The sequence below is a fragment of the Malus sylvestris genome, chromosome 4 (genome assembly GCF_916048215.2).
Source record: "Malus sylvestris chromosome 4, drMalSylv7.2, whole genome shotgun sequence".
In the NCBI taxonomy this organism is placed as follows: Eukaryota; Viridiplantae; Streptophyta; class Magnoliopsida; order Rosales; family Rosaceae; genus Malus; species Malus sylvestris.
This window is the reverse complement of record NC_062263.1, coordinates 26,967,789-27,034,707: the sequence shown is the minus strand read 5'-3', so window position 1 is coordinate 27,034,707 and position 66,919 is coordinate 26,967,789. Positions and strand designations below refer to the sequence as shown.

The following is a 66,919-nucleotide window of genomic DNA, read 5'->3' as shown; positions in this document are numbered from 1 at the left end:
AGCTTTTGAGGGTGAGAGAGCTCTTCCCATGGCCTAAGAATTGGCCTCTCTTAATGAAGAGAGTGAGGGGTCATTTTATAGAATAAGGGCTCCTCACTTATTACATATTTGCCCCTTCATTTATTACATAATTACATTTGAGTCCCTCGAGTATTTATACGAGGTCTAAATACATAGACCCTAAGTATAGTACAAACATACATCGTCTTGGTTCCGTAAATTTAAAAGTGAAACATAGAGGTATACTTTATGAAACGAATATAACTCTTCGAAGCAGACAGTGGGGTAGTCACAATGACTAGAATGTTGGATATATGTCAACAATCTATGATAATTTATATATGATAATAAATAATAAATGCAATAGGAATTAACAGAATATAAACTAGAATACGAATTATAAAAACAGACAACTTGAAGATCGAGGCTAGCGTATCGCAATGTCCTTGAAACAGAAATTTCGTCCCTACTCTGTGCTTGTAGTTCTACGGACGTCTGCTTCACCAGGATTCAACGATCAAGTTAAAATTCCAGCACCGGAAAAATTTAACTTCTGGCGAATTTAGTGTGGTTCTCTCAGTAAGAAGGTTTAGGAATGTAGAGGATGAAGTTGATTGTTTTCTGTATTCTAAATGTCATGCAGATAGATGTATATATAGCAGATGGATGCCTATTTGCAACAGGTATGAGAATGGGGTGTGACTGTTGGGAGACATCTCTTCAGAGGGGTGCTTTGCTCTGTGTTCAGAAAGAACTCTCAGACTTCATCTGAAAGGATGAGTCTTTTCATAAAAAATAAATAAATAATTAAATTCGAATTTAATTAAAAATAATTAATTAAATCCAAAAAATAATTAATTAAATAATTTAATTATTAGAGCTTGGTTTAGGGTTTAGGTTTAGGCCCAATGCCCATCTTTTGATAATTAATTATATACTATTTATAATTAATTATATATTAATTACCAATTAATTAATACACCCCAAAGCCCAACCCCAAGGGTGAGCCCAATTTTAGTCTCTATGCCTGTTACTCCAATCACTTTTTATAAAGGACAAAACCTTATAAAGTGATAAAAACTTTTGGAATGGCCAATGTGGGACAACATTTTTTTTACTCAAACTACTCAAATTTCCAACATAGAACATATGTACTATTTTTTACTCACACGAGTTTAATCCTCCTCTTTGCACTCTATAGTAATTTAAAGTAAAATACCGTTTGTATCAAAATTTCGATTAATTTTCCTCTTCCTCTAGCTAGCTAGCTAGTTTGCATCGCCACCATTCATCAAGGCTTTAAGGTAAATCTTATCCAGATTTTGCAAGCATACAATTAAAGGAAAACTAATGAAAATGACTTGAAAACTTTGAGTTTTAATGATAAGGATAAAATAAAGGGTAAAGTGAATAGTATCAGGATTGACTTTTTAGTGTAAAAATGTGGTTTTTCGTTAAAGTGAACAGTACCGGGTGCTTTTCGTTAAAGTTCCCTACAATTAAAGGACTAATAAAGAATGTATGACCAATGGAAAATCGTACTATTCATAGAGATATAATCAATATCATGTAATTTCATGATAGCTGGTCGCTCAAATGGTCCAAACAATTTGAGCTCAGGAGGGTACGGAGGTCCAAGACATAGCCTTCAAGTTCGGTTTTACCATTTAAATTGCAACACCTGTTCCAACTTGGCATGCAACGTGTCGTTTTCTGGATGGGTACCTGATTCTGACATGGATAATGAATGTGCCAAATTAGCCTGCGCTGCTCACTTGCAGCCAAGTGACATGTCGCCGTCGGACCAAATCATCAAATAATGCCCGCATATTCTTCTGCATTATTTTTCTCATATTCTTTCATCATCCTGGTTTCTATCGATTGACGGACCTTGATCAGGTCACATATGCAAACAGTTACATCAATTTTGGCTTATGCCTCAGCATTATTTGACATATATAGCTGATTTTATCAGTTGTAAAGTTTTTATTTTTTTTAGAAAAATCAGTTTGGAAACTCAGCTGTATTTCTGCATACTTTCTTCCATATTCAAGAACATATATATATTTATATATATCAAATCACTTTCAATTCTAATATTTGCATACCTCTCAAGAGTTAAATATCAGAGTGTGTAACGAACAAGATTACAAAATAATAAGAATATTATTAAACAAACGAGAATGCCAAAACGGCTACAAAACCCTAAGAGGCTACATTGTTACTAGCTTATTATTCATGCTAAACTACAAGCTATATTGAGCAAAACCTAAGAAACCCTAACTCGGATGGGGTAGGCCCAATTCCTAAACTAACCCCAAATACTAAAATAAACCTAAATATTAATATTTTCCAACACCCCCCATCAAACTCATGGCGGATACGACATGAGTTTGCAAACAAGCAGATGTGGATTGGCTCCGTTAGGCGGATTGACAGTCATGCAAACTTGACTTGATTTGATTCTTGATTCTTGACTTAACTTGATTCTTGATTCTTGATTGCAAACTGGCAAACTGATTCTTGATTCTTGCTGGCAAACTGATTCTTGATTCTTGCTGGCAAACTGATTCTGGTTCCAACTAGCTAGAGTTGAGAGTATGGAAAGAACCCGTCACTAAACGAACGAGATTTCCATATCTCAATTGTACGAACAAATGAACAACACCAACAACTTGTGTGGGCCTTCAAACAAAAAGCCAACGTTTTTTCTTTTCTAATTTTTTCTCTCTTTTTTTTTTCTCCCCTGGAACTTTTTCGAATGCTTTCCTTCATCAAACCTAATTTTTTTTTTCTTGCATTGAACCAATCTTCCCCTAGAACAATAGCAACAATACATGGGCCCCAAAACCTCAAAACAACCATTTTTTTTTCTTTGCCCGTGTGGGCCTCAAACGAACAACCAAATTTTTTTTTCCTTTTTTTTCTTTGCCTTCTTCCTTCTCTGCGTCCTTCTTCCACGCATACAAACTTATTTGCGATGAAGCTGCAAACGGTCAGATTTGTGCAGGGATTCAGATGGTGGTTGTGCAAGGCAAAGACGAAGTCGATCCAAGCGATTCTTAGGTCTGGGCTTCGTAAAAAATTGTAAGGGTGGTCGATCTGGTGCAGAACGGTGCGGGATGCGGATTAGATGTAGAAGTATGGGACAAGAACAAACGACAAATAATATGAGCAACGAATCTAAACTGGAAAAAAACACAGCAGAAGACGACAATCTACGAACAAATTGACATCAAACTGATAACCAACAAATAGACAAACAAAACTAATTCAAACAAATTGATACCCATCATGAGCAGAATAAATCCCAAAGGATCAAGCCTGCTCTGATACCAAGTTGAATATCAGAGTGCTCAACGAACAAGATTACAAAATAATAAGAATATTATTAAACAAACGAGAATGCAAAACGGCTACAAAACCCTAAGAGGCTACATTGTTACTAGCCTATTATTCATGCTAAACTACAAGCTATATTTATTGAGAGCAAAACCTAAGAAACCCTAACTCGGATGAGGTAGGCCCAATTCCTAAACTAACCCAAAATACTAAAATAAACCTAAATATTAATATTTTCCAACATCAAGTTCAATTGAGTTGTATTTCTCGTATGCCAATATTTTTGTGAATGTCTATGTGAATTTGTACATTTAACGTTTAAGATTAGGTTGTCATCGTAAGTTTTTTTATTTGTAAAAGGAGCTAACACTTAATTATTTCATGCACAATGTATAAAACAAAATATTATGGACATCTACATTGAAGATAGTGTTCCATTTTCATTGGTAAGAACGGTTTCCATTATTCTTTTATGTCTTTGTGTTGATTCATTAATCCTCTTGTGTTTCTTGATTCATATGACATTCAAAAAATTTGTTTATTGAATTTGAGCGCATGACTGAAACCACACATTTGATCCATTTAGTTATATATATATTTTTTAATACAAGTGATATCTTGCTTTTAATTAAGAGATTTTTTATTAGCACCCCATATTTTGTTGACTATACATTAAATTGCTCATAAAATGACTATTTAAGCCCTAAAATGTTCTAAAAATTAAAAAGAAGATTCTAAATGAACCCCAAGTTCTTTCTTTAAGTCATGCCTAAAATTTACTTCTACGCTCTCACATAAGCAATATGACTATTTTTCCTGAAAAGAATGAACAGGTTTTCCATAAAAGTTTAAAAACTCAATGTGAAACTCCATCACTTCAATATTATATACATACAATTGCAAGACTTAAACCCTTTTGCCCTCGAGTCAGTTTGGATGAGGCTTGTGTCATTTCGTCTTTGCTTTAATGAAAACCCATTTCAACTAAAAGAAAAATTGAAGTATGAGAATTGAAAATAAAACTGGAGGAAACAAGTTTGTGAAGACGAATACGCGGGTTTGATGTGGGGTGTATATGAGGAGTTTAGGGTGTGAGGGTAGCTTGGGAAAGAATGCGGGGTGTATTAAGATATTTTTTAATTTAAAATGTAGATGTGGGGTGTTTTTAGTACATGAGGTGTAATCAACAAAATATGGGGTGCCAATAAAACAAATTACACTTTACCACCGCAGGTTTGAGGTCCATTTCAACCTCATACAACATCTTCAAAACATTTCACTTTCATACCTCAAGCACTATTTTATTTCAATATAATACATCCGTTACATTTTCTATCCATTGATCCGTTAAGAGCTGACGTGGCTGCCACATGGTAAAAAAAATAATTTTGTACATTAAAAATATTATAATAATTTACCCTATAAAAAAAATATATATCTGAAAACCCAGAAACCCATTCCCCTGACCCCGACCACCTCCCTCCCCTCCACTCTCTTCACCTCCCCTCCCATCCAAAAACCCACCCCATCCCACCATATTTATGAACTAACAGGAAAATGATTTCAGAGTTGAATAAAAAGCTCAACTTCGTTTTGAGCTTCTCTTACCAATGTTACAAATAAAACGGGTAAAATAAACCTTAGAACCCTAATCAAATCAATTCCAAACTCTTATATGAAAATTTGAGGGATTGCAAACACCAATTCAATCACCAATCGAGACTAAAATGCATAAACTTCAACAAATCCAATTACAGAGAGAGAGAGAGAGAGAGAGAGAGAGTTGAACCTTGCATTGGCGAGCATTGTTGTGATTAAGCCACTATAGGAGGCAATCCTGGTGTACAAACTTGATGCTTCTGCTACAAGCACTCATGTACCGTAGCGGGTTATCAGCGTCGCCCATGTTTTTACAAATCCGGCACATGTCCTCCTCCTCTTCCTCATCGTTGTACTTGACCGTCGTCGCGGTGGTGCTCGCTTCGTTCTCTTGAGATGACGACGTCTTGACAGTGTCAGTTGGGACATCCCGGTCAGCGGATGGTGGTGGGGCTAGGGCGATCTCCATGGGCTGGGTCAGATCAGGTCAAGGGTGGGTCGGAGTCCGCGTTGGGTATTGCCGATCGATCCTCGGTGGGGGCGTTTCAAAAGATGATGAAAGATGGGTGGGTTTTTAGGTTGTGGGGGAGGTGGGGGTGGGGTGGGGTGGGTTTTTGGATGGAAGCGGAGGTGAAGAGAGTGGAGGAGAGGGAGGTGATCGGGGGAATGGGTTTCTGGGTTTTAAGTTTTATTTTTATTTTATTTTTAATAGGTTAAATTATTATAATATTTAATGTATAAAAAATTATTTTTTTGCCGGCATAAATTTGTTAGCCACGTGGCGCAAATATGGCAGTCATGCCAACTTTTAACGGATCAATAGATGGAAAATGTAATGGATGTATTATATTGAAATAAAATAGTACTTGAGGTATGAAAGTGAAATGTTTTAAAGATGTTGTATGAGATTTTAATAAACCTCAAACCTGAGATGGTAAAGTGTAATTTACCCTTTAATTAAACTAACTGCAATTTTAACTCAAATGTATATAATACAAACACATGCGCTTTAATAAATGCGATGACGCGCACCCTTAAGTTAAAAGATTCAAGTTTGGATATGGATTTCAGTTAAACAAAATTTGATTGAACCTAATTGCAATGTGTACCTCTATATTCCACACGAGAAAGAAATCATATAAGTTAAGGATTTGCCAACACCACATATGTGAGGGCAGCAGTAAACTACAAAATAGAGGAAGCACTTTGGAGTTGTCAAAGTCCACAACCACTCCATAAAGGAAGGCCCCAACAACATTGGACGCACTTGGAGTTGGCCCCCAAACCCAAAGTAAGAGGACAAAATGTGTGTCAAACAAGCCTTTTTTGGCTGGGGACCCTGCAGCTGCAGGTGCACTGCAGACACTTTGTTTTGTGGTGCTCTCCATAAAATTAGATAAGTGGCAACTCGTGGCACAACCTATGAGCATTGAGCACACACAAGCATTATCCATCTCTAATCTTCTGATTCTTTGTCTTGTGACAAAGTTGACCATTAATATCACATTACCAAAGTTTTTGGGGACCCTGTTGTTATTTTGCCGCACGTGGCCTCTTGGTGGCAAAAGAAAAGGACCTCTAGGGTTTTGCTGTGCTCTGCTGCTTCACTTGTTCCCAACCATTATTTACTGATGTAGGTCTTGGTTGGCATTTCGTATAGAAAAACTCTTAGTTGGGATAAGGATTCAAAAGTAAAATGTTACGGCGGATCCAAGAAACTTTCATGTTAGAAAAGATGTTCAAACACCATTTTCTCCATTTCTGCCAAACAATCTTAATAACTCACGTAACTCAACCTTTCTTTTTGAATTACTTAACCCTTTTAAGATTTTTGTAAAACAGCTTATCCTCGTGACATGTGCAATTAAAGTGAGCTTTCATGAAATTTCTGGAACATCATAGGTAGCAAAAAGGGGTAGTAACAACGGCTATTGTCAATTAATAGCTTTTTGCTACCTATGCTACCACTTATTGTCAATCACAATTAATGTAGATCCACCACTAATTGTTATTGTGATTGTTTATAACAAACCGTGCTACCAAACAAAGAAAATAGCAGTACAGAAATACTGAAGATTGTCTTTAAATTCTTAACTTTAGAGAACTAAACAAGTTGTCCCAATGAAACCTTTTGACATTAACACTAAACTTTCGATATTATAAACATAAATACATCTGAATGATTTTGTTTTTATCTTGAAAGGAAATGGAAGCATTGAAAACTCTCGTGTTTTTCTCCAACTTTATCGTCACTTCCTCTAAGTTTTGGGGTGAGCAACTTATGTCAACTATCTCCATCAGACCACCATGAAATGAAAGCATTCGCCAAGAAAAAGCAGCAGTTCCGCAAGTTTCAAACAGTCAAAACTCTAGGAATTTCAATTTTCCAAATCAGAGTGACTTGTTTGCCAGATCAAATTGGACGAAATCGAATTGGGAGAACTAGTCTTGAGTACTTGGACGAAATCGAAAATTAAACGGAGTCTGCCTAATACTTCAATTAAATTAGACCTGCACACATGTATTTCCTGCTCCTCGATTAATTAGGCCTGCTTTTCTCTTCCTCTTAACTTCCTCCAAATTGTGGGGTGAGCAAAATATGACAACTTTCTTCAGTTTTTGAGCAGAGACTCGATTAATTTGGCCCGTTTGAGAGCTCTAGCTAGGGTAAAGTTATTCAGCTCTCAAAATAAAAACGCGATCAAATAATGGTATTTCCAATTTGGCATAGTATCCAATGTCCTCTATAAATAATGATATTTGCATATTGACATAGATTTGCTAGACTCCCAGCCAGTCATCTCACGTTTCGTTGAGTAGTGAAACCAAAGAACTAAATCACTGCCCAGGTGGGAAGTTAATGAACGTAATAACGCTTGTGAGAAATGAAACACCATCCATGCTACCACGTATAGAGATCAAAACAAGACTGACAAGTTGTCCAGATGGATCTGTCAGCATTCACATTTTTTCTTGAAAGAAAATGGAAGTATGGGAAAATACTCTTGCTTTTGTCTAATATCATCTTAAGGTTCTCCATGTTTTGATGTGAGCAAATAATGACAGTTCCTCAGTTGCTAATTGAATTCCCCTGAAGTTGTTTGGAAGTTCCACTATGGTAAATGTCTTCAGCTTCTTAACAAAAGCAAAATTTTGTGGGTTCCAGTATTCTATATCGAATCCCGATATCTGGAAAGGCAGAAAAGAAACAAGCAAAGTAATCGAAGTCTCCAAAATGAAAAAGATTGAAAAGCACTGTATTCTCCTGAATCTAGACATGATAATAAAAAGAGAAGTCAAGAAGAGGAAGACAAGTAAATAGCAACATAAACTTCAACTTACATAAAAAGTAAAATTCAGGGTAAATAGATATGCTTATAGCAAATTTTGCGTGTTCCATTCCTCTTAAAAGAGAAAACATTGCCCGGACTATCACGATAGTGATCACAATATCCATACAGAAATTACGAATAATTTCTAAGACCACCTCTAACCAAAGAGTCCAGAAGGCCGAAAAGAGCCCGAAAACAGTCTCTAATTGAGAGCTAAGCTAAAGGGTTTGTGGGCCTCAAAAGACAAAAGGGGTCATTATTAATACATTTTCTGTCAGATATATCCGACAGTATTGTCCTTTTTTTTTAGGCCAGTTTTTTATTTTTTTTATTTAAAAAATTTCCCTTTTTTTTCCCTATAAATATCTAAGCCATTCCTACACTATTTTCACCCTTTTTAAATTTAAGTTGTTGTAATTTTTAAATTTAAATAATAAATTATGTTTGGCCCTATGACAATTTAGCCCTCGGTTGGAGACGATTTTTTGTCACAGGGCTAAAACGAGTTCTATGACCATTTGACCCTCGGTTGGAGATGGAGGCAAATATAGCGATGTACTGTTCATTAAAATATTAATATCTTGAAGGACCAGAAGGCTAAAACGAGCCATTTGACCATCGTTCGGCTGGAGATGGCGTAATGGGATTGGCATGAATCCTTCCTTGTCGATCGATGACCCACAATTGTAAAGAAAAACCGGTTCAAATCGCAAAAGAAAATATGTTTGCGGATTGCAAAAAGAAAGAGGGTATAAGGTTATGATTTTCTACCTCAATGGCAACTTCGTTCAGAATAAGACTTTTAACCACGCACAAAGTGCCGAAAAACTTACAAACACTGTTAAAATCAAAATGTTCTAAAGGATTTAAATGAATCTCGGCTTTTTCTAAACATTCAAACTTTCCAAGATTTGGGTTATTCATCAAATTCCCAATCCACAACGAAGAATTTGATGAAATATAAAGACACATGGCAGTAGGATGGAATATAAAGACACATGGCAGTAGGGATAGAGACCCTTTATATAGCTAAGGTTTGGTTAAGATAGCTATGAGGGGTTACTTAGTCATTATGTATAAAGACCCTTTATATAGCAACCGACTGTAATAACTTTTAGGGTAAATTACATAGTAGCCCCTCATGTTTGAGGTCTATTACAACCCTATACAACATCTTTAAAACATTTCACTTTCATACCTCAAGTACTATTTTATTTCAAAATAATACAACCGTTAGATTTTCCATCCATTGATCCGTTAAGCGCTGACGTGGCTGCCACATTTGTGCCACGTGGCTGCCAAATGTGTGCCACGTGGCAAAAAAAATTATTTTTTTATTTAAAAAAAAAAACCTAAATCTTCTAAATAAAAATTTATAAAAAAAATTAAAATTAAAAAAAAAAAAAAACCTAAACCTAAACCCAGTTCGTCTCCCCCCCCTTCCATCTTCTCCTCCTCCCCCATCTTCATCTTCCCCATCTTCATCTTCTTCTCCCTACAACCCAGAAAAAAAAAAAAAACCCCTTTGCAACCCAGAAAAAAAAAAAAAAAAACCCCTTTGCAACCCAGAAAAAAAAAAATACCCATCAGTTCGTCGTCCCCCTCCTCCTCCCATCTCTTCTTCCCCCGACTCCCCTACCTGCAACCACCATACCTTGAAGCCTTTCCTCTAGAATTGAATGTTCACCAAATGAGGCTGCACACCGTCGGATCTGCAAACCAAGAACAAACAAACAAAATTAAAATTCAAAGATTTCAATATTTTGAGGGATTAAAGTAGGGAAAGGGGAATTGGAGCAAAGACTGCCAGTAGGTGTCGAGATTGTCGTCACGGAGAGACAGACGCCATTGCCGGCCTTGCAGGAGCTAACGCTCCAGGCAGCCTTCTTGCTCATTTCTCTGAGATCGTCGTCGACTACCAGTAGTTGGTTCCCTCCCATCAGCTTCGCATCCTCTTCTCCCTCCGATGACTCTGTCGCCATTGCCTCCTCTTCTATGATTGATTCTTTGAACATGAATTAGAAGAAAAAGAACCCTAATTTGATCGAGTTCCTAAAACCCAAAAAAAGCCTGCGGACGGGTCATGCGGGGAGGGTGTGGGTATGCTGCGGGAGGGGGGGGAAAAGGTTTCTGGGTGGGGGGGGAGCTGCTGGGAAGGGCTCGGGGGGAAGGTCTGGGAAGGGTGGGGAAGGGAGGTGCTGTGGTGCGGGTGCGGGGGCGTGGGGGGTAGGGAAAGGAAGTGAGTTTGCTAGGTTGCGCGTTTCTGCATTTGTTTTGGGCCTTTTTTTTTTTTTTTTTTTAATAGAAGATTTAGGTTTTTAAAAAAATAAAAAAATAAATTTTTTTGCCACGTGGCACACATTTGGCAGCCACGTGGCACAAATGTGGCAGCCACGTCAGCGCTTAACGGATCAATGGATGAAAAATCTAATGGTTGTATTATTTTGAAATAAAATAGTACTTGAGGTATGAAAGTGAAATGTTTTAAAGATGTTGTATGGGGTTGTAATAGACCTCAAACCTGAGGGGCTACTATGTAATTTACCCTAACTTTTATTTGCTTTTCTAATACAAATTCGTATTTTTCTGTAGCTCTTATCTTTCTCTTATCTTTCTCACAAGAGATTTAATCTTTGCAAATTATCATAGATCACTCATAATAGTTAATAGAATTCAGATTTGGAGCAAAAATATTCAACACTTCGATGATGCTATTTTGGACAAAATTTCCAGGTGACGTATAGGTTTTCAAGTTTGTCATCAGAAATTTGAAAGTGTGTCAAGCAGATGATTAGGCTCAGTACTCAGGAAGCCAAAATCTTTCCAGAGACAAGCTTTCAATGGTGAGGTTTTTATCCCATGAAGTTGTTCGAGAATGTAATTCCTGAATGCATTTGCAGGAACAGGAGATCCATTTGATGAACCACTCATCTTCTATAGTAATACCAATCAAGCTCAAGCATTTGAGATTTGAGCAAAAAGAAAGGAGATTTATTAAGTTCAGAGGTAATTTCAAATTCATTATAACATTTTAAAGCATTCCAAATAACTACCTAACGTTTTGAAAATTAAATATATGTTAGGTTTACTAGCGTTAAGTGATGAAATGGACAAAGCGAGTTATAATCCTTAAGTCATTTATCGAGCTTTGAATCTTCAAATCGACCCATTTAGCCGATCAAATTTACGATTTAGCTTGGCTTAAATGGATTAATTTGGAGAACTAGAGCTCCAAACATGACGATCAATGAAACCAACTTTAGTATTTGTCCACATACTGTTATCACTTAATGTTGGTAAAGTCCACTTAACAATTAATTTTAAGTCTTGACCTAATAACCACATCTCTCTCCATATAGAAAATGAAATTCTTTTGATTTCTCAAAGAAAAATTCAAACTACCCAAATTTGGCGGTGCAAACTGTAATTAACTCTAGGGCTAGTTTGTAAATGCTTTTAAAATGACTAAAACCCTTTTGGTGAAAATATTTCTAGAACCAATCTTTAGTAAAAACGCAAATGAATTCTGAAAAAGTACTTGAAATTAGGGATGGCAACGGGACGGATTGGGTTCGGATGTGTCATGCCCATAAGCGAACCCGTTTGTTTTCCCCATACCCGAAACCGTAAAAAACCCGAACGGGTATTCCCCGTAACCGAACCCGTTGGGTAACGGATTCCTCATCGGGTAACGGTTTTCCCATTATGAATTTATAATATTTCTTTCTTAAGAAATATTAAGAGTTTGAATACATTTGATTTCATTCCATAACCAATCTTGAGCAAGAGTCCTATACGTGAGAGATTGCAAAGATAATATTCTAAGATAATGACTAAGTATATTGCACTATGGACTCTTGTCTAACAGAGTTTCAATGCTTTTTTTTTTTCCAGTTAAAGGTACGGGCAGATGCATGCCTATTGATGAAGACAATGATATTTCAACTCCAAAGAAGAGAAGGAAGAAAACAATGGTATTTCAACCCCAAAGAAGATTAATTTGAAGAAAACATACCGATTGATGGATTCATAAACTTGGAGATTCGCGAAAGGTTGAAGGCTTGAAGTAGTTTCTGCTGCTGCTAATTTGTAAAAGAAAACAAATAGGTGTTTCTTCCCAAAATTGAAGTATTGAACCATCATTTCTGACATTTGAGTTCCTCCAGATTCCATGATTGATTGAAAGCATTAAATTTTTTGGAATAAAGTTAGAGACCTTTGAAGTCTGCACCCTCAAGATCTTTGGAGTCTCCCAGAATCCCTCAAGTAATGGAGTATTAAAGTTGCTGGAGAAAAAAAAAAAAAAAGGATTTCATTATTTTATAAAAAAATATAAATATTTTTTATTTATATTTTTTATTAAAGAATAAAAACAAGGCGGGTTCGGAGCGGATACCCCTATAACCATAACTGAACCCGAAACCGAACAATTTACCCAACGGTTACCCATAACCGTAAAAAATCCGAAATCTAATCCCCAAAACCGAACTGTTCGGGTCTGTTAACTGCGGGGATCGGATTTCACGGATTAAATTGCTATTCCTACTTGTAATGCTTCCTGAAAAAAGCCGTAGTTAGAAGCACTTCAAGTGCTTTTGGAATACAAAAACATCTTCTCTAAAAATGCTTTCAGTAATTTTAAAAACAATTCCAAACGAAATTAGCTAACATTAAAGCAAATGCCTTTCCATTGCCTACCATAAATAAATTACCAAGAGGAGTAGCGTGGTATCACATAATCATAAAAAATTGTGTGATTAAGTTAAACCAATTACATTCGTGTAGATACCATGTAACTTTCATGTGAAATGAATTCCAATAAATTAATTCCCGAAACTCAGCCGCTATATATATTTGAACATGTGTATTTGCCTACCTTACAAATAATCTCATCGACATTTATAAGAGAAGAATTATTTGGAATTTGTCAGCATGTTACCTTACAATATCCGGTCAAAGTTGGGTAATTTTAAAGTTACAGTTCATGGTGTTACAGTAAGCGTAAGTGTAGTCGAGGAGTCTTGTTTCCTTCCTACGAAAGTATCACATTTCAGGTCACTTTTAAGCACTGGTTTAAAGGATAGGCTTGTTGTCGGAGTTGATATTAAGAGTAAATCTGGCAGTGCCAAAGCATTGATTCTCTGTTATCGCAGTTGTTGCGTGGTGATCCGAAATCTTCGACACTTGAATCTTCAGGATCTTTTTGGTAGCTCATGTACTGGAAGTAAAGAGCTCAAAGGGCTTCTTGCTAATTCAGAAGTCTGTTTTGTGGGTATGGGAATGAAATCAAAACTCAGTCACCTAGAAGGGAATAGATCAAAAGGCGAGATTTGCAGGACAGGTGTAGAGTTGGGCTATTTGGCTGCTAGGATTTTGAACAAACCCAATGGGCAAAATTATGGATCAGTAGAATTGGGAGCCGAAGTTGGTATGGATACCAAGCCAAAGTCATCGACAGCTCCAGGGGGAAGCGGTACGTCTCAGGAGCCGGACTGGGATGCCGAAATTCTCACAGAGGAAGAGATCAAGCATGTCATTCATGACGCCTGTGCTTACTATCTTATTGGGGATAAGCTGTTGGGCATGCTTGCTTGAAATTCAGCACTGGCTTTAGGGTTACCTACCATACATGATGATAATATGTATGGGATTTTATGTTTGTATGCTTTTGGTTTGGTAATGACATTGTACTAGTTAAATTACGCAGTTACTTTATTTTACATGGTGGTCCATCTTAATTCCTTCTTATTTTGAAGTTTGAAAAACATGTTTACAAGATTTTGTACCGTTTCTCAAACTTGTTTCTTCCTGCATTTGTTTTCGTTCTTTTTGGCGACCATACATGACCATAAACTGTTGTGCCTTAGCCCGTTCGTTAGCGTGGAAACGAGATTCAGATTACAACCTCACAAAATCACACTCAGTTGAATATAATAAAATACAAGAAATAAATACACTGAGAAATTTACGAAATTCGGCAAAAACATGTCTATGTCCCGGAGATATATTGCTCTTCACTATGAGAATAATTAGTACAAGTACACATGAGTTAAATCAACATAACCCAATCATGAATCCCTTGCACACCCACTCATAGAATTTGTCCAAGAACCTCACTTTACCCCAAGAGTTCTTTCACTAGAATACTTTTCACTCTAGCTCTCTTGATTTTCTCTCAACCATGTTCAACCTTTCCCATGGGAGAGCCGGAAGCTCTTCCCTTGGATGCTTCTATGATGCTTAGCTTCCCACTTTCTAAGCATTACTAAATGCACAAATATTGCATCTAGTTATAGGCATACACTAGCAACTATGCCAACAACCAAGACAAAAAAGTTTTAAGTTCACATGACATAATCATTACCTAGCCTACCTAGCATGCACCAAAGTCTATACCTAGTCTATAAAGTACAACTTTTCTTCATTTGTCATTTAATGCATATAAAATAAAACATGCACAATTGCGTGCAAGCAAACACAAAGTCACGGTTGCTGCCATTTCCTTGTAGCATTCACATGGTCTTCAATTGTTGTCAACACATGACTCATAATTACTCACAAATGTATGAGCCAAACACAACATAAACACCATTAACGTTGGATAAACAATGGCTAATTCTCATTGGCCTTAAAAAGGCTAGTTCCTAGCGTTCTTCTTGAATTTTCATTCATATCCATCCTATTGAACAAACGTAGAAATTATACACAATCACTACCGGGGATCCCTCTTAACTATTTGAGTAACTTATAAATTGAATTGTTTTGATTCCCACATGGCATTAGCTAGTATTCAGAAAAGAATGGGAGCATCTCCAATGTGGATAATGCAGAAAATCACCTTAACATTCCCATTTACATTTTAGGAAATGTAAGGGCATCTCCAATGAGATGTAAATTCTTGTCATTGCTTCGCTTCAAAGATATTGGGCTTTCCTTGGGCCATCTCCACCTCACATGGATAGCCATATTAGAGATTACAAGATTAGGGATGGGTATCCAGAGATCCCGGGTTACTAGGTTGGCCACCAGATGGAGATGACTCACCAAATTTGGGCCTGTCAAGTGCAGCCCCCCCCCCCCCATTGTTCCACCAGGTCTTGAATGCTTACTCTCCCCGTGGGCTTGAGTATCCGGCCCAAACAAATAGGTTGGCCACCAGATGGAGATGACTCACCAAATTTGGGCCTGTCAAGTGCAGCCCCCCCCCCATTGTTCCACCAGGTCTTGAATGCTTCCTCTCCCCGTGGGCTTGAGTATCCGGCCCAAACAAATTAGGGTAGCCATGTCCAAACCCATCACCCCTCATAATTATATTCTGAGCCTCACGTGGCAACACTATTTTTCATGCATTAGTAACACTACTTTCAGGAACATTCTTAGTCAATGTAACGTTAGCAGTCAAAAAGACAATTAACGTTCCACATGCATTGGGAAGTATCCTCGATTAATTAGTTAGCCCAACAGACTCCTCTATATACCATGTTACAAACATGTAATTAATCCCTACTTAAATTTAGCAAATTGGTCCAGTTAATATACATCTGCCTATATTTAGCTGATGTAAATATATGGAGTCCAGATCTTCTACACCCAAAACCCCATGTGGCCCTTCTGTGCCTTTGCTTTTTGGCTGAGGATTTGGTTTATTTTTTTATTATTTTAATTATTGTCAAGTTAACATTAATTATGTTTAGTTCAAAAAACAAAGGCACAGAGAAGCCACAGGAATTTTTGGGTGCAGAAGATCTGGACTCAAATATATGAGGACTTTCAGTCTCTCCATGCTCATCTCATCATAGCCTATATATAACGGGGTTATTAGTACGAAGGAAATATAAATAAACCGATTGATCAGTTCTCTCTCTTTCATCATGTTGCCTGTCCCGCTCCTCTCGAAATTGGGTAACTATGAAGTTGAAGTTCATGGCGTTAAGGTGAAAGTGAGTGTGGTTGAAGATGGTCGGTTGATTCGTGAAAAAATATCAGAACTACGGGGTTTCTTGAATTCCCAAGCCCCTGTTATGGGAAAGTAGGCCTGGCAAACGGGTCGTGTCAGTCGTGTTCGTGTCGTTTTCGTGTAACACCTGTTATCTTAACGGGTCGTGTCGTGTCACACCCGTTATCTTAACGGGTCCTTAACAGGTCGTGTCACTTTACCCAACGGGTAAAGTGACCCGACCCGTTATGACCCGTTATGACCCGTTAAGAAAAATATATTTTTTTTCTTAAATTTGCACATACCGCACATTGCCACATAAATATTACTTCAAAACATTAAAACACATTTGTCGTTTAAGTACTACATCTACACTCGAAAATAAGAGCCTAATAAAAAAATAATACATACACTACTAATCTATTACAAATTTTAAATGTGCAAGGATATGCAAAATGAAACAGTTTTTGTTTTCAAGGTTGTGAAATCTTTCTCAAAAGTTTAAACCTCAATTTACAAAATCCTCGATTTACATCGATCATCATGAAATTGCATTGGAACTTTGGCTTGATCTATTGCCTTCAAGAGTTATGTTGATGATGTTTTCAGTAAGGTTTTCCACGTCATAACTATCTTCTGCATAAACTAAGCATAGAAAAACCAAACATTAAAAATCATTCAAATTATGAGAAGTTTACCAAAATAATTATGAAAAAAAATAAAACAATAGTACTATACCATACTTTTATTAAGTATAAACATAAGATTTTGTGGTATCCACTAGTGTAAATATTTTAAATTGAAGATCGAATTCAATCATTGTATTCATATAAGGTCAAGGAGTGTAGTTGTAAAACATCATCAAAATCGGAGTTAAATTAACCGTTAAATCGTGATTTTTCGTTTATAACCGTCGAAAAGTTTTGTCCCATTACTTGATCTCTGAATGTTTGTTTTTTGCAATTTTTGGCGTATGCGATCTCGAAGTATATACAAACATGTTTGACGGTTGGATCATTGAAACTAGTTTTGTAGAATGAATATCCCATCAAAACAATAGATTCACTAATACTTAAGAGTTTATTCATACTTTTATTAAGTATAACATAAGATTTTGTGGTATCCACTAGTGTAAATATTTTAAATTGAAGATCGAATTCAATCATTGTATTCATATAGGGTCAAGGAGTGTGGTTGTAAAAAATCATCAAAATCGGAGTTAAAATGACCGTTAAATCGTGATTTTTCGTTTATAACCGTCAAAACATTTTGTCCCGTTACTTGCTCTCTGAATGTTTATTTTTTGCAATTTTTGGCGTATGCGATCTCGAAGTATATACAAACATGTTTGACGGTTGGATCGTTGAAATTAGTTTCGTATAATTCGTATCCCATGAAGTTCAATGGTGTGTGTGTGTATATATATATTTATTTATTAAGTAGATTTAAATCTATTTATTTTGTATGTAGAATTATTATAGTTTTTAGGGGTATAAAATTTAATATATATATATATATATATAATTATTATAGTTAATATTTTGGGTATAATTATTATAGTATATATAATTATTATAATTATTATAGTTAATTTAATATATATACATATATATATAATTATTATAGTTTTTAGGAGTATAAAATTGTTAAATTAATATATATATATAATTATTATAGTATTTTTTTAGGGTTATAAATTATTAAATTAATATTCTGTTTATCGTGTATCGTGTTACCCACGTGTATACCCGAACAAACCCGTTATCTTAACAGGTGCTTATCGGGTTACCCGATAACGACCCGTTTCGTTATCGTGTCGACCCGAACACCTGTTAATTTCGTGTCGTGTCGTGTCGGGTTATCGGGTCGTGTCAGGAATTGCCAGGCCTAGACGTTAAGCCAGGATCTTCGGGTGCCCAAATGGTGCTTGTTTGTGCCGGATGTCGTTGCTTGATCGTCCCAGGGCTAAAGGAAGCACATAAGTATTATCCTTGGCATGGTGTTTTAGCTGAACGTAGAGTAGAAGAACTTGAGCATCTTCTCGCTGATGACACTATAGGTTTTGTGGGCATGCGACTGAAATTAAAACTCTCCCAGACCCTTCATTATACTAAGTTTAAGATAGGTGCAGACCTGGGTGATTTGGCAGCCAAGGTACTGAAGAAACCCAATCTCGCAACATGGGGATTAGCGGAGTTGGCAAGTGAAGTTGGTTTTGATATCAACCCAGTTGTAGGCACATCCTTAGGTGGAACATGTGTTGTTCCTGATTGGAATGCCACAGTTTTCTCTGATGAACAGATCAAGTATGCAATTCATGATGTTTATGCTTCCTACCTTATTGGCAAGACGTTTTTGGCAATGCTTTAAATCCGTTCGTTTTTGGAGCATTTGGGCATGATAATAAGTATTTATGTTTCTTTGTATTTGGTTTCGTAAATGATTTTGAAGACTTTTGGGCATGATAATAAGTATCTGTAAAAAAAAATTAATATAAGATATTGACATAACTTAACCGTAACCATTCAAATAGGAAGGAGAGGGAAAAAAAAAAGAGAAGAGAATCCTACTCCGAAAAGAAAAACCACCGACACAATTTTTGCTCGACGACTTTCTTATATGTGCCTAACGAATTGGTCCATCGGGCAAAATGGGATGGCCAAATGGGATAGCATCATCACCGGAGGCATAATGGGATGGTCAAGCATATATCAACTAGTTATGATGACTAAATTATATGAAGACAAACACAATGTACAAAGAGTGGAAAAGTTGCGCAATAGAAGTTGTGACCTACATTTGAAAAAAGAACAAAAATGTTGCTAAAGATTTAGAGAACATTCAACGTCCCACTATTAATAAACATTAATATTGTAATCACATGTGCAAACTAATATGTACGAGGTTATAAGAGAGATTTAATTCATCAATTTTCCAATGTGAAACTTTGCAATTTACGAACAAATGTCCTGTCAAATAAGCAAAAGTTAATGAGTTAACAAACTGGAGTAACGTGCGATAATACATAACAAAAGTCGAGGAAATTTTCTGAATCTCCCCCACCTGGGATCATGAAGGTCAATGTGGATGCTAGTGGGACGAGGATGGATGGTTTCTGCCATATTGGAGTGGTGATTCGGGATTCTGAATCCCGGTGCATGGCAATTAGGAGGAGGAGGATCAGAGCTGTGAATGCCAAATGGCGGAAGAGTGGAGCGTGCTGGAGGGATGTTGCTTGGCGAGGCAGCGGGGGTTCTCCCGCATTGTGATTGAGTCGGACTCAAAAGGGATCATTGATTGGCTGAACGGGTGTATTGAGCAGGGGGCGTGGGAGCTATTCCCTGTTCTTTGTAAGATACGGTGCGAAGTTGAAGCTTTTGATTCATGTGACTGGTCTTGGGTGCCAAGATCAGCCAACGAAGCGGTGGATTATGTGGCGTTGCATGCTGGGGAGGAGATGTACGATTTCGTTTGGGTTCGTAGACCCCCATCTTTGTTTGTTCGTATCCTGAACAAAGATGGTCTTCCTTGCCCTCCATTCAGTTTGTAGTTAAGTTTGTTGTTGTAAGGGTGGCATGTTGTTTGTGTCGTGTTCTTAACCTTTATGTTCTACTTTCTTTTGATGTTGTTAGCCCGTGTGGCTTTCTGTTTCTCTTATTGGTTTCGGCCCTAGTTAATGATATTCTCTAGTTCTCAAAAAATAAAAATAAAAGTCGAGGAAAATTTCTTTTGTAAAAGCAGGTGTAAAATGATACTTAGGTATATTGTTTGGGGCATTCTGATAAATAAGTCTGAAAAAAAAAACCAAAACAACAAAAACCCTTTTCCAAACGAAAGAGAATCTCTCTTAAAAACACAAAACCGGGAAAAATAGAAAACCCAAAACAGATGCAATCACCTCTCTCTCTCTCTCTCTCTCTCTCTATCGATATCCTTCCGCCCCATCACCGTCTTGGACGCGACCAAGTTAATTCAGTCACCGAGCTTATTTAATTAATTAATTACCAATTGGAAAATAACCTATATGCCACGGAGGAGCTGGAGGTGGTGAAGACGGAGGAAAGGCAGTCGTACTCGGTGTGGGCAATCCCACCGGTCGACGTATCCTGCAGGATCAAAAAGCTAATGGGGGGCCTCCGAGCTGAGTTTGGCGGTCCCCAGATCGAGCCCCACATCCCCCTTGCGGGTTCGCTCCGGCTAATGTGCGAGGCCGCGCTCGCCAATCGATCTGACCTATGTTTGCGTGCGTTTGTTGCTAAAGTCGATTCCGTGGTTACTAGGGTTTCCTATTACCATCCTCTTGCCCAGTTTTTCATCTGCCCGAAGAGGTAAATATACACTATTTTCCAGATTTTTTTTAATTTTTTATTTACATTATTTGTAGTAGTAGACCTAGTTGTAATTATATGAATCAAATTTATTTACAGCATGTGTGAAAATTTATTTTCTCAGGTCGAGATGGAAACTGGTGTGGACTTCAATCTGTGGAATCATAAGTTGCTGGCATAGTAGGAGAGCTCGTTAATTATTAATGTTTTTATTTTGTATTTTAATATATCTGTTTTTATGTGGATTGAGAGATAAATTACTGATTCATTTGCATGCTTGTGCAAGGGAAATAATTTGTCCTGCGATGTTACTGTAATTGTTTTGGAGCTCCATTGCCACAGATGAGTCTCCTCTATGGGCATCTGACAGAAGAAGAGAGGAAAAAAGCACAAGAAAAAGTTTATATTTTGGATGAGAGCATTACTAGCTTGAGCTTCCCAGTAACTCACATTGCATTGAACCAAACTAATTACAAAGATAAAACTCTCAGATCTTGGGAGAAGATTGCTGAATACCGCCTCCATTTCAATAATTAGATGTGTGGATTATATGCTTAAGTTGTGGCTTGTATTTATATGACTATACCAGCAGACTTAATTGTATAACTTGCACACCCTCCCTTGTGGCCTTATGCCTTTATTTATACTAGTGAAGTAGGTTTTTCTTGCCTTACAAGTAATACAACAAGTCATAAAGGGATTAGATCTCCAAAATTCTATTGGAATCCTACTTCTAGATTTACAGAATTACACTCCTAAATAATAATAGCACTTCTCCTGAGTGTGTAAAACTTAAGAAGTAGTTGCATCAGGTATATAGATACACTCCTAAATAATAATATCACTTAGTCAGCTAACAATTTTCTCCCTTTGAACTTCTATGGGCTCATTGTTGATCTCTCTGTCTCTTGCACAACAAAAGTGGTGCACAACCTTTGTCTTTGAATGACCCTTTAAAACATCAATTCTTGTTGACTCATCCGTACTTGGCAGCTTCAGTTTAAAGAGCCAACATCGTACCAACTGTCCTACGACATTGGTGACTTGAAACCCAACTCCAACAACAGTTGAAGATGACTACTTGAGAGCAATGCAAGGTAAACAACCAGGCAAAGGTCAAGCTTCCTCTTCATGTTTGTAGCATAGTCATGAGCGAGCCCGTGCAATTGTTTATTTTCATGCTTGAGCCCTCTAATATCCTGTTTGAGACTTATCACTTCAGCCGCCAATGATTCAACTTGGTGGGTTCGAGCAAATAGGTGTTGGGCTATATTAGATACAGAACCTGCACACTGAACACTGAAAGCCAGAGAATCCTTAACAGCCAACTCATCAGACCGTTTGGAAAGTAGTCTGTTATCTTTGGGAGTGAGAAGGTTCCTGGCCACCACCGCAGCGGTCATATCATTCTTCATCACAGAGTCTCCAACGGTAAGAAGACCAGTAGGGGATAAGAAAGATGGGCGCTATATGTTGTCTTGAGGAGACATAGTTGCCTCTTCACCAAAGTTCAAGTCAAAACGACGGTCGGATGGGCCAGACATTTTCAAAAATGATGAAGGAGAAATGAGGTCTAATAAATCTCTGAAGTACAAAAATAAGGGGAAATTTCCTAAAAGCAATAACTCTCTGAATGTACTTCTTGCACACAATTGGTGTCCTTATAAAAGAAAGGGCAACATGGCCTTTGGTTCAAAAATCGAAAAGGCACCACTTTCCGAATTTCGAAGGCACCACTTTCCACACACAACATCAGCTCCTCGAGTACCACAGATAATTTTGCCAAAGATCTCTGACAAAGTTTAGACACATAAATTTTAAGGGTCCAGCTACCCTACTATTACCCACAAGGGTAAAGGAACAGCACCACTGCTTGATAACTGGAAAGTCCCTATGTGTGTCAACCTATGTGCTCCGTGGCAAGGCAGACTGGAAAAAATGCCCAACCTTTACTCACATTCAAGAAAACACTCCTAATAAGATTGCTTGCTTAAAAATCGAAGAGGCACCACTCTCCGAATCTCGAGAGCCAGACTCCCAACAGGATTACTTGTTCAAAAATCAAAGAGGCACCGCCCTTCGAATCTCGAGAGCCAGACTCCAAACAGGATTACTTTCTAAAAAATCGAAGATACACTGCTCTCCGAATCTCAAGAGGCAGACTCCGAGCAGGATTGCTTTCTAAAAAATCAAAGAGGCATCGTTCTCCAAATCTTGAGAGCCAGATCCCCGACAGGATTGCTTGTTTGAAAACCGAAGAGGCACTGCTCTCCGAACTTTGAGAGCCAGATTTCCTTGGATAAAGCTTGTCTGCAATCTTCACACGCAACATCAGCTTTCCAGATACCACATACCACTTTTTCAAAGTGCTCTGACAAAGTTAAAACACATGAAGCTTGCAGCTCCCACTATATTGATATGACCAAGAAGGGTAAATGAATAACATTACTACTTGTTGTTAGGGAGACTCCTATATATGTTGACCTCCATCCTCAACGGATAGGCAAACCTGCAAAAATGCTCAACCCTTCCTCATATCTGAGAGGGCACTCCCAACGAAGCCTCTCGAAATACTCAGCTTTCTTTCCTCCCGATAATACCTCTACAAACAAGCTACACCAGAGCAAGAATATCTCATATCATCAGGGTTAAAAGAAAGAGTATCCCATATCATGCTTTTTCCCTGTCTTTTCCTTTGTCCTTGTTCTTACCTGCAAGACAAGGAGAAAGAGAGCAATCAGTCAGCATTTGGAATCAAACTTCTAGTTAGGAACTGACTGCCTGGAACCCTTTGCCTGATTACTTACCTGGCATTGCTCTCAAGTACTCATCTTCAACATCTTATGCTTCCAGAGAAGATACCACATCTGCCTAAGGAACAGATAGGGCAAGTGAGAAGGATACAAGGAAGCATGTGGAGACAAGCGTAACAGAACACGTGCCGATACATCCACTACTTTGTCAACAGCAAAAGTATCCCATATCATCAGGGTCGAACGTACTCTAGATTTGATGGACTTGTTTTGACCCTCAAATTCTTGAGTCGGCCTTATACTCTGGAGGAAACCAGAAAACCCTCCAGCCCAGTTCAAGAATAAGCATGTGGAAAGTTACTTCCTCAAAAACAAAAGTATCTCATATCATCTCTTCTCCATTTGCTTCTCCTTATCCTTATTGCTGTTTACGACACAAGGAGAAGGAGACCGATCAATCGGAAGCCGAAATCAAACCTCTGATCCAGGTTGCTTGCTTGGAAGTTTGATTGCTTACCTTGTCTGTGACCTTTTTCGGCAGATCTCCTAGCTCGGCGACTTGGGGGACTCCTACTACATGGTTTGTATCGCACTTGACCAAGCCCGAAACTACAAGTAAGCTTCAAGTGAAATTGATACATTACCTTGTGCATCTTCATCGGTTAAAGATACCACCCCTGGATGGAGGAAAAGTACTTCCAGAGAAGATGCCACATCTACATATGACACAGATAAGGCAAGTGAAAATGATACCATACTTCGGTACTTAGAAGTTTCGTGATTACTCAATGGCTTGGATCTTGCAAGTCCCCAACCGAGGAGCTTCCCTCGCTCCGGAACTTAGGGGAGCACTGTTTGTACCATACTTGACCAATCCCGAAACTACTGAGCACAGGTCAACGTTATACCGTCAAAGACCCAGAAGAGTTTCCCTCCAACCAGAAGACCAATCACAGCGCGACACGTGTCGACATCAGAAGCCAATCATAGCGCGACATGTGTCAACATCAGAAGCCAATCACAACACAACACAACACGTGTCAATGTCAGAATGAAACTAGAAACTCTCTTCTATAAATAGAGATCATTCTCTCACAATATTGCATAATGTCATTTGTACTAAATCATTCACTTGTACTCACTAAAGGAGAGCTTGAACCTATGTACTTGTGTAAACCCTTCACAATTAATAAGAACTCCTCTACTCCGTGGACGTAGCCAATCTGGGTGAACCACGTACATCTTGTGTTTGCTTCCCTGTCTCTATCCATTTACATACTTATCCACACTAATGACCGGAGCGATCTAGCGAATGTCACAAACTTAACATTTTCTGTTGTACCAAAGTCCTCACTGATTTTGTGCATCAACATGTTATATGGTGACTCACCACTAGGGTTATCAAGTCTTTTGTCTGTAGTGACTGATGTGGGTATATACAATCCCAATATAATTCCCCTTTTGGGCTATGAAATAAATTAAAAACTTTATCTTTCCTCTGCATATTTTCCTTTTCTCCCTTTTCTATCCTTCTTCCTTGATGCGGCTGGAACCTACCATTGTTAAAGTCGATTCCGTGGTTACTAGGGTTTCCTATTACCATCCTGTTGCCCTCGTTTTTCATCTGCCCGAAGAGGTAAATATACACCATTTTCTAGATTTATTTTTATTTTTTATTTATATGATTTGTAGTAGTGGTAATTATATGAATCAAATTTATTTACAGCATGTGTGAAAATCTATTTTCTCAGGTCGAGATGGAAACTGGTGTGGACTTCAATCTGTGGAATCGTAAGTTGCTAGCATAGTAGGAGAGCTCGTTAATTATTTATTAATGTTTTTATTTTGTATTTTAATCAATCTGTTTTTATGTGGATTGAGAGATAAATTACCGATTCATTTGCATGCTTGTGCAAGAAAATAATTTGTCCTGTTATTTAACTGTAATTATTTTGCAGCTCCATTGCCACAGATGAGTCTCCTCTATGGGCACCTGACAGAAGAAGAGAGGAGAAAAGCACAAGAAAAAGTTAATATTTTGGATGAGAGCATTACTAGCTTGAGCTTCCCAGTAACTCGCTTTGCATTGTACCAAACTAAATACAAGGATAAAACTCTCAGATCTTGGGAGAAGATTGCTGAATACCGCCTTCATTTCAATAATTAGATGTATGGATTATATGCTTAAAGTTGTGGCTTGTATTTATATGACTATACCAGCAGACTTAATTGTATAATTTGAACACTCTCCCTTGTGGCCTTATGCCTTTATTTATACTAGTTATGTAGGCTTTTCTTGCCTTACAAGTAATACAACAAGTCATAAAGGGATTAGATCTCCCAAATTCTTTAGGAATCATACTTCTAGGTTTGCAGAATCATACTTCTAGGTTTGCAAAATCACACTCCTAAATAATAAGGTTTTTTTTATTATCACAAATGGTCTCTAAGATTGATCAAACTCATCATTTTGGTCCCTCTCTTTCAAAATCAATCAACGTTATCCTTGACATTCACTATCGCATATCAATTTGGTCATTCCGTTAAGATTTCATCAACTATTCTGTTAGTTTGTATGTGAGACCCACAAATCCAATCAAATTGTATATGTGGATTACACAAAGTAAGGGTTTTTATCTCAAATGGTCCCTAACTTTCAATTCCACACATCAATTTAATCCTTCAATTAAAGTTTTGTCAATATTTTTTGTCCCACTAATCAATCATATGGCACCACATGGATTAACTATAAGAAACTTTTTTTTTTAAGATTTAAAACTGAAAGAAAAATAAGAAACTAAAAACCAAAACTAAAAGAAAAAAAAGTCATCATCATCTTCATCAAGGTATGCTCAAAACGAAAAGGAAGGCACCATGATACCACTAAAGTACTTGGCCTCATGAACTCAATCCTCATTCTCTCTAGTTGGTTATAATCCTATCAAAATTGAATTGAATTTGGATTCGATTTTATCGAATTTAGGTTGAATTTTTTTTTCCAATTAGGGTTGTGGGATGCGAGAAAAATGCCTGCGTGGAATAATCTTCCTTTGGTTCACTCTTAAAAAAATAGTTTCTTATAGTTAATCCACATTGAGCCATATAATTGGATTAGTGGACCACATTAATGAAGGGAATAAATTGATGTGCGGTAGTGAAAGTCAGAGACTAAATTAAAGAAACATAAACTCACAAAAACTTGACAATGATAAAACTCAAAGCGGGACAAAACCCAAAGTATCAGAGAAAAAGATGAGAAATGTAACAAGAGACAATGAATGCTTATATCAGGGTATGATTAGCCCAATATAGGTGCTTCATTCAAACCTTGTCAAGTTAGCAAAAACCAGTGGCACAAATGCTCTTGCACTAATTAAGGTAAAAAGAATACATTAATGTCAACTTGGTATCCTCCATATACTCCCCCTAAGTTCAACAAAACTCCATAATTAGACTTATATCGGTGTAAATCAGACAGTTTACACATTCCAATTCTGCGGACAAGCTTTTGAAAACTAGTTTCGACAATGATTTGGGTGAAGAGATCGACGAGATTGTTTGGAGAACAAACTCACTGAATTTTGATCTTGTAATACTTTTGTTGTTAATGTGAAAAGAAGAACTTCAATGTAATATGCTTGGTATGGTCTCCTTTGATGCATCCTTTTCGAATCGGTTGTATACATGGAGAATTATCCTCAAATATCGTTGTTGGGACATCAATGACAGATGACAATCCACAAGTGCTTCGAATATGCTCGACAACGGCTTTTAGCCATGTAGACTCACGAGCGGCCTCTTAAGAAGAGAGTATTCGACATGGTTCAAAGACGTAACAACTAAGTTTGCTTAGTAAACCTCCAAGAAATTGTAGTCTCACCAATGGTAATGACATAACCCACCTGGGATCTTGTCATGTGTATCTCGGATAAATATCCAACATTAACATGACAACAAAGCAAGAATCAACGTTGGGATTGATGGAGGCAGCAGCAACACTCGTAGTTGAGTAGGGTACCATTAAGATATCGTAGAATGTCTTTAACACCTTTCAGTGTATGCATGTAGGCGCATGACTATGTCTTGCTATGAGTTTCACATAGAAGGATATGTCCAGCCTTGTACATTGAGAGAAGTACAACAAAGCGCTAATTGCACTTAAATATGGAACTTTAGGCTTCAAAACCTCTTCATCGTCCATCTTTAGAAAATATGGGTCTCATTATGCACCAAGCGTATAGACGACCAGGGAAGTACTCGAAGGCAACGTTTTATCCTCGAAGCGGTGTAACACTTTCTTGGTGTAGTTCAACTAGTGGACCAAAATACCGTTAAAACAATGCTCGATCTCAAGACTATTACAATAACGTGTTTTCAAAAGATCCTTCATCTCAAATTCCGGCTTAAGGTGCGTAGCAATTTTCACTTCTCAAAGTCCCACTGAGATTCATGTCATCAACATAGATTGCAACAATCGCAGATCGGGAACTAAACTTCTTAATAAACACGCATGGGCATAGTTCATTGTTCACATATCCCTGGCTAGTCAAATACTTGCATAAACAGTTACACTATATCCGTCCGGTTTGTTTCAACCCATATGAATACGCAATTACCACATCCATAAGCTACATTTCAAGTCTTTCAGAAACTACTAGACTTACAAGTTAATGGAACGTTATCACATCCATAACGGGTGAATACGTATCCTCATAGTCAATCACAAGGTGTTGAGAGAAACCATGCGCCACAGGGCATGCTTATAACACATTGTTTCATTCTGCTCATTACACTTCCTTTCCTTATGAAAACTCACTTGTAACAAACCGGTTTCACATTGAGTGGAGAAGGAAGAATGCGGGTTCTGAAGAGCAGTGGGTGGACGGGAGGCGGCAAAGAGGAGATAGGAGATGGGAGGAACAACGGGTAGTGTGAAGGGCGGCTTCTAGTTCCCCCTGAATTAATCTTATTTCAGGCTTTTAATTCTTAATTTAAAGCCCTTTGCTTGAGAACAGAGAATTTAAGTCAAACCAAGCAGAATGGGCACCATATGAGCAAATATCAAGCTTGGATATATGTGATCTTAGAGATGTGAGGGGATACGGTTTGATTTCCATATGCTTTGGGTGATCCCCACAAGTTCCATATGGGTTATGTTGTTGGAAGAAATTATAAGGGTCCAGAGTGACTTCGTGAAATTTGGAACATGTGACGGAATGGGAGGCCTAGTGGTGGCCGACATGGTATTGCTCGTCGGAGTGGGAGGCTTAAGTACAGCTGAGATCCAATACCCTTCGTCTGCAACACAAGTAACATTCTCCGCGGATCTGAAGATTTTTCCGGCTACCTAATTAAATTATGCTATGAATTTTTCAAGCCCATTTACCATTTCGACTGTAGAGAAAAGCGAGCTAAGGTCCTATGAGAGAAGCTCGTCTGTGACGGCTTTGGCAAAGATGAGGGGGAGAAAAGGTCCCATCGTGGAAGACCATCGTCTTTTCTTATTTTTGACATTTATATAATTTTTTTTATTTGCTTTTTGTATACCTGGCAAACAAGTGGCATACACGCCAACAAATACATGAAACTTACTCCTACCATATTATCACTTAACGATCAATTTGACATATTAACTGACAGATATATGACATTGTAATTCAGACTCAACTTTTTGTATGACACTGTAATATTTTGAAAATAATGTATGAAATTATAGTTACACCCAAACAAACGGTAATTCACCCGGACTTAAAATCACATGAACGACTTTTAATATTTTGATTCTTTATGTTATCACATGGCACAATATGATTGGCTATGTGGGTCATAGGGGCCCCACAAAGCACGTTAACAGAATAGAAGTTTTAACGACTTGATTTTTGTTTTTTTTTTTAAACAATTAAGGATGACTTTTATATTTTATTGGAAACAGATGACGACTTGACTTAGATAGTTATTGTATCTAGCGGTAGTAGTTGAGTGTGAAACAAAACGAGCATATAAGTCAATATTTTAGTGCACTTGAGGTGACAAGCCAACTACCTACGTTGTGGATATACACACCAAGAGATGTCTTTGTGTGAACAAAATTTGAATTCACACAACACTTGGCTTTAGTATTTTCCCACATGAAGAGGAGACTCTTTTGGGTGTTATGGAGTACCTAGTATTTTGAATGTTTTAAATTTTTGTTTAAGGGAATTGTTATTAGCACTCCAAAAATTTCATTATACACTCCTCACAATGGTATTTTTCTTTCTAATTATTGAAAGTTTGAAATGCATAATGAGATTTTTTGAGTGCTAATAGTATTTCCCTTGTTTAAAATCGCAAAAGTTATGATTTAACGATAAAAATATTCATAGTATTGAGTATTTTGAAGTACTCAAGAATTTTTGCATGTAGATATATATCAAGGCCAGTCCTGTGATTTTTTAGGCTAAGGGTGAAGCCAAAAAATATGCCCTAACTTCATATAAGAAAACAATTTGTTTCACATGTAAAATTTCGATAAAATTATACTTAGAAAAATACTTCAAGCTCAATAATTTAGAAATACGGAAAAACTAATTTATTTTGTATTGAGAGAAGGAAACCAAAAAATTACGGGCTTAAGTAGATAGATGATAAGTTTTGTTTTCCTTCTATCTGACATTTTAAAAGTGTTTTTGTATAAATCGTGATGTGTTTTTTCTTATTTACTAACCTTGTCAATATGAGACTAAAAAAAGAATGATGTTTTCGAGTCTTTAAAAGATACTTATAAGTAATGAATGAGCACTAAATTAACCCTTTGGATGACACATCATATGATTTACAAATTTGGTCTATGCATTACTATTTGTAGGTTAGACTTGAATTGAAACGAATGTTTAAAAAGCTACTAGCTAGTAATTAAAAAGAAATTAACAACCAAACAGAAATCCGTAAAAATTGAAAAGAATAAACATGCACATAGTGTTTCGAACTTAGAACCTCTTGTTAATTTTAAACAACAAAAACCATTGCTTCTAATTAAATTTCTTGATTATTTAGTCAAATTTTATAAATTTATACTCTTATGAAAAGAAATTTATAAAAATTGAAAAGTAAATAAGCACACATGGTATTTTGAACCCAAGACCTCCTCATTAATTTCAAACAACAAAACCACTAGTTCTAGTTAAATTTCTTTGTCATTTAATCAAATTTTATAAAACTTTATACTATTATGAAAACATATATAAATATACCATCCTAATAATTTTGGTATTCCCAATTTTTTTGGGCCCTGGACGATCGCCCAACCCGCACTGGGCTTGGGCCGGCCTTAGTATATACAACCAAGAGATGTCATGGTTCCTTGTCAAGATTCTTATTTCAATGACAGGTAATGCTAGGGAAACTGAATTTTCCTTATTGTTTAAGTAATTAGTTATAAGGGTAAAGTTGTTAATTTATTAGCAAAAAATTTTGACTGAAGGGTTATGTGAAAGTGAATTAAAACTTGAAGAGATGTTAGTGTAATGTCTCAAGCATGAAAGATTTTTGTGAAAGATCTATAAACCTCAAGGAGTGTTAGTGTAATCAATCCAATAAATATACTAGTATTACATATTGAGGAGCATTTTAGGATTATAAAATATCTGCTTGATTAAAGAAAATTAAGTCGGAGGAAACTGGAAGAAGAAATATTGCAATGAGTGTGTATAAATTGTATATTACTAATATTGCAAGGAGAATGTATAAATGGAGTAATAGTGATGACATGATGGATGATAATTAAGCGGACTAATATTGCAAGGAGAATGTATAAATGGAGTAATAGTGATGACATGATGGATGATAATTAAGCGGACTAATATTGCAAGGAGAATGTATAAATCTCTCCACTAATCGATAAATTGTTGTTGATGATTATTTGACAGCCAATCACTTTCATCATGCATTAATTAGTCTGTTCACGTATTAGTAGAGAATCAGCCATGCATATGGCTATAAATAGCGGACGAACATCTCAATACAGGGTTGTAGTAAAACACTCGGTAACTAAATCAGTCCGCTTAATATCATCGATCATGTCATCACTATTATTCCATTTATACATACTCCTTGCAATATTAGTATTATACAATTTATACACACACATTGCAATATTTCTTCTTCCAGTTTCCTCCGTCTTCCCCACTCAAACTTTGGGTGCCGGTGCCACACCATACAAGTTTCTCATGTTCACACAGCAGTGGCCGAAAGCTGTGAACAGAAGTAGCGGATTGACCAATTTTACAATCCACGGCCTGTGGCCGTCAAATGGTTCCATAGCGCTGATTTGCAAGGGAACAAATTTTACTAGAAGCAAGGTAAATTCTTTTTCAGCTACGTATGAGGAGTACTCTGTCAAAAATAAGGGTTAAATTACTTCAAATGTGTTTTACTCATCAATGAAATGTGTTTCCATATTTTTGACTTAGATGACGCGTGACCTAGAACAGAAACTCAATACCTCTTGGCCGAATGTCAAAAGTGGGAATAATACGTGGTTTTGGGAATACGAGTACAATAACCACGGTACGTGTTGCGAAGATACCTTCAAGTACAACCAGACCAAATACTTTGAGCGCGCCGACGAGATGTGGAGAAATTTGAACATAGCTCAAATGCTTAAAAAGAGGAAAATCGTTCCAGGTAAAAATTATACCACATCTCAATTTGTGGCTGCCATTAAGAAAGAAAATCAGAATAAATCACCCTCCATTCGTTGTAAAAATGGATCGACAGCGTCAGAGGTATTATTGCTTGAGGTGGTTGTATGTCACGACCACAATGGAAAAAAAGTGATCGACTGCAGGCATAACATGAGCAGCAGCTGCAGGTCTCAGAAACAGAACATATCATACGTGTAGTAAAGTAAGATGACACACATATATGTGTGCTAATAATGAAATAAGATGGATATCCCACATTTAAATATGTACTATTATTAAATAGGATAAATTACATTTTACCTCTCAAGTTTGAATGTAGTTACAACCTCATATAATATTTTTAAAACATTTCAATCTCATACATAAACTTGTATTTTGTTGCAATTTCATACATTCATTGGTCAAACCGTTAATTTGACCGTTAAGTGATGACGTGGCAAAAACATGGGCCACATATTTTGATGATGTGGCATATAAAAAATAATTAATTATAAATAAATAAAACTTAAATACAAAATTAAATGAAAACAAAATAAAAAGGGGTCCACCCCTCTTCTTCCACTCGACCACAGGGCCTCCATCTCCTCCAATCTCCATAACCACCAACCACCACCCTCCCAATCCCTAAACCCTCATTCTCTAATTCTCCCAATTATTCTGATTCTTCTTCTTCCCTAAATCTCCGTAAAAAATCTCTCTATTTTCGCTCTCAATCCGAAGAAAAATAAAAATCCCATAAATTTCATGGATTTCGAAATTTTATTTCCCAAAATTCAAAACCATTATCTTTTATGCGTCAACCTACTTGCAAATCTGAAAAGAACCCTCCCAATTTTCCTCCTATATTGCGCCGCACTTACTTGAACCAGTGTGATACTTGTCACGCCCCGAACCTAAGGTCGGTGGGACCCCACGCCCGATGCGCAAGTAAAAGTAAAAATGAAAAATAAAAACTTCTCTTAAACTAGTAATTATTACAAAATTCTTATAGAGTGTACAAAAATAAGAAAAAACTCTTAAATCCCTTGTCTAACATAACCTCAACTCGTCTAGCACCTGTCTTGTCAAATAACAACTCATTTATAAAATCAAAGGGTGAAGGGTGAGCAACAACCAGCGTCGTTCAGTGAGTAGAATATGTATTATGCCAGTCAAGCGATGTCATTTTAGTCACTATAGAAAATATAATAATAATAATATCAAATCATTATGCACGTAGTGCCATATCACATCATCCTTTTACGTGTTCATTATATCCTTCATAAATAGTAACTCACCACGTGACTCTACTGGTCATTCTGCCCTAATGTCCCCGTGTGCAGTTTACATTTATCCCTCGGATTAATGCAACACTAAAGTTCTCATGCTCCACGAACAATTCTAAATATCCACATATCTCTATATTAATAATTCCGAAAGCATTTCCACAAATCCAACATATTTGACTTGAAATAGAGAGATAATTGAAAATAAGTATAATTTACAACATATTACATAAACCACTCACCTCGATATTCTGAGTTTTGACAAGACAATCCAACTAACATCTTCACACACCCAACCCCTAATTTTATCGGATGTCCCTGGATGAATTCTAACTAAACAAATGGAGCAGCAGCTCCTTCTTGTTTTGGGGCTCTCTGCAGCTCTCTCTGCTTCTCTGCGTTGCTCTCTGCAACTATGCTCTCTCTCCCCTCAGAACCAAAATGGGCTACTCACTCTTTTCTCACCTTCTGCTGCTCTAATTTATCAATCAGAAAGCAGCAAATATAAAAGGGTAAAGTACAAAAAGCTACCTCAACTATTGGTGTCACGACACTTTCATACCTCATCTTTTAAAATTGACAATGTCATACCTCATCTTTAGAATTTGTGCCAATGTCATACCTTCGTCAGTTTTTCTGTTAATTTTTCTGTTAAGTGCTGACGTGGCTACATGCAGGATCCACTCATTAATAATTAAATATATTTTTAATAATTAAAAAATAAATTTTTTTTAATTCTCTCTCTCTCTCTCTCTCCCCTCCCTCTTCCCATTTTTAATAGAAAGTCGTCCCTCCCCCTCTCTCTCTTCCCCATCTTCCTGCAACCCAGAAAGAAAAAGGAGGAGGAACGAAAAAAAAAAAAAAAAAAAAAAAAAACCCCAACCTGCAGAAGAAGAAGAGAGAGAAGGAAAAAAAAAAAAGGGTCCGTCCCCCCCCAACTTGCAGAAGAAAAAGAAGAAGAAGAGAGAGAAGGAAAAAAAAAAAAAAAAGAACACCCAGTTCGTCCATCTCCCCCCCCCCTCTGGTACCCACCCTCTTCCTTCCACATCCATTCCCCCCATTTTCTCTGAGCCCAAGTTCTCAACCTTCAAAATCGCCCCCCCCCCAGTACCCACCATCTTCTTTTTTTGGGTTGCAGGTAGTGGGTGCGAGGTTGGGTGCAGAGGGTGGGTGGGAAGGTGGGGAGGTTTGGTGCAGAGAGTGGGTGTAGGGAGAAGAGGGGGTGGGAAGCGGGGAAGACAAATTGGTTTTTTTTTTCTCTCTTCTTTTTTCTGGGTTGAAGTTGCAGGAAGGGGGAAGAAGAAGAAGATGGGGAGAAGAGAGAAAATGGGGCAAAGGGACGAACTGATTGTTGGTTTTTTTTTTTTTAAATTTTTTTTTTTACTTTTCTTTATTATTTTAATATTTAAAAAATAGTAAATGATTTTTTTTAGTTTTTAATAATTTTTAATAGAAAATGGGTTTCGGATCAAACCACGTCAGCATTTAACTGAGAAATTCACGCCCAACTAACGGAAGGTATAACATTGGCACAAATTCATAAGATGAGGTATGACATTGTCAATTTTAAAAGATGAGGTATGAAAGTGTCGTGACACCAAGTTCGTCCATCTCGCCCGCCCACCCCCCCCGGTACCCACCCTCTTCCCTCCACATCCATTCCCCCCATTTTCTCTGAGCCCAAGTTCTCAACCTTCAAAATCCCCCCCCCCCCCCGGTACCCACCATCTTCTTTTTTTGGGTTGCAGGTAGTGGGTGCGAGGTTGGGTGCAGAGGGTGGGTGGGAAGGTGGGGAGGTTGGGTGCAGAGAGTGGGTGTAGGGAGAATAAGGGGTGGGGAGCAGGGAAGACAAATTGGTTTTTTTTTGTTTTTTTTTTCTCTTCTTTTTTCTGGGTTGAAGTTGCAGGAAGAGGGAAGAATAAGAAGAAGATGGAGAGAAGAGAAAGAAGGGGAAAGGGACGAACTGATTGTTGGTTTTTTTTTTTTTATAACTTTTCTTTATTATTTTAATATTTAAAAAATATTAAATGATATTTTTTAGTTTTTCATAATTTTTTAATAGAAAATGGGCTTCGAATCAAACCACGCCAGCATTTAACTGAGAAATTCACGCCAAGCTAACGGAAGGTATAACATTGGCACAAATTCATAAGATGAGGTATGACATTGTCAATTTTAAAAGATGAGGTATGAAAGTGTCGTGACACCAATAATTGAAGTAGTTTTTTTGTACTTTACCCAATATAAAATAGGGAACTTTAACGAAAAGCACCTGGTACTGTTCACTTTAACGAAAAACCACATTTTTACACTAAAAAGTGAATCCTGGTACTATTCACTTTACTCTTTATTTTGTCCTTATCATTAAAACTCAAAGTTTTCAAGCCCTTTTCATTAGTTTCCTTATAAAATATCCCAAAAGCAACAAGTGGTAGTCAAATTGCAAAGAGAATCCGACAAGACCACCTGCCCATTTGCTCCCCACTCCTCTTTTCCTTTTCTTTACAATACCCACGCCGATCTGAATGTCTGCACCGAACACAGAATTAAGCACAGACTCCCGATGGCCACAACTTCTTTTAGATACAAGACCTATCTGATAATTTTAGCCATCGGCCACAACTTCTTTTAGATACAAGACCTATCTGATAATTTTAGCCATCAGTAATATGCCCACCCAACCACACGCACACACAGACACACAGGGAGGGAGAGATTCAAATCAGGTACAATTTGAGACAGATTAAAAGTTTCATAACTTTTCCTTGATATATTGAGTAGTCGAAGAATACCTCACGGTACTTCCGCAAATCATCTGCCACAAGTGAATCGGCAATTTCAAGCAGTTGAATAGTATTTCGTGGCTCCACTAGATCATCTGCAGCCACTTTTTCACAAAGACTTTTTAAGCTTGGTATGGGCTTTATCCCAGCATCATCATTTTGGATGGTAGGTAAAAGATTATCATACTCTATGTCATTGAACATAAGATCTTCATCAAGCTCTTGTAGGTGCGATCAGCAAACAGCTTCCCAAGTCCGGAAACATTTGAATCACTGGGGTAGTAAGAGAACAAAGTTTGAAGATTTGGGATGATCAACATTACCAAACTAGACGTTCACCTATTCAATTATAGTTTTTAAGTGTGACAACGTGGTCATGGAGGGGGTATATATTAAAAATGTAACAAAGTAGGAACACATAGTGATACTCTACATGTCATTATATGATTGGATGACACTTAATAAAAAATAACTTTCCTTTAATTGTATAATGACATACATCGTACTGTCTCGTATTCCAATCACACTAAAAAATCTCTGGTTGTTGAATTTAAAGCCATCTATTTTACATTACAAACTTTCCACAAGCCAACACGTAAGTTCAAATTCTTTATCCAATAATATTTTTTTGGCTGCGTAATAGAAATAATTCCAAAACCATCATGCGAACAACTTAGTTCCAAATGAATAAATAATGATGATAAGCAGGTTAATTACTCAAAGTAATACAAAGGGAAATTTTATTTGAATCCACGTAATCTTTTTCTACACCAAACTTATTCTTTTCACCCATATTGTTTTTTATTAAAGAATTAATTTCTCTTTAAATCCAAATTTATTACCTAAGCTATCATTCCAGATCCAATTTAAAATGTTAAGTTATTTTTACCCCTATTCTTTTTATAAAATAACATCTATATATCCATCGGAAAACGAAAGGTATACTTCATATTTAATAGGGTAAAAACATTTTACCTTTTTAATTTTGAGATTAATTATAATTTCTTATAATATCTTTAAAACATTTCAATCTTATGCATATATTACTATTTCATTTCAATTTCATACTAGTGTGATTCGCACCATCTGTTTTGTGGGAATAAGAATGAACAAAAAAAAAATATGGATCCCAGCTTGGGTGGTATGATGTACAACGCAGGAGTAGAAGTTGGCCATTTGGCGGCAAGGGTTCTGCAGAAACGCGATCTCGAAAAACGCAAGCTACATGAATTGGCAGCTGAAGTTGGTATTGATGATATTAAGCCACAAAGTGAGGTTCTTTCACTTCTTTCTCCTGCGGATGCCAAGGATTTTTCAGAGGAAAGATACGAGTTGGTGAGAAAGCTAAGTGAGATGGGCTGTAACGGTCGTCCTAATGCTCCACGAACAAGCATGGTCTTTTGTCCTGCGGATTCCCGGGTTTTTTCTAAGTGAGAAATCAAGTGCGCAATTCATGATGTTTATGCTTCATATCTTTTTGGCAACAAGCTCTTGGGCATGGTTATAGACAAAAGAATGAGCAGACCAATGACCACATGGCTGACTTGGGTCATGGGCTTATCGTTGGTCGTCGTGTGTTTGTTTCTCCTCCTACCACTGCTACTAGGGTGCGTTTGTTGCACCGGACTATCTCGGACTGGACTAGCTTCAAGGACTAAGCTGGACTGGCTTAGACTAGACTAAGATGGACTAGTTTAGTGAAACGTTTGGTGCAGTGTCAGACTAAGAAACTGGACTAACAATAAATTATTATTATTATATTCAATTTATTTTCTATTAAAATGAATATATGGAAAAATAAAAGGGCATAGCCCTCTGCTTCTTCTTCCTCACGAATTGCAGGTGCTGCAACTTAGAGAATTATCAAATTTTTAATAACAAAGCTAACCCAGTCAAAACCCAAAAAACAGAGATCCAAATTTCCAATAACAAAGAAAAAATTTTGATTATTACAAATAAAAAATACCCTAAAAAGATCCAATTAATTGCTGGTGCTCCTCTCACACTCAGGTTTGGGAGAGGATCCTCTCCGGACCCAATCCCACCGGATCCTCCGAGCCCTCATTCTTCTTCATTTTCCCTGCAATTTTTCCCAACAGTTCGAATCCAATGTTAACGACTTCTCGGATATTTGGCTTTGTGAAGGTCGCTGGAAAGCTCCTCCTATATTCGGTTTCTGATTTTCATGATGGTGAAGGCTTCACCATGAAGTAGAGGAGAGAGACAACCTGGGAGAGAGGGCTGCTTGTTGACGATGGTGGGGATTTGGGGAGGAAGGCTCAGTGTAGGCGACGACTGCAGAGAAAAATGAAGAAGGAGGAACGGCGATAAATTTTTTGACGAGCTTGATCCAGTTAGGAGAGGGAGAGAGAAAGACAGAGAGTTGAGGAACAGCGAAGGAGGAAGGCGTTCTTAGCAATCCCATGGTTCAACGCGGGACTAATTTGGACGATCTAAGGAGGCCCGGAGTCCACACGAGTCCGGGCTAGTCTCACTTAAGTTAGTCCCTAAGCATACCAAACATGGGACAATAATCCTAGCTAGTTCAGTCCCACTTAAGAAGGTGAAACAAACACACCCCTAATGTTTTAGTTTCTGATATTATCGGCAGGGCCCTTCCAAGGACCGTCCTTGCCTAGCTTAATCTTGTTTTGTTTGCTGGGCTTTGCACATCTTTGTGCCAGAAAATCAAACAAGCCCTTGGGCATGCTTTAAGTTAGCTTCGTTTTTGGAGATAAATTGTTCTTATCACTTCTATACCGCACCATGATAGTGGGGATTTACGTTTTTATTGTTTTGATTATGTCAATGATATTAGAGACTTTAGTTTCTCCTTAATCCATGATCTGCGAAAGATTCTCTTTTTTTTCTTCACAATTATAAAAATGGACATGATTTTAACACACTATTTTCACCTTATATACACCCTTCTAATTTTGTAACCGTTAGACTAAACAATTAAAGTAAAATCAACGGTCAAAATTAACAATGGTGTGCACAAGGTAAGAAAAAAGGGGGGGCGGGGGTGATTTTTAGAATATAACCTGAAAGATTTTCAATATCTAAAAAAGATACTTCATTTTAACGTACTATGACATGTCACTTATACTAAAACTACATGTTACTATTTACAAAAAAAAGCCATCGGTATTGTCTACAATGTAGACTCCACCATCAAAGTTTGAAAAATGTAATCGTTGATTCATTATCACCCATATAAGTAACCTCCATCTCCATTGTCTAAAAAATGACATCTTTATTGTCTATAAGACTATAACTACCTATTTTTTGTTTTTTGTTTTGTCTTTTTTAATTGTCTGATACATTTGGTACGGTCAATTTGGTACGACTTGTATTTTTTATGTTTTAATTCACTAGGTCTGATAAATTTGGTACGTTATATAGTTTATGTTCGATACATTCGGTACGGTCAAATTGGTACGACTTGTATTTTCTATGTTTTAGTTCACTAGGTCCGATAAATTAGGTACGTTATATAGTTTAGGTTCGATAAATTCGGTACGGTCAATTTGGTACAGTTTGTATTTTTTATGTTTTAGTTCACTAGGTCCGATATATTTGGTGCGTTATACGATTTAGGTCCGATAGATTCGGTACGGTCAAATTGGTACAACCAGTATTTTTTATGTTTTAGTTCACTAGGTTTGATAAATCAAAACTGTCCCAGATCTACGCTTAGTTATGGGAAGTTTAATACCGGTGCAGACCTGGGTGATTTGGCAGCTAAGGTACTGAAGAACCCCAATCTCGTAAAATGTGGTTTAGCGGTGTTGGCAAGTGAAGTTGGTTTTGATATCAAGCCACCTGCAGGCGCAGCCTTGGGTGGAATTTGCCTTGTTCCTGATTGGAATGCCACAGCTTTATCTGAGGAACAGATCAAGTATGCAATTCATGATGTGCATCAATATTTGCTTTTAAATCATATCGTCGAATCAGTTTTTCTTTGGGGGATGCAAGAAGCTTGACCCACACAACATAGTCAAATGACTTATGAATTTCCACTGCCTAAATTACATATTAACCTTAAGTCAATGAATCAACCACGTAATTAAACCCGAATTAAGATTATATATGAGCAACTTCATGTGCTTGTACCCTTTTCTAGCAAAATTGGACAAGTACGAAGTTCAAACTCTTGGCATCAAAGTAAAGGTTAATTTAGTGCATGATGCTACTTTGATTGATCAAGAAATAACAGAATTGTGGGTCTTCTTAAAAAAAGTTCAGATTTCACTGTAAAATCAAATTGTTACATAAGAAATAACATAACTACTTAAGCACATGTCAGACTCTTCTTCTCATCAATGTGTTGCTTTGATGTTTGACCGTTCGCTCTTGTGTGTTTCCAAGGCTTTTCTTTGAATTAATTTTCTTACTTAAAAAGAAATAAAAAATCGAATAGGGGACTTTAGTCTTTACATAAACAAATTAAAGACGACAGATAGGAAAGTTGACTTTCATTTTTTATTTGTTTCGATGTCAAGTATAATTTGCAAAGAATAATTTTTTTTTTTATGTCAAACGATAGATGATTTGAACTCATATCATTATTCAAGTGCTCAGCACCTCTCTATCATTGTGGTAAATGACCACTAGCGTAAATTATTTTATTTTCAGTTATAAGATTACAATCTAAGATGCATATTAATAGAACTCTCTTTGTCAACCTAAAAATGGTGAAAAGACAATTTAGTATTTTGACACAACAAAAAAGTTAAAGGCAATAACGTAATTTCACAAACCAAAATTTTGCTGTTTTTGTTTAAGCATCACTTGCAAGTGATTTTAACAACTCTAATTTAAAAAAAATTAAATAAATAAAATACTAAACCTCTCTCCCCACTCCCCATGTTTTCTCTCACTTTCTTTCTCTCTCCTTCAATTTTAAAAGGGTGTGTGATATCCACACACCCCATTTTACTTCTCACACACCTTTTTAATTTTCAGACGTCAGATCGGATGAATTGAAGAAGATCAATGGACAGAAATTATCAAGGGTGTGTGAAAAGTAAAATGGGGTGTGTGAATAGCACATCCCTTTTAAAAACAAAAATAAAACATTTCAATGTGTGGGCATATACTAGTATACATTAAGAAAAGAAAAGTGCAAGAAGACCAATCATTAACTGCTAATTGATACTATTGAAACTATGGACTTAAACTATATAACGTACCTAATTGATCATATTGAAACTATGGACCTAAAATACAAGTCGTCCATAGTTTCAATATGATCAATTAGGTACGTTATATAGTTTAAGTCTGATAGATTCGGTACAGTCAATTTGGTACGATTTGTATTTTTTATGTTTTAGTTCACTAGGTCTAATAAATTTGGTACGTTATATAGTTTAGGTTTGATAGATTCGGTATGGTCAAATTGGTACGACTTGTATTTTTTATGTTTTAGTTCACTAGGTTTGATCAATTAGAAGAATCTAATTGAAGTACATTTGAGTTGTTAAGGAAAAAAATTTATAAAAATTAAAATACGATACGCTATGAATATGTATATTGAGCAATAAAAATTTTAGAACATAATTCATCATTCAAATTGAAGTATATTTGAGTTGTTGAAGAAGAAACGTTGAAAATCTAATTTTCTTTATATGTAGTAGAAGAAGTGTGAGAATCGTATGCATGATTTTAATTAGAGGAAAGTTGTGAAGACCCGTCTCGAATTAATATATATATTTTATCCTCGAATGCGTGAAAATGATGATTATGCCCTCGTTGGTTTGGTGACTTGGATGCACATATATAGTTTTAAATTATTTTCTTGCTCACAAAATTAAATGGTGCTCAAATTTATGAGCACGTCAACATGAATTAAGAACGAGAATGAACAAAATTCTATTTTTGGGTTGGTTTATTTATTTTTGGACCCATTTTTAGGGCTTAAACTCTATGGCCCAATCAAGGGCCTTATTATTTACCCTTTCCACCAGTGCCTCCCCATTCCAGAAACTTCCGTTTCTTCCTCACTCTCTCCCGCACCTCCCCCTCTCTCAGTGCATACACTAGAACTATCAAGACTTCTCCTTTTCTCCCTCACATCCCATATACACCCTTCCGCACCCCTTTAATATTGTGTAGTCTCCGTGCGGTATCTCCGACGAGATCTCGAACTTTTCGACTAAGTTAAGCACCTTAGACCGTTATAAAATTGTGTTAGGTTAGATAATGGTGTCTTGAGACATTTTGGAATGGTGTGGATGCAGAATCATTGGGGGAAAATACAATTCTTAAATTTTCCGGTAGTGACCGTGAGTTTTAGGGATTTTTCCGGTTGATCTCGACGGTAACATCACTCCATCTTGGTAAGGCTCAAATCCTTACTCCTTGATATTCATTTTGGCTTTTGAATGAAGGTTTTTGGTTGAGTTTTGACCCCGAATCGGAACCTGGAAAGTTTTCCGGCGAGAACACCCAAAATCCGGTGTTCTTCTTCATGTGTTTCTAGCGAGTTAATCTGTTGGGCCAATTTGATCCTAGCCCAACTAGGAGCCCAATGTTTTAGGTTTGTAAGTGTGATCCCAGGTTTAAAATCTAGATTATTGGGCTGTGTTGACAGCCCAAACCCAAAACCCATTTCCGAAAAGAAAGAAAAAAAGAATAATAATAATTTAAATTAATCTGTTGGGCCAGCCCCACCTTTAAGTTCCTTTCAATTTGGACCTAAGCCATTTAATTGGTTTAGGCCTTATGTTTAAAATAAACTAAGTTCTTTTAGTTTTAGTTTGGACTTCACACTTAAACTAGATTAAGTCCAAAAATTATTCAAGTCCCTACCTGGATTCCAAAGCTAGAATAAAGATCTATGTCATTACCGGAATAACTAAGCTCTACGTACTTATCCACATCACTACCGAAATAGCTAAGCTCCATGTACTTATTCAAGTTCCTTGATCACTCCTAAATCATCATGTATTTCTTCCACTCTTGGCTGCATGCAACATGACAAAGAGGGGAAAAGGTTGATAAATAATGTCCATAAATTTGATAAGGGTGGAAGCTATTTATAGGAGACAAAGTCGGCAACCATCCTCATTCTTTCTTGGTAGAACCTATGGTAGAGAAAACTTAATAGCTAAGAGTCCATAAAGTGAAATGGATAATGGATGTCTAGAGTAGGAGGTGTCGATATACAAAAAGAAGAGGGAAAGATCATATTAGCCAGCTCAAGCTATAAAGAAGCTTACGAGTACCGTTTAATGAGTGGTAGGATTTGTATGAATAAGAGCTAGACACCTTGACAACTTGAAGTTTATCAAGTGAATGTAGTAGAACATTGGAGAAGGACATAAACTTAATAACTAAATAAATATACATATGGGGAGTTCCTAGTTATATTATAATACATCAAGTGGAAACTTAAGCCAAAGGTAGAAATAATATGTATATATAAGAAAATCCAATAACAACTGTTTTTAAATAATAATAATAATAAATATATATATATATATATATATTTTTTTTTTTTTTTAAATTATGGAGTCTCACATATTTGGTATGGGTTCCAAATCTCCTTTGTTTGGTAATCCCGAAATCCCGAATCTTTTGTTTCCTATTAACTTTTGATTTTTGGTTCTCATTTCCCAACTCAAAAGCAGGAGCTTTTTGGCTGCCACTAGCTGAAGGCACAAAAATAATATAAAAAGGAAAGGCACAAAAATAAGGCGTGTGGACTAAGGGCTTTTGTTTTGGTTTTGACTCTCGAGTCATAGAGCAATAGTCTTGTGTTGAGGAGAGAGAGGAAGGAGTTACGGTCGAAAGCTCTTTCAAATCTTCTAAGCTCTCTCGTCTCTAGTATCGACCCATCTTCTTCTCTATCCTCTCTAAAGTTTTTTCTGAATTAGGGTACAAATGAAGATTTATAAATTAGGGATTTATGATTTAGAGCTTTTGATTGTTTCGATTTGGATTTGGATTTCTTGATTAATTTTTAGGGGATTTCTGGATTTCCATGGTTGATTTCTGGGTTGCATGTTTGATTTCTTTTCCGCTTTGACGGCTTGATCTGCAGGTTTGAATTGAATTTTTCAGCTTCTTCCATTAATAAGAAGCCAAATTTCTATTGAATTGAAATCCCAAAACCATACTGAAATCCCAATCCCCAAATATTTTCAAGAATCCAGAAATTCAGGAATACAGAAATTTCGGCTTGAGATTGGAATTGGGATTTCCATCCCAAAAAAGGATCGGTTTGGGATTCCGGATCCCATTTTCAGGTCGGGATCCCATCTCGAATCAGCCCTACATAGAATAAATTGTACTGTTTTAGGTTACAGGTCATTTTTCTTAATCATTTTTATATCAAGCACATAGAATAACTTGTACTGTTTTCCGTTACAGGTCATTTTTCTTAATCATTTTTATATCAAGCACATAGAATAACTTGTACTGTTTTCCGTTACAGGTTTACAGCATATGATAACTTGTTCAAATCCGAACATACATAATACAGATTGATAATTTCAGAAAGAATGAGTATACCTCTCCAATTTCTGTTAAAAATGGACATGTACGAAGTTGTAGTTCATGGTGTCAAAGTGACGGTTAGCGTGGTCGATGATGCTGCTGTGATTGACAAAAAAATAACGGAACTGAGGAGCTTGATGAAGCAAGGGCCTGTCATGGGACTTGATATAAAGAACGCTGATAAATCAGATCGGGCTTCAATGCTGCTTCTTTGTGCTCGAAGTCGTTGCTTGATCATCCCAAATCTTCAAACTTTGTTCTCTTACTACCCCGGTGATTCAAATGTTTCCGGACTTGGGAAGCTGTTAGCTGATCGCACCATCTGTTTTGTGGGTATAGGAATGAACAAAAAAAAGTATTTGGAACCCAGCTTGGGTGATATGATGTACAACGCAGGAGTAGAAGTTGGCCATTTGGCGGCAAGGGTTCTGCAGAAACGCGATCTCGAAACGCACAAGCTACATGAATTGGCAGCTGAAGTTGGTATTGATGGTATTAAGCCCCAAGGAAAGGTTCTTTCACTTCTTTCTCCTGCGGATGCCAAGGATTCTTCAGAGGAAGAATACAAGGCGGGCAAGCTAAGTAAGATGGGCTGTGAAGGTAGTCCTAAAGCTCCACGAAAAGGTATGGTCTTTTGTCCTGCGGATTCCCGGGTTTTTTCAAAGCAAGAAATCAAGTGCGCAATTCATGATGTTTATGCTTCATATCTTATTGGCAAAAAGCTCCTGGGCAGGGTTAGCAGAAATGAATGAGGTGACCAGTGACCACATGGCTGACTAGGGTCATGGCTTATCTTTGGTCGTCGTGTGTTTGTTTCTCCTCCTACCACTGCTACTAATGTTTTAGTTTCTGATACTATCGGCAGGGCCTTTCCAAGGATTGTCCTTACCTAGCTTTTTCTTGTTTTGTTTGCTGGCTTTGCCCTCTTCTGTACCAGAAAATAAAATAAGCTCTTCGGAATGCTTTAAGTTAGCTTCGTTTTTGGAGCTTTTGTTCTTATTATTCTACACCGCACCATGGTAGGAGAAATTTTTAGTTGTGACTGGAGCATGAAAGGTACATCATGTGTTTTTATACAAGTAGTGGGAAATTTTTTTTTTTTTTAAATTATTAAATTTTTAACACACATATCTCATCATTTGTATAATGACACGTGGTGTATCATCCCGTGTACCAGTCACACTGAAAAATTTCTTCTATGATAGTGGAGAAATTTTTAGTTGTGACCGGCACACGAGAGGTACACCACATGTTTTTATATAAGTAATTAGAAATTTTATTTTTTAAATTATTAATTTTTTAATGCACATATTATATCATTTGTATAATGACATATATGGTGTACCACAATTATTAAAGATCTGTGAATGCTTCTCTTTTTTTCTTCACAATTATTAAAATGGACATGATTTTAATTATGTCAATGATATTAGAGACTTTAGTTTCTCCTTAATCCAAGATCTGTGAATGCTTCTCTTTTTTTCTCCACAATTATTAAAATGGACATGATTTTTTATTATGTCAATCATAAAATGGACATGATTTTAACACACTATTTTCATTTCATATACACTCTTCGAAATTTGTAGCCATTAGACTCAACAATTAAAGTAAAATCAATGGTTAAAATTAATAGTGGTGTGCAGAAGGTTAAAAAAGGAGGGCTTTTACAAATAAGAATTTTTCAAAGGTGATTTTTAGAATATAACTTGAAAGATTTTCAATATCTAAAAGAGATCCTTCATTTAATGTATCATGATGTCACTGCAATAAAACCACATGTTTTTACAAAAATGTCATCTGTATTGTCTACAATGTAACCTCCACTATCAAAGTTTGAAAAATGTAGCCGTTAATTCATTATCACCCATAATAGTAACATCCATCTTCATTGTTTAAAAAATGTGATTTTTATTATCTATAACTACTTACATTTTTTTTATTGACCAAAAAAATTAAAAAAAAAACTATCTACTTTTTGTATTTTGTTTTGTTTTTATTTTATTTATTCAATTTGATATTGTGTGGAAAATGCAATAATTTAGGTCTGATAATTTCAATATGATCAATTAGGTACGTTATATAGTTTAGATCCGATAGATTCAGTACGGTCAATTTGGTATGATCAATTTGGTACGGTTTGTTTTTTTAGGTTTTAGTTCATTAGGTCCGATAGATTCGGTACTTCAATTTGTATGTATTAATTCATTGGGTCTAGTCATTTTGGTAAGGTTTGTACATTTTATGTTTCCATTAGGTTTGATAATTTTTGCATTATTGATTCGTTAGGCCTTATACATTAGATAGAATTTACAAAATATTTTTCAATTTTTTTGTGTTTGAATTCCTTAAAGGGCAATCATCTTACATATGAAGTACTACTCCGTATTTCGAGTTGAAAATCTATCCAACTGAAAAGAGAATCTTGAATTGAGATTTTAAATGAGTTTAAAATCGAGGGGATCCACCCTAGAGTATGATAGGTGAATTAATTGATTGTGTTTTTTTTAATCCATTTCTAATTGTTTTGAAAAAAAATCATCTTTCACATGATCTTATAGAAGTGGATGCATCGGTCTCTATGGATCTTCGTTCTCTTTCAAAGGCTTGTAACTTTGTGATTATTATATTTGAATTTTCTATTTTTTTCTAGCAAGTAATTTCCTTTTGAGGTCATATTCTGATTGTAATAATCTTTAGCCCATTCCATAAAGATAAATATGGAAGTCCAAGTGATCCACTGTATTAACTATTTGAGTAAATTGTACAAATGGTCCATCAACTTTAATCAAATTGGAGCAATGGTCCCTCAACTAAAAATTCATTACCATTGGTCCCTCAACTTATCAAAATGTATAGCTATAGTCCTTTTCATCAATTTTGTCAAAATTTTATCAAAATAAGCTATATTGGAATGACCATTTATATAATTAGGGTCCCTCAACTCATCAAAGTGTATAAGTATGGTTCTTTTCGTCAACTATGTCAAAAAATTTGTCAAAACGAGTTATATTGTAAGGACCATTGCTACAATTGGATTAAAGTTAAATGACCATTTCTCCACTTGAATTAAAGTTCAGGGACCAATGGTAATAGATTTTTAGTTGAGGGACTATAGCTGCACGTTTTGATAAGTTGAGGGACCAAAGGTAATGGATTTTTAGTTGAGGGACCATTGCTCCAATTGAGTTAAAGTTAAGGGACCATAGCTACAATTTACTCTAACTATTTCGAATTTGTGTCACCACCACCGTAGCGTTGTCACAACAACCACTACCACCACTTCCACCACCTTTTCACATCTATCACTACCACAACTTTCACCAGCATCCCCACCACCACCACGTACCGTGTCACCGCCATCACCACCTCCTCCCATCACCTTGAGATATACAGCCACCATCATCACACATGACACAGATCACTACCATTTCGAATATTAAAATTTTGCAATAGTGGAAATGCACATTAAACGGACCTCTTCAAAGTTCATGAGAATCCATAGAAATAAATTAAAATCCATTGAAATCTTAATAACAAGTCTCATGAACTTCGTTAAATTGCATACACGATTCATTGAAAGTCCACGTGTAGCCATACACGATTCACTAATCGACTTTTAATTAACTTGTTATGAGCTAATTAAGTCAGTTAAACTTAATTAAGTTCTTTTGGAACGATTTGCTCTCGAGGACACCAATGAGAATGCCAATGATTGTCACGTGCTCTTCCTCTTTCTTACACTAATAAACAAAACGGAAAATACAAAATTTTCACGAAACTCACGTGATACACAAGTCACGTGCTCAACGCTTCCCCCCAGTTTGAGCATCGGCATCTCCGCCTCTGAGAATCTCGCCACTCCAGCCTCCAGCCCCTTCGCAACTGAAGTCACGCGCGTAGGGACGGCTAGGAGAGGAAATCGGTTCAGACGGTGCAGCCGCAGAAGACGAAGAAGAAGAAGAGCATGGAGACCAAGGCCACGGACTCGAACGCCGTCACCAGCGGCCAAACGACGTCGTCCACGATCGACAGGCTCAGCTCCGGGAACCACTCCAGAAGACTCCGGGACCGGAATGCTGACGTGGACCGCCACCAAGACATTCTCTCTTGCAGTCTGTGTTTGTGAATAGAGACAGAGAGTCCGAGAAGGAGTGAAGGCGGGGCGATTTATATATGGAGGAGGATGAGGGTATAACGGTAATTTGGTAGTTCTTGAGGGTGATCTGGTAAGTCGCGGAGTGGGGTCTAGTGAGTTTTGGACGGTCCAGATTCAGGAGACGCGACAGCTGTTTCGGTGGAATTCTTGGGAATAAGACAAATATGAAGTTATTTGAAATTAAGTTTGGAGGGAAAATTTAAAAAGCCGAGCAAGATTGAATTATTTGTTTTTGACTAGCGGCGTTGTTTTATTGGTTGGATAATACTCTCCCTCGTTGCAAATAACGTATTTTAATAAAAAAATTATGTAAACATTACTTTCACAAAAAATTATGTAGTCATTTAAATGTACAGACAAATCGACGATATATGTACCAATTAGCATGTAATATATATTCATGAGTGGTTTATGCAAGTATTTTTGAATGATTTGATTCGTTTGATTCATTTGATTAAAAGCTCTCCATTTCAAATAATTTTTTTATAAAAATAATTTTAAATAAAGATTAATAAATTAAACAGTTTCAATTAATTTGTATTCAGTCAAGATAAATTAAAATTCAAACTGATCTAGTTGAGTAAACAAATTAAGCATTTGTCAATCATCAAATTGAAAATCCAATCCTGATACCAAAAAAATTCAAAACTCAGTCATATCAATCGCTTGATAATTGAATTTTTTCGGTTTTTTGAATAGTTGGTAATTGGCTTTGAAAAAGAAAATAAAATCATTAATTGTGCGGTGAGTCCATGTGAATTTAGACATTTCGTCAACACGTGTCAACGTTTGATTCCGTAAACTAGGAGGCATGCAATGGACGGTCAAGATTTTTCATATCGTTTGAATTGCAAGTTGTTATTTCCCAGGTGGACCGTTGATTCCGTATGCGCGTCGTATATAGATACATACCACGTACATACGATCTCGGCCAAACCCCAGACCCGAATCCGTTTTTGCTTCGCTGCGGCCGTCTCTGAGTAATTTCATCAAACACTCCGCGGGCGCAATTTCACAGGTACCTAGAAGCGGAGCGAAACTCGCGAATCGGGAAGGACAATGTCTCTGCGGCCGGGCACACGCACCGATGTGCGGAAGAAATCGTACAAAACGGGGGTGGACGCGGAGGAGGCGCGGCGGAGGAGAGAGGACAACTTGGTGGAGATCAGGAAGAACAAGCGGGAGGACAGTTTGCTCAAGAAGAGGAGGGAAGGGTTGAGTCAGTCCCAGCAGCAGCTGCTTGATGGCTCCCAATCCGCCGTCGTTTTGGAGAAGAGGGTACTTCTTCGTTTTTAGCTGCTTTTGTATTTGGAAATCATAGGCTTTAATTTCTGTTTTGGGGTTCTTGAACTCGAGGATTCGGGGATTTGATGGTTGTGGGATTTTAGTTAGTTTATCTGGGTATGCTTGGTTGCTAAGAAAGTGAAGGAAAGGGGAAGAAATTGAAATGGGAATTACTGTTTTATAAGAAATTGATTGTAAAGGGCTGTTGAATCTCTGTATGTATGCGTGTTTCGGATTTCATTGGATTTGTTTTCCTATTCTGCTTGGGTACAGAGAAAATGTGGGCAAGTGAAAGGAAGTAAAAGTGGTTTTTTTAGTTTGAAGTTTTAACTGTGATTTTTCTTTTTCTTTTGAATTATTGAGCATTGTGCCCCCAATGTTTTGAAAGAGTAGTACAACTAGTTTGGGAAGTGCTGAATCATACATAATATCTTAAGTTTCTTTTGGTTTTTGAAGATTTGAGTAAAACATTGCTCGAAACTGTAATAGTGTCGAGAAGATAACCGGAAGCAGCAAGTTAGTAGTTCATTGTTTCTATGTTGAAATGAAGTGTTTTTTTTACATTTAACGCATCGAATAATGCCCCTCTTTATTCGGAGTAAGTTCTGTAATTGGGTTTCTCGTTGTTTAAGTCTGGGAAAAGGAGAATCATGAATGAGATAAAGTTGACTCTTTACGTTTCCTCTTCTTGCTATCTGATCTTATATTAAAAAATTTGGTCTTAATTGACGTTTGTGTTGTTTAACAGTTGGAAAGTATCCCCGCACTAGTGCAAGGAGTTTGGTCTGATGATCCCGCACTGCAATTGGAGGCTACGACTCAATTTAGGAAGCTATTATCAATTGGTGTGGGGGCAGATCAAATGCTTGAAGTTCATTTTCTTTCCTATTTAGGTGGAATATCTGTGTGATGTTGTTGACTTTTGTTTTTGCATTTTGTGTAGAACGCAGCCCTCCTATTGATGAGGTTATAAAAGCAGGTGCTGTCCCTCGGTTTGTTGAGTTTCTTGGAAGACATGATTTGCCCCAACTGCAAGTACGGAAAATTTGTTTCTTGTTGAAGTGAAATTATCCTTAAAGGTGTGATCAGACACTGAGGTTGACTTACATCTTTATATGCAGTTTGAAGCCGCGTGGGCTTTGACCAATGTTGCATCTGGAACATCAGAGCATACACGAGTCGTTATTGAGCATGGTGCGGTCCCAATGTTTGTGCAGCTTCTTAGCGCTGGCAGTGACGATGTCAGAGAGCAGGTTCCTTCTCCCTACCTTTCACACTTTTCATTGACCTGAGATTGAGAGCGTTGCTCAAAAAGGCTTTGCACTTTCTGAATTATTCTGGGTCATGAATATCTGGAAATCTTTCCAATATCTAAGCTTCGTAAATTATCGGGCTCATTATTGTAGTATATGTGTTTTATTGGTTCTATAATTCTTAGTTTCTCTTCCTTGCTGTCGGATATTTCTACTTGTTTGACTTACTGCATGGCGATCCTTGCATTCTTGTTTCCTGAACAGGCAGTATGGGCTCTAGGCAACGTTGCTGGTGACTCACCAAACTGCAGGGATCTTGTTCTTGGACAAGGTGCACTGATGCCATTGCTAGCTCAATTAAATGAAAATTCAAAGTTATCCATGCTGAGGAATGCTACTTGGACTCTATCTAACTTTTGTCGCGGAAAACCACCAACCCTGTTTGATCAGGTTCAAGCTCATTTTGAGAATTTTTTTTTGTTATAACTTTACAGATGCAGCAGTAGTATGTGTTAAATGTCAGCTGGTATCCCTTCATAGAATAATTTGGGTCGATGCCTTATCATAACTGTAATTAGTACCTTTTCTGCTTGCCTATTGGCATGTTCTCTTACAGGTGAAGCCTGCCTTGCCATTTTTAAAACATCTTATTCACTTGAATGATGAAGAAGTCTTGACAGACGCTTGCTGGGCCCTATCCTATCTCTCAGATGGTTCAAATGACAAAATTCAGGCTGTGATTGACGCAGGTGTCTGTCCACGACTTGTGGAGCTTCTGCTGTAAGTTTCTAAACCCATTACAAACTATTCACATGTGGCATTGGTCTTCAATGGTTTGATATACTTTAGAATAGTTGTTTTAGCATATTCACCTTGTGTGTGTTTTTGATGACTACAATTTGTTTATGCCAGTCATCCATCACCTACAGTTCTTATACCTGCTCTTCGGACAGTGGGTAATATTGTCACTGGTGATGATTCCCAGACTCAGGTATTAACACTAATATATAGTTATATACCCTTTAGAACCTAATGTCATCTAACACCTGCTCTTCTTGCTGGATAGGAGTCTTATTTAAATATTTATTTCTCATATAACGCCTCAATTTTTCTTTGCTATATATAGCGACAAAATGACCCCTTTATATTTTCCAGTATGCTATTGACAACCAAGTTCTCAGTTGCCTCAATCAACTTCTCACACAAAGTCACAAAAAGAGCATCAAGAAAGAAGCTTGTTGGACGATTTCAAATATCACAGCCGGGAATAGAGGTCAAATACAGGTATAAAATTCTTCGAAGTTACATTTCAGATATGTATGTGTAATTAAATTAGGGATTTGGATTTGAATACTTAGTTTAAATTGTATGCATCTACTATTAAAAGCAGAAACATGAAACGGATTTTTATTACTCTTTCTTCATGAACTGAGAAGAGAATATGAAAGAACATATATTTCTTGAGCATTTGAAGTTCCTCCACTGTATTTAACATGTGGATTGTATTCACATAAAAACTAAGATAAAATAGACTGGGAAGTCATTCAAATCTTTTCTTCTGAAAAGCACCAGTCCAAACGCAACATAATTAATGCTTGTTTCATGCATTTGATCAAGCATGGCACCCATTAAATCCACTATACTACAGTGTTTGTGTTTTGGGTGGATGTCTGGTCTGGTGTTGCATAATCGTCTCTACAAGTAGAATGATGTGCGGCATAACTCGTTTAATTAGTGGAAGATAGGCTGGGGAATTGTTAGGTAAGATCCCCGCACTCTATACAGTATTCATAGCTAGTTGTCACAAGGAAAGAGAGATTTTTTTTAATTAGTTATTTGGTAACACTTCTACTTTGCTTTGACGTATTTTGTTTCCTACAAGTTATATCATTACTTTGCAAAGAAAATACTTATACTTCTTTAGAAGTTGTGTGGCCTCTGCAAATGTATATGTGCTTAATACCTTTTGATGCGAGGAAGTTTACTTGATCCTGTAGCTTCTCTCAGAATTAATTTGATCTGGACGATGTTTCTTGATACACCCTTTACATTTTATTGTATATTTAACAGGCTGTGATAGATGCTGGTATCATCATCCCACTTGTGCAACTTCTCCAAAATGCAGAGTTCGACATAAAAAAGGAGGCTGCATGGGCTATCTCAAATGCCACTTCTGGAGGATCTCATGAACAAATACAGTATGCTCTATTAGATTCATTATGCGGTTGTGCTAATGTTATATTTTTCCGATATTTAACAAAGATGATTGTTTCTTGCAGATTCTTGGTGGCCCAAGGTTGTATTAAACCGCTTTGCGATCTTCTAATCTGCCCGGATCCAAGGATTGTAACAGTGTGCCTTGAAGGTCTTGAGAACATTCTGAAGGTGGGTGAGGCTGACAAAGAAATGGGAATGAATGGCGGGATCAATCTTTATGCACAACTCATCGATGAATGCGAGGGGTCGGATAAGATTGAGAATCTGCAGACACATGATAACCATGAAATTTACGAGAAGGCTGTCAAGCTCTTGGAGAGATATTGGACCGAGGAAGATGAGGAAGTCCAGGAGAATGGGAATGGAACTCAACAAGGTTTTACTTTCGGAACAAACCAGCCCAACCCTCCCCCAGGCGGCTTCACTTTTGGATGAACAGATGTGGTTTAGGTTTTTAGCAGGGTAGGTTTTTCACCACCTTTCGATGAATTGCCAAAACCTCATTCAGATTTTCCCTCACTGCCAAGGGCCAGGGTTTTTGGCTTGGCACATAGGCTCGTCTATTGAATTTGATACAAGTGCTACGGCTACAAGCGGCTGTCGTCCATTTTATTTTGCGTTTCAAGACTTTGAGTAGTAAGAATTGTCACTCGTGTTTACGCGGAATTAGAACTAAAATGATGGCTTCTGCTTATATGTTTGTTCCTGTGTTATTTCATTATTTGTTGGAATCCTGGATTATCGATCTTTATTTTGTGTATATTTTTTAGGTTTAAATGGAATGAAAGCCAAGTTATAATGGAAAATATCACAAAATGTTGTATAATATAGGAGGGGATTAGGAAATGCATCGTATCAGCATCACAAAGGCATATGAAAGGAATTAGTTAATCCCTCCTCGGAAGGTGTCACTTGCAAATTCCTCTTTGCATGTCTTTCTAATGCTCTACGGAGAGAACATTTCTTAGCCCTCCTCTCCAATATTTTGTTTTCATTTTCTTTATAATTTAGTTTTCAATCACGACTTGAAATCCGTCACCCAAACATAGCCCGAGGTCTTAGTCATTACTGAGGTTGGTCAGATTAGGACAAGTGGTCAAGTATGCCTAAGCTTTTTTTTAGTGTGATCGGAACACGGGATGGTACACCGTACATCACGTGTCATTATCTAAATGATGGAATATGTGTGTTAAAAAATTAATAACTTAAAAAATAAAATTTCCCGCCAATTATATAAAAATATTACCATCCGTGTTTCGGTCACAATAAAAAATTTCTCCAAAATTAAAAGATGGTGCCCAAAATTGGAAATTCTAGAGGTGGGATCTTCTTCCATTCACCACTAAAGAAGACAGAAAATTAAGGGGGTGTAGTCAATTTAGATTTCATAAGATTTTAAAAGACTTTTTTAAGTGACAGATTTCAAAGGATTGTAGAATCCTTACAACTTTCAAATAGATTTTTAAGGATTCTTATGGATTTTGATTAAAGATTTGAAAGGATTCTTATGAACTTTGATTAAAGATTTGGATTAAAGATTTGAATGGATTTTGAGACTCTTGCCATTTTAAAATTTATTTTTAAATAAAAAACAAGATTAAACTTGAAAGTAAATGAAGAATTGTGCCCAGTTCTCCCAAGTAACCCCTATCCTCCATGTCCATGGTCCTCCACAGTAGAAACCTTCCTCCATAATCATTCACTCATGAAAGCGCTTTCGGCTTTTGATTTTTTCTAAAATGTGATTCCTCTTATTCAAGAGAGAGGAATGGATGATGCCAAGGTAGGAAAAATGAAGGAGTCCATCAGCAAATGCGAGAGAGAAGAATGGATGTTGCAAAGGTAGGAAAAATGAAGAAGTCCCTCAGCAAATGCAACTCAAACCCTTCAATTATCCACACCCCCTTTCTCGCCTTCTTCAAGTCCTATTGATTGTATACCATTGTACGAATGTATACAATGGTGTATTGATTGTATATTGAGAGGATGAGGTGGATGGCTGAGACGCCAAAAGGAAGGAAGGAAAGATGGGTTTCTTGGAGAAAATAGAGATAGAGGCAGAACGCTCGAGTTGCAGTGTGGGGAGAGAGAAAAAGAAAGTGAGGGGTTGAAAAGAAATTATAGGGTTAGAGGTAGGATTTTGTTATGCTTAAAATTCATTCTCAAATCCTACAAAATCTCTTATTGAAGGAAATTCTTCAAAATCTATGAATTTTTTAATACCTATAGATTTGCATGGGGAAATTTGAAAAAAATAACCAAACTTCGAACCATATATAGAATAATAGCCATTCTTTTAAGTTTATGATAATTATAATCAAATGTTAATATAAAAATACTAATATACCCATAAAATATAAATTGAGAGATAAGAAAGAGAATTTGAAAACAAATCCAAAAACCAAAATCAAATCTAAGATTAGCCCAATGTCCTACGGGGTTTGTTTAATTTTTCCAAAGAAAAAAACTGACCCATGAACACAAGGGTTTTCTCGGTTTGATTTGTGTGATAAGCAAAAATTGTTTATTTAGTTATGCGTATGTATAAGTCAAATCCCTCACATTAAAGGGCGTGAAAGTCAAGATCATAAGCACGGCTAGAATGCCAATGGGAAGCAACAACAACATGAAACGTGGGAAGGCAATGGCGGAAGTATCATTATTCGAGAAGCCAAGATCCAGCGTTGCAAAGGCCCTCTAGGGCAAGTCACTATTGAATAGCCTCCAATGAACAGTAACTGTCTTTAATGAACAATAACTACCTTTAATGAATAGTAACTACCTTTTACTCTCCACCCCTACACTGAATAGCCATGGCAATAGGTAATAAAATATTAATATTTTTTATTTTATAAAATAATACTAAATAATTTTATTTGTAATCGTTCTCGTTACGCCACGTGTTATTATCGGAAAAGACAACTTTTTGTGATAGATTTCGATAAGATATTTATCCAATGTCGTCGTGTCACTTGTCGTTACCTTTTCAGAATCGTTGAGGATAGATTTCCAATAAGATTTTTAACCAATCACATCGCGCCACATCTCACAATCTATTTACAATCTTTGAAAATATATTTTGATCAGATTTTTAACGAATGACGGCATGCCACGTAACATTATCTACAACCTAATCATTTTTTTTCCTCCATATAACCCACAATCCATCCTAAGAAATCACACACCAAAATCAAAATCTCTATCATTATTCATAGTTTTTGCTTCCTTCTTACAATGTCTTCTTCAAGGATGTTGTGGGAAATAGATGAGCAAGAGTAAGAATTGTTTAAGTAAGGGGAAGAAATTTTCAATCTCCAGGTGGGCAAAAATGTGATGGAAGAGGATGAGGATGAGGAGCGTAGAATGAGAGATGAAGAAGCAAGAAGCCAAATAGCCTCACATTCTCGTCGAGTCATCCAAGGTATGGCTCAGATTTCTAGACCTAGCTATTCCATAAACCTTGATAGAAGCAGGCAACGATGAGGTACGAATCTTTTGGACTATTATTTTGTCCATAACAGTGCATTTCCTGATACGTACTTTAGACGTCATTTTAGAATGGAATGACATTTGTTCAACAAAATCATGATTGCTTTTTGCAACCATGATTCTTACTTTGTGCAAAACATAGTCTAAAATATCCATAATATCCCGATATTTCCATCGAAATTTCCGTATTTTTGGACTACCGATATTTCCGATATCATCGATATTTTAGACCTTGCTAAGTCATTCATGTATCTTACCATGCAATGTATAAAATGTAAAATATTGTACTAATTCATTATATATAAATGATTATGGTGTGTTTAAACTTCTTTAATTAATTACTATATATTTTCTACACTCACAATGTTTGTCAGCTTGCTATATAATCAACTTAAATCAGTTATATATATCATGCAATGCATTTCCTTCCAATTTTTTGTGATAAACTAATAGATAATTGACTAAATAAACATCTTGCAAAGTTTCAATAAAAATTTCCAAGTTTTTCTTACAATTTTCGTGGTTTTTATTCAATTTTTATCGATATTGATAATATCCCAATATTTCCATCGAAATTTCCGTGTTTTTGGACTATCGATATTTCCGATATCATCTATATTTTATACCTTGGTGCAAAAGAAGGATGTTTTTGGTGTTATGGGTCTCTTTCTTCAGCAAAAAATTACTGATGCCTTACGGATGCTTGCATATGAAGCATCTGCAGACCAAGTGGATGAGATAGCGAGGATGGAGAAATCAATTATTCTTGAGTCCTTGATGAGGTTTTGCTCTGCAATCAAATCTACCTACACCTCATAGTACCTTGATGAGGTTTTGCTCTGCAATCGAATCTACCTACACCTCAGAGTACATCCGAAGACCTACTGAAATGGACTTGCAAAGGTTTCTGAAGAACGCTGAGATGCAAATAACATGGATCGTTGATTTCAAATCCAACTGCTGATATTTAGGAAGGTTTCAAAAAAAAATTTACCGTTGGAAATGCAACAAACTAGAAAAAGCCACAGGCTTTTGAAATGTTGTCGGGAAGTGCCCTCATGCGCCTGACGCAAAAATAATAAAATAGTGGCTGACGTCAACATTGCATCACTTGGCCCTCAGGCTCTTGGGCCACTAATTCGAACTGGGCCTCTCACTCGGGGCACCCCCCTGCCCAATCGCCCTCTGGGCTAAAGCTTGCAGCTATGGCTATTGGGTTGGTGAAGTCGCCAGTCCATCGGGCTAATTGTCCCTGTGGAGTTGCTCTAAGCAAGGTCTCGAGTTCAAGCCTTGTGAATGGAGCAGTCATCATTGGAAGAGCTTGTCCCCCAAATGAGGTCCAACCCGACTCAAGTCATCGCCTACGTGCGGGGATACCTAGATTCATCCAAAACAAAATTTGCTACCGCTCGAGGACAGAGCTCTATGGGTTCAATTAGTCAGATCAGCAGGGCCTCGACCCAGCCCAGCCCAAATTTTTGCGGTCTGCTCCTTCATGTCAATAAAACCCTGCAACTTCAAGCTGAGAGTTTCCTAATCTTTCAACAATGGAACACAAGGAGGAAAAAGAAGGGGAAGAAGACGAATATGGGATTCTTCTATATTACAAGTACACCCAAATCCCAGACATCGACGACCTCTTTGCCTTCTACAACTCCAACTGCAACTCCCTCTCTCTCCTCGGCCGTGTCCGTCTCTCTCCTCTAGGTGTCAACGTCACCGTAAGTAAAGTCTCTCACTTTCTTCGTTTTTCCGATTTGGACTTTTCACGATTGCCCCCAAATTCAAAAATAATTTCATATGCATCGAATCAGAGAAATGGGTTTTGTTTTCTGTAGAATTTTCGTTCTGGGTTTTTTGTGGTTGATGGTTTGGGATTGGTTTTTAGGTTGGCGGGAAGTTATCTGCGTTGAGGAAGCACATTGCCGCGGTTGAGTCGAATAGTTTGTTCCATGGAACTGACTTCAAGCTTGCGACTTGTGGCCGCCCGTTGAATGACAAGGTTGCTGAAGAATGTGGGTTCACTTCTCTCTCGGTTCGCATTGTCAAGGTGATTGCTTGCCGTTAAAGTTTCTCGAATGCCTGATTTCGATGATTTTTGTTTTGATTTATTGGATTTAATTTGGAGTGTGTGTTATTGTATATTTGGGAGAGAGATTTGGATAATCAAAAGGGTTAAATTCTTCTAGTTATCGGCAGTTAATTAGGTCTAGTTGGTGCAGAGGTACTGAGATTTTCAGTTATAATTGAGCACTGTGCTTGTTACTAATTTTTATATATGGTTTATGTATTTACCTAATTTTATTTTGGACTCAGGAATTGGTTACCCTTAGCTCTAATCCTCTGCTAAAATCACCAGACATTTCGGATGCTGGAAAGCATCTCTCCGCGGTTGAGTTTCATTCAGTTCTAGAAAGAGCTGGTTAGTTACTCCCACCGCCTGAAGTTCTTCATTCCTTACTATGACTTGTGATTCAATCTTTTGCAAAATAGTATTTGTATAAGTCAGTTTCACTCATTTAGACAAAATTCCATGAACCACGATGCACATTTTTCAAAGTTATCTGTTATTGGATACTTTACTTTTGACGAAAAGTTGAGAGTTAGTTTGCAGGTATAAGGGTATCAAATAATTTTGTGCATATTTTTCCAGGACAATTTGACAAAGAGAGTATAGATAACAACAGAGAACTTGTTCTGTTGGATGCAAGGAACTTGTATGAGACCAGAATTGGGAAATTCAACACACCCAATGTGGCAACTTTGGATCCAGGCATTAGGCAGTACAGTGATCTGCCCTCGTGGATAGATGATAACTCTGATCAATTGCAAGGGAAATCTGTCCTCATGTAAGTGCTTATTCTTTCTGGGCTTTTGGTGTCATATCATTTCTTATATTTGATATAACTTGTCTTGATAATATCTTGCAGATTATGCTATTAGTTTCTCAGAGAAACAATTCCAAGGGATTTAGTTACCTATTCTTCTTGCATAATCAGTCAGTGTTACATCGCTGCTCACCTCATATATTGGTTTGTTACAGGTATTGTACTGGAGGAATCAGATGTGAAATGGCATCGGCTTATATTAGGTCAAAAGGTGCTGGATTTGAGAACGTGTTTCAGGTATGCTCTTGTATAGAAGTCTTTTTCATAGAGTAAAATTCATACTTGATGATGTTCATGACATCCTCCCTTGCTATCTGAATTTGTATGCAGTTATATGGTGGAATACAGCGTTACTTGGAACAATTTCCAGATGGTGGTTTTTTCAAGGGAAAGAACTTTGTTTTCGATCATCGGTATGATTCTTTAGGCAAAGAATGCCTCTCATTGTCATTATTGGTATTCCATTTTATTGTTCAAGTTGGATTGCCAATTGGAGGCACGAGTTTCCCTATTTGTGTTTGGCTTGCCAGTATTGATATGTATATGTATATCTATATGTTTCAAGAAAGTTAATACTAGCTATTGAATCAGATCTTTTTCTTTTGTTATATATATCTTATTGAAAATGTGAACGGAACTTTGGTTGATATGGAAATGAAAAAGGTTTGGATACTTATTTTCATTGTGACTGTAGGATTTCCGTTGGGAGTTCAGATGCAAATATTATGGGCACCTGCCTTCTCTGTGGCTTGTCGTTTGATGATTATTCTTCACGCCTCCGTTGCAGTTATTGTAGAATGCTTGTCTTAGTTTGTGAGAGTTGCCAGGTATGCTTTGTAACTTAATCCTTTGTGTGCAACTGTCTACCTGATTTATTGTAGTACTTCTCTAGATTCGTGTACCTTGAATCCTTGTTCCTGAACTTTTGAATTAATCTCGGCAGAGGAAGGGCTCTGTATACGTATGTGAGCTTTGCCAGAATCATCACAAGGGTGTTCGGTTGATTTCTTCCACCGAAAATGGAAGATTAAGTTCAACTCTACAACAAATTGAGACTGAAACTGTCTCTTCCGATGCTAAGCCCTTGCCTCAGCTGCCTTGGAGACAGGGTAAGGTTTGTAATCTTAATCTATATTAAGCATAAATCTTGCATTTGCACTTGGATTCTGAAAAGTTGAAGTAGAGGTTGATATTTTCATTGTTTTGTTCCTAATATTGTAATAACTGTTATGCCGCAGATGTTGACTCTCCTCCAAGAAAACTAAGAATCTTATGCCTACATGGGTTTCGTCAGAATGCCTCGAGTTTTAAGGGAAGAACAGCATCATTAGCGAAGAAACTCAAAAACATTGCTGAGCTCGTTTTTGTGGATGCACCTCACGAATTGCCATTCATATACCAATCCTCAACCTTTGCTGAGTCACATCACAATTGTAATTCACCAACTTCATCACTACTACAACAAAGTCGTCCACCACCGCCCTTGGAGCATTGCAAGAAAAAATTTGCATGGTTTGTAGCACCCGATTTAGTAGAAAAGAATGAAGGGGGGGAATGGAAAATGGAAGAGAGTCCATTTGATCCTCTTCAGTACCAGCAGCAAACAGCGGGGTTTGATGAATCATTAGCATATATCAAAACAGTGTATGCTGAGGAGGGACCCTTTGACGGACTGTTGGGATTTTCTCAGGGAGCGGCCATGGCAGCTGCTTTAGTCTGTGCCCAACAAACACAAAGGAGATCATTAACCGCAGGCGGAATGGAGTTTAGGTTTGTGATTCTGTGCTCCGGGTTCAGGCTTACAAAACTAATGCAGTCCGAAGAGGAGCAAGAGAGAGTTCCGATGTTGAAATGCCCGTCGCTCCACATATTTGGCAGTGAGCATGGCAAAGACAGGCAGATTGCAAACCAAGCAAGCAGAGATCTTGCTTCTTTATTTGATGATGGTTGTTCTCTAATCATTGAACACGACTCGGGTCATATCATTCCCACTCGTCCTCCTTACATCGATCGGATTAAGGACTTTCTTCGCCGGTTTCTCTAAACCCACCGGTGCAAGGCAAACGATCTTTAGCGTCCAGAGCTCACAGCAACAAATGGACAGTGGTACCGGAGAGAACTGTCGTCTTTACCAATCCTCTTGGAATAAGAGAGGGTAGCACAACAGAGCAATTAGTCAAAGAGTATCGGCTTGAAGAAGTGAATTCGCCACCAGATATGTTCAGTCTTTCTGTGGTTAAAGAATTTTACAGTAACATACCAAAAGAGTTTCCGAGGAAAGTTCGTCACCTTCACTCCCAATATCATCAGCAAGGTCTTGAATCTACCTTATACCTCAGATGAGGATTTTGGGATGTTTGTACAATCTGTTAAGTCATTCAACCAACATGTTTTGAAATCTTCTTGTCCTCTCATACATGGATGTCTTTGGGATTTTATTAAATTCAACGTTCTTGGTACATCCAATCCTGTTCACACAAATGATGAAAGTAAGATTATCCTTGCCATGCAAAAAGCTCTGCCTGTACCGTTTGCCCAGATCATCTTCCGTTCCAACTTGTCGACAAGAAAATCATATCGATCTCATGTGTATGTTGGATTCCCCAGTCTCATTGATAGAATCTGCTCCAAGGATGGCGTGATACAAGACAAAGGAGATAGTTTCCTTAAGTGTCCTCTTCCACTACAAAGTGAATATATTCATGACACATATCTGGTGGCGAATTCACTTCTTCAAGTCGATACTCTTTGACTAATTGCTCTGCTGTGCTACCCTCCTCTTATTCCAAAAGGATTGGCAAAGACGACAGTTCTCTCCGGTACCACTGTTCATTTGTTCACGTTAAAGTAAAAGTCTGCACAATCTTGTGAAGCAAAGCGAAGTTCCCCTTGTACTCGATCATGTGCATTAGAGCTTTCCCCTTTCATTTTCGCTGAGGGAGAACAGAGAGACAAGTGCCGCTGTAAGAGGAGCGAATGCAATATAAATACTCGAGCTTTTAGCAGTTTATCTGAACGGGTACCGTCTTTCGAAACCACAGCGTGAATTACTAAGGTTTTCTTTCATTAACTTCTCAATGAAAGATTACGATGGTTCGTGGAATCGAAGGAGACTCCTCGAGAAGATCGTTTTTAAATGCACTTAGCCGAAACGACGCGCCAATCTTCACCCGATTAATCCCTAATCCCCTAATTTTTAAATTTAAGTAAGTTTTCTATTTTAGTCTAAATTAATCATATAGGAAGTTAAAAATTTGGAGTTAGTCGAAAAAATGGGTTTCGGATCGCCGGAAACCACCTGTCATGGCGGCGCATGGGGAAAAGTCAAAATTTATGGATTTTGGATAGTGAGATGTTCTCGATGTATTAAGCCCGTCTCCAAAGTCCGTTCGTTGAAATTTGATACAATGGTTCGATTATTCAATTTTTAGGATAATTATACCGCCGTACGATTTTCGTAATTGACGACAATCCGATCGTTTGGTGGATGATGTGCCTCTCACTCTATCTCTACGTTCTCACTGCTGATGATACTTAACCCAATGGCAATGACTTTGCATGTCTCCTTCTGTATAGTCTCAACTAAGTAACTAATGAGTGATAAGCAATAGCGAGTGTGGAGACTGAAGAGTAGGTTTGGAAGGCCGAATGTTTCCTAAGGAATGGGCTCTACTATTTCCCAAAAATAATTTCAGATTATATGTTTAATCGTAGACTGGACGTTATAATAAATCCATACGAGCCTTGGCTCTAAAACATAGGGATTTAGTTATACTAACACCCTTTTCGAGCAAATCTCATGGTCGTTCGGGATTTAGGTTTGGAAGGCCGAATGACTTTGCAAATCTCATGCTCTAAAACATATTGTTTATCAAATTATGATAAATTTTATTTGAACACAACAATTTTATAATTTAGACGCACAAACAAAATTTATCCACGTAACTCCAGACTTTCAATGAAAATTACAATAGAACCCAAAAACCACCAGACCCATCTATAATACTACTATTTTAACGGCATAAATGATAGTCAATTAATATTACAGTCTAATTTTTTTTTTCATTTTTAAATAAAAAGTTTTTAAATTCGAATATCATGAATGACAAATACCCAAATATTTTATCCGTCTACTATCTTAATGTAAATATATAGTTGCATAAAAAATTATATACACATTTTTTTCAAGGGTAAAATACTGTTTACTACCCTCATGTTTGTGGTTTTCAACATTTAGTACATCAAGTTTTTTTCGTCTCAGATTCATACCTAAAATGTAAATTTTAGGACAGTCTCATACATCCGTTAGTCAAACTATTAAATCTATCATTAATTGTGATGTGGCGCCATGACTGGGCGTCACGTGCCATCCACGTTTTTTTCTTCTTCTTTCTTCTTCTTCCTTGTTCTGCAACTTTTTTTTTCTTCCTCCTTCTCCTTTTTCCTTCCTCCTTCTTCCTTCCCCTTCTTCCCTTCTTCCTTCTCCTTCTCCTTCTTCTTCTTCCTTCGAATCTGGGGAAGTTTTTTTTTTTTTTTCTTCTTTTTTCTTCTTCCTCCTCCTTCCTCTTTCTTCTTCTTCTTCTTCTTCTTCTTCTTCTTCTTCTTCTTCTTCTTCTTCTTCTTCTTCTTCTTCTTCTTCTTCTTCTTCTTCTTCTTCTTCTTCTTCTTCTTCTTCTTCTTCTTCTTCTTCTTCTTCTTCTTCTTCTTCTTCTTCTTCTTCTTCTTCTTCTTCTTCTTCTTCTTCTTCTTCTTCTTCTTCTTCTTCTTCCTCCTTCTCCTTCTTCCTTCCTCCTTCTTCCTTCCTCTTCTTCTTCTTCTTCTTCCTTCTTCTTCCTTCTCCTTCTCCTTCTTCTTCTTCTTCCTCCGAATCTAGGGAAGTTTTTTTTTTTTTTCTTTTTTCTTCTTCTTCCTCCTTCTTCCTCTTTCTTCTTCTTCTTCTTCCTCCGACTGCAACTTTTTTTTTTCTTCCTCCTTCTCCTTCCTTCCCCCATCTTCCTTCCCCTTCTTCTTCTTCTTCCTTCTTCTTCCTCCAAATCTGGGGAAGATGAAGGTTTTTTTTTCTTCTTCTTTCTTCTTTCTTCTTCTTCCTCCTCCTTCCTCCTTCTTCTTCCTTCTTCTTCCTCCAACTGCAACTTTTTGTTTGTTTTTTCTTCCTTCTTCTTCCTCCTTCTTCCTCTTCTTCTCCTTCTTCCTTCCTCCTTCTTCCTTCTTCTTCATCTTCCTCAAAAAAAAAAAAAAAAAAAATCCTTCATCTTCCCCAGATTCGAGGAAGAAGAAGAAGAAGAAGAAGAAGGAAGAAGGAGAAGAAGAATGAAGAAAAAAAAAAGTTGCAGTCGGAGGAAGAAGAAAAAGAAAGAAGGAGGAAAAAGGAGGAAAAATGAGGAAGAAGAAGGAGAATGAGAAGGAAGAAGAATGAAGAAGGAAGAAGGAAGAAGGAGGAAGGAAGAAGGAGGAAGAAAAAAAATTGCAGAAGAAGGAAGAAGAAGAAACAAGAAAAAAAAAACGTGGATGACACGTGGCGCCCAGTCATGGCACCACATACAATTAACGGCAGATTTAACAGTTTGACTAACGAATGTATGAGATTGTCCCAAAATTTACACTTTAGGTATGAATCTGAGACGAAAAAAACTTGATGTACTAAATGTTGAAAACCATAAAACATGATGGTAGCAAACAGTCTTTTACCATTTTTTCAAGCTCTCACACACTCATCCCGTCTTTTTTTTTTAATTTATTCAATTTAACGTTTAAAGTTAAAAAAAAAATATAAGCTAAAATGTTCATCCAAATGCTTTGAATTATAATTTTTTAGAAAATGTAACTTCTGAACCCTAGTTTTTCTGGTCAACAACACTTGTATATTTGTGGCATTGGACTAAATAAAACAAATAAAAAAAGACGTATAAGCATGCGTAAGGAGATGGTCTTCCTTTTATTTATTTAATGTATTTGTTCCATTCTGATACAGACGTATCGAAGATGAAATTCAAACTTAAGACTTATTTGCATGAGTCTTACCGCTGATTTGACAATGTTTATAAAACAATTGAAAGACTTTTTTTTAAACTAATATTTCAACAAAAGATGCAAGTGAATCATGAAAAAGTTTTTCAAGTGTTTTCTATAAAAAAAACACATAATAAATGATTCTTACAGGAGCATTTTAAGTGTTTTTAACACCCAAATACACTTTCTTTAAAATAATTTGTAATCATTTTAAAAATATTATCAAACGAACCCTTAACGTTTCAAGTTTTTAACAGATAGTTTCACGATTGATTCTCTAATTTTTTTTCCTCCGATAAAATTTGATTTCTTCCTGCTTTCTGTATTTCCTTTTACCAAAAAAACAAAAAATAAACTAACTTAAAAAGCATATATTTTTGGATTTATATGGAAAGTCAAAGTCAGTGTCTGTCAATTACTACTGACAGTAAAGTAAAGGGATCATAATTTTTGAAAAATAAAATCGAAAAATAAAAATGTTAAAAAAAATCGGTAAGCGAGCTTACGCGTTAAGTCCGCCAGCATGACGCGGCTGCACCGTCACTCTCTCTCTCTCTCTCTCTCACTATCTTACGGCTTGAAATTTGGCAGCCAATGGGAAGTCGCCACCTTTACTACTGACCAGTCAGCCCACAACCATGGTTGAGTTATTAGCTGCTACGGTTTGCCTAAGTTTATTTAATGATTAGGGTTTTTTCTATTTGCCCCTTAAGCGTTTGGATTTTTCCACTTTGGTCGTTCAACTTTCTTTCCTCTCAAATTGATCGTAAAATTTTTCGCCTACCTACAACGATATGGTAATGACTGTCGCTATCAGAGTAGATAAATTAGCACGTTACTATCTTTTGAGGAAAATTTTGATAGCTCAACTACTTGATCAAGTATAATTTTTGTTTTTTTAAAAAAAAAAGATCAGATGGTGGTTTCGTAACAGCAATTCTCATTTTAAGGTCGAAAAGACTCACAAAGGCATTTCAGCATTTTCTGGCCACCATCGAGTGATTTACAATGGCAGGAATCGACCGTGTTGGTTCTTGATCAAATATGTATATTAACACTCAACCACTTTAGTTTGTCATAGAAATTTTGCTAAAGA

General features: G+C 36.9%; 4 protein-coding genes, 1 long non-coding RNA gene and 1 pseudogene across 5 annotated transcripts; 5 read left to right on the top strand and 1 right to left on the bottom strand.

The window, feature by feature from the left end:
• Positions 1-2,147: 2,147 nt before the first annotated feature.
• On the bottom strand, positions 2,148-5,861 carry LOC126617985 (uncharacterized). The gene is made up of 2 exons (XR_007621614.1): positions 5,132-5,861; positions 2,148-3,102 (listed from the first exon to the last, which is right to left on the bottom strand). It is a non-coding gene; the product is annotated as an uncharacterized LOC126617985 (long non-coding RNA).
• Positions 5,862-19,977: 14,116 nt separating this feature from the next.
• On the top strand, positions 19,978-25,638 carry LOC126617644 (cyclic phosphodiesterase-like). Its single transcript, XM_050285694.1, has 4 exons — positions 19,978-20,508; positions 24,897-24,926; positions 25,042-25,081; positions 25,249-25,638. The coding sequence occupies exons 1-4, from the start codon at positions 20,335-20,337 to the stop codon at positions 25,455-25,457; spliced, it is 453 nt and encodes a 150-aa protein (XP_050141651.1). The 5' UTR covers positions 19,978-20,334; the 3' UTR covers positions 25,458-25,638.
• A 5,601-nt stretch (positions 25,639-31,239) lies between these two features.
• LOC126617640 (ribonuclease MC-like) lies at positions 31,240-32,281 on the top strand. The gene is made up of 2 exons (XM_050285690.1): positions 31,240-31,629; positions 31,741-32,281. Exons 1-2 carry the CDS (start codon positions 31,255-31,257, stop codon positions 32,170-32,172), a joined length of 807 nt encoding a protein of 268 aa, XP_050141647.1. The 5' UTR covers positions 31,240-31,254; the 3' UTR covers positions 32,173-32,281.
• Positions 32,282-43,725: 11,444 nt separating this feature from the next.
• Positions 43,726-45,496, top strand: LOC126617642 (uncharacterized; annotated as a pseudogene).
• A 4,098-nt stretch (positions 45,497-49,594) lies between these two features.
• LOC126617639 (importin subunit alpha-4-like) lies at positions 49,595-54,137 on the top strand. The gene is made up of 10 exons (XM_050285687.1): positions 49,595-49,961; positions 50,716-50,812; positions 50,911-51,002; positions 51,089-51,220; positions 51,485-51,670; positions 51,837-52,000; positions 52,133-52,211; positions 52,376-52,504; positions 53,291-53,418; positions 53,500-54,137. Exons 1-10 carry the CDS (start codon positions 49,743-49,745, stop codon positions 53,870-53,872), a joined length of 1,599 nt encoding a protein of 532 aa, XP_050141644.1. The 5' UTR covers positions 49,595-49,742; the 3' UTR covers positions 53,873-54,137.
• A 4,313-nt stretch (positions 54,138-58,450) lies between these two features.
• On the top strand, positions 58,451-62,275 carry LOC126617638 (rhodanese-like domain-containing protein 6). The gene is made up of 9 exons (XM_050285686.1): positions 58,451-58,647; positions 58,815-58,976; positions 59,243-59,348; positions 59,580-59,775; positions 59,970-60,051; positions 60,145-60,227; positions 60,509-60,641; positions 60,758-60,923; positions 61,053-62,275. Exons 1-9 carry the CDS (start codon positions 58,474-58,476, stop codon positions 61,856-61,858), a joined length of 1,908 nt encoding a protein of 635 aa, XP_050141643.1. The 5' UTR covers positions 58,451-58,473; the 3' UTR covers positions 61,859-62,275.
• Positions 62,276-66,919: the final 4,644 nt, after the last annotated feature.

Excerpts from the sequence above, each read along its gene's own strand:
- LOC126617644 (XM_050285694.1), top strand. The coding sequence starts at position 20,335 with ATGGGGGGCCTCCGAGCTGAGTTTGGCGGTCCCCAGATCGAGCCCCAC. Across the intron at positions 20,509-24,896 it reads GGGTTTCCTATTACCATCCT|GTTGCCCTCGTTTTTCATCT; the intron begins CTTGCCCAGTTT and ends TATTACCATCCT. Across the intron at positions 25,082-25,248 it reads GGACTTCAATCTGTGGAATC|CTCCATTGCCACAGATGAGT; the intron begins GTAAGTTGCTAG and ends ATTATTTTGCAG.
- LOC126617640 (XM_050285690.1), top strand. The coding sequence starts at position 31,255 with ATGCATATGGCTATAAATAGCGGACGAACATCTCAATACAGGGTTGTA. Across the intron at positions 31,630-31,740 it reads CAAATTTTACTAGAAGCAAG|ATGACGCGTGACCTAGAACA; the intron begins GTAAATTCTTTT and ends TTTTTGACTTAG.
- LOC126617639 (XM_050285687.1), top strand. The coding sequence starts at position 49,743 with ATGTCTCTGCGGCCGGGCACACGCACCGATGTGCGGAAGAAATCGTAC. Across the intron at positions 49,962-50,715 it reads CCGTCGTTTTGGAGAAGAGG|TTGGAAAGTATCCCCGCACT; the intron begins GTACTTCTTCGT and ends GTTGTTTAACAG. Across the intron at positions 51,003-51,088 it reads ATGATTTGCCCCAACTGCAA|TTTGAAGCCGCGTGGGCTTT; the intron begins GTACGGAAAATT and ends CTTTATATGCAG.
- LOC126617638 (XM_050285686.1), top strand. The coding sequence starts at position 58,474 with ATGGAACACAAGGAGGAAAAAGAAGGGGAAGAAGACGAATATGGGATT. Across the intron at positions 58,648-58,814 it reads CTCTAGGTGTCAACGTCACC|GTTGGCGGGAAGTTATCTGC; the intron begins GTAAGTAAAGTC and ends ATTGGTTTTTAG. Across the intron at positions 59,776-59,969 it reads CAAGGGAAATCTGTCCTCAT|GTATTGTACTGGAGGAATCA; the intron begins GTAAGTGCTTAT and ends GGTTTGTTACAG.